The 71,897-nt window shown below is 37.5% G+C and overlaps 5 protein-coding genes across 7 annotated transcripts; 3 read left to right on the top strand and 2 right to left on the bottom strand.

The window, feature by feature from the left end:
• Nucleotides 1-42,016: 42,016 nt before the first annotated feature.
• LOC121985721 (peroxidase P7-like) lies at nt 42,017-43,735 on the top strand. Its single transcript, XM_042539325.1, has 3 exons — nt 42,017-42,250; nt 42,810-43,001; nt 43,090-43,735. Exons 1-3 carry the CDS (start codon nt 42,026-42,028, stop codon nt 43,639-43,641), a joined length of 969 nt encoding a protein of 322 aa, XP_042395259.1. The 5' UTR covers nt 42,017-42,025; the 3' UTR covers nt 43,642-43,735.
• Nucleotides 43,736-43,821: 86 nt separating this feature from the next.
• On the bottom strand, nt 43,822-45,154 carry LOC121985722 (peroxidase P7-like). The gene is made up of 3 exons (XM_042539326.1): nt 44,882-45,154; nt 44,587-44,778; nt 43,822-44,465 (listed from the first exon to the last, which is right to left on the bottom strand). Exons 1-3 carry the CDS (start codon nt 45,089-45,091, stop codon nt 43,905-43,907), a joined length of 963 nt encoding a protein of 320 aa, XP_042395260.1. The 5' UTR covers nt 45,092-45,154; the 3' UTR covers nt 43,822-43,904.
• A 1,059-nt stretch (nt 45,155-46,213) lies between these two features.
• Nucleotides 46,214-51,985, top strand: LOC121985718. 2 transcript variants are annotated; one of them, XM_042539321.1, is made up of 7 exons: nt 46,214-46,974; nt 47,678-47,917; nt 49,109-49,198; nt 50,041-50,190; nt 50,675-50,799; nt 51,403-51,532; nt 51,631-51,985. In XM_042539321.1, exons 1-7 carry the CDS (start codon nt 46,420-46,422, stop codon nt 51,754-51,756), a joined length of 1,416 nt encoding a protein of 471 aa, XP_042395255.1. In that variant the 5' UTR covers nt 46,214-46,419; the 3' UTR covers nt 51,757-51,985. The 2 variants fall into 2 exon arrangements, with proteins under 2 accessions (XP_042395255.1, XP_042395256.1); XM_042539322.1 differs by lacking the exon at nt 49,109-49,198.
• Nucleotides 51,986-53,413: 1,428 nt separating this feature from the next.
• Nucleotides 53,414-59,122, top strand: LOC121985719 (transmembrane protein 120 homolog). The gene is made up of 10 exons (XM_042539323.1): nt 53,414-53,714; nt 53,809-53,887; nt 53,977-54,071; nt 55,396-55,500; nt 55,584-55,663; nt 56,465-56,555; nt 56,632-56,739; nt 58,104-58,190; nt 58,544-58,612; nt 58,695-59,122. Exons 1-10 carry the CDS (start codon nt 53,475-53,477, stop codon nt 58,821-58,823), a joined length of 1,083 nt encoding a protein of 360 aa, XP_042395257.1. The 5' UTR covers nt 53,414-53,474; the 3' UTR covers nt 58,824-59,122.
• A 983-nt stretch (nt 59,123-60,105) lies between these two features.
• Nucleotides 60,106-62,484, bottom strand: LOC121985717 (PRA1 family protein F2-like). 2 transcript variants are annotated; one of them, XR_006113250.1, is made up of 2 exons: nt 61,644-62,484; nt 60,106-60,262 (listed from the first exon to the last, which is right to left on the bottom strand). XR_006113250.1 is itself a non-coding variant. In XM_042539320.1 (1 exon), the coding sequence occupies exon 1, from the start codon at nt 62,399-62,401 to the stop codon at nt 61,805-61,807; it is 597 nt and encodes a 198-aa protein (XP_042395254.1). In that variant the 5' UTR covers nt 62,402-62,484; the 3' UTR covers nt 61,522-61,804. The 2 variants fall into 2 exon arrangements, 1 of the variants encoding a protein (XP_042395254.1); XM_042539320.1 differs by lacking the exon at nt 60,106-60,262 and having other exon boundaries at nt 61,522-62,484.
• Between the last annotated feature and the right edge of the window lie 9,413 nt (nt 62,485-71,897).

Below are 71,897 nucleotides of genomic sequence, written 5' to 3'. Positions count from 1 at the left end.
AGAGGATTCTGAATCTTGTTCGTCCACCCTTGCCTTAAAGGCAATGTTGTGTTTTGGCTCCTTCTTCGAATCTGCACATCTCATTTCATAGATTTCAAAAGTTGAAAATAACTCTTCTAAGGTAACATATTCTAAATCCTTAGAAATATAGTAAGCATCTACTAATGATGCTCATTTTGTATTTCTAGGGAATGCATTAAAAGTGTACCTTAGCGAATCTCAATTGCTTACCTTTTCTCCGAGATTCAAAAGTCCGGTGATGAGCTCCTTAATCCTCGAGTGAAGGTGTGCATTGGTTTCGTCTTCTTCAAATCGAAGGTCGGTGAACTGGTTGCGAAGTAGGTCCCGTCTCGCAAGTTTTACCTCCGAGGTTCCTTCGTATAGTTCCAGGAATTTCTCTCAGAGTTTCGATTTGGTTGACTTCTTGTAGTGGTAGAATGCTCAGCAGATAAAACTCTGCTTTGTCATTTGCCACGAAGTCAGCTTATTCCTTCTTCGTCCATTGATACTTTTCTTTGCCCTCGGGTGTTTCAAAACCAAATTCCATTATTAATAATAAATCGAAATCTATTTTGAAAAATATCTCCATTCTTTTTTTTTCCAACTCGCAAACTCCCCCTCGAACTTTCGTGGGTAGATGTTCGGTCTAGCCATCTCATATGCTTCGTTTGACGGTTAGTCCTCCTAAAGTTGTTGGGCTCTGATACCATTTGTTGAGACCCCTTGGCGTCCGGCTAGAGGGGGGTGAATAGCCCTTGCACAAATCAAGTAAACGAAACCTTTCTCGGATTTACAGCTTTATAAATCTAACACTTGCATAAGAATAATAAAGAAAATAAAATGAAAGAGGCACCGAGAATTTACTTAGTTACTACCGGGAAGGTTGTTAATCCAATGAAGTAAAGTACACTAATTTCTCCTTTAGGCGGAGAAGCCTCTTTATAGCGATGAAAGCATAGAAACAATGAAGCTAAATAGAAATGAAAGCGTCTACAAGTATTGCTTGAGTATTTCTTATTGTCCTTAGTTTCTAGGAGCAGGGCTGCTTATATAGCCCTGCTCAGGGTGCCTGGAATGGGATAGAAATCAATCCACAATGCAACGTTCAAATGTCACGTTGAACTGGATAAAAATTGGGTTTCGGGCGTTCCGGGGCCAAAAATCAGCCCTTTGTTGATTTTTGGTCCCGGTCTCCTACTTCGGTTCCCTTTGCATCGATCCAGGTCTTCCACTCTGCTCCGCTTGCTTGGGTAATTTTGGCCATCCGGAATAGGGCTCACCCGAACCTAACTTCCGGCCTTCTCGAGCAACCTTCCGCTCCGGCTTCTCGTCCCCTGGAAACACTGCGCACCTCCTTCTTGTCCGCCTGCGTACTCTTCCGCAGCACCTCGTCTCTCAGACGCACCAAGCCTGTTGACTCTCTCCCGTGTCATCCTTCTAGCTAGCTGAGTCTTTCGCTCGACATCCTATGCTCCTAAGTTCCTGCACACTTAGACATAGAGTTAAACACAACATGACCTAACCTAACTTGGTTGATCACATCAAAACTACCTTGGGGTACCAACAATAATGACATATAAATTGATGTTAGAGTTGCTTCCTGCTAACAACATAATGGTGGATAGTTTTTATAGTACAAAGAAATTGGTTAGAGGTTTAGGTTTGCCTGAAGAGAAGATTGATTGTTGTATAAACAACTACAAGATATTTTGGAATGAAGACAGTGAACTGAGCGAATGCAAAATCTATACTCACCTCGTACTCGTATATCAAGGAAGAAGAAGAAAAATATTACTTGGAAAGTGATGTATTACCTTCCTTTAATTGCTAGACTTCAACACTTGTATGCATCTGTCGCTATAGCTTGTCACATGATGTGGCATCGTGAACATGAGCATGAAGGAGGAATTATGTGTCATCCTTGTGATTCCCCTGCATGGAAATATCTTGATATTGTATTTCCTTCCTTTGTAATAGAACCATGTAATGTGAGATTGAGACTTTCCGTAGATAAATTTCAGTCATTTGGTCAGTCGAGACAACAATATTCATCTTGGCTAGTTATATTAACACCGTACAATTTACCACCATGGATGTGCATAAAAGATGAATTTATGTTCCTTACCGTGCTTATTCCTGGTTCAACTAATCCTAAAGAGAAGATAGATGTTTGCTTGCAATCGTTAATTACCGAATTAAATGATTTATGAAATGTAGGGTCGATGACTTATGATGTTGCAAGTAAAATTAATTTTAGATTGCATGCTGTATTATTATGGACGATCAGTGATTTTCTAGCATACTCAATGTTATCAGGGTGGAGCATGACTCGTAAATTAGCTTGTCCACACTACATGACATATTCTAATGCATTTTAATTACCTTGTAGTGGGAAAGTATCTTGGTTTGATAATCATCATAAATTTTTACCTATTGATCATCCTTTTAGGCGAAATAAAAAAAAATCCTAAAGAATGTTATAATCAGAAAACCTTCTCCAACAATCCATACTTCAGGTGAAGAAATTATTGAACAAATAGACAGTTATGGATTTCTACCAGTATCTCAATCTAGTTCCAATGAGATACATAAATACATTGTTAAGATGTGCAAGTGTGGTTGGAAGAAAATGAGCATTTTTTGGGAGCTCCCCTATTGGAAGTATCTACTTATTCGACATAATTTAGATGTCATGTATGTTGAGAAATTTTTTTTTGATAATATCTTCAACACTATGATGAATGTACCTGGAAGAACTAAAGACACAGTAAAATCTCGTGAGGAATTAAAAGAACTAGTAAATAGATCAGAGTTGCATCAAAAATGAAACAGTCAGTAGATTTCCAAAGGCCCGTTATACATTGGACAAAGATGATAAGCAGGCTTTATGTGGTTGGTTGAAAAAAAAAAAAATTCCCATATGGGTATTGTCACATCCTAGAGAAGTCCTTGCTCGACAATTGGGCAACATCTCCCCTATAACAGTGACAAATAGAACATGAATACAATGCCACAAGGCTACTCACAAGCTATCAACAGCCTACACGGCTGGAACATATACAACCATGCAGTTATATACACATCGCACATGACTGGAACAAAATGATCACAACCACATAGTTGTATAATATACAGCTCATACGATTGTACTAAAAACATAGCGGAAAACAAAAGGAAAATCCATAATCCAAAAATGACAGATTGCTAGCCGACTAGGCTTACACAACTACAATAAAGTAAATACAGGACACCACACAGCAAAACTCTAAAACAAATCAAGTTATATAATGCCAAGCCCACAAAACATAATGCAAGTAAAACAAGAAATAAAACCAAAAAACATCCTCGAATGTAACATGGGACCAGCAAACAGGATACTCCAAGCGACTCCACGATCATCTACCTGCTACCTGTGGAAAAAGACAATACACAAATACAGTGGTGGGTGTGGGTTACTCAGTGGGTAATAGACAAGATAGTGCATGGTCTATATAAAATATAAAGATCAAAGTATATAGTCTCAATAGGGAAATAAGAACATGATCATACTGACATAACCAATACACCTAAACATAACTAGCATAATCACCGCACATAATCATAACTGATGTAAGTGAATACACATAACCATAACTGACATAATAAATACACATACCCAATCTGAAATCGACACATACGGTATAATGATCAGTAAACTCACTGAGGATCAACAACAAATCTACTCGTAACACCTGAGCAATATAGCCGACAACATATACATATATAATAAATGACATGTATGAAGCACAGTAACTATATACAACAATCATAACTCAAACAAGTGCAGCATATCACAATCACATGTACCTAGTAACTACAAGATATGTATACAAATATATCTCCACAGATGCACCGCGTATCATATGTAAATGTGCATGCATGCTATATGGTGTCACTCCCACCTGTCCCTCCACCTGCCACACCCCCTGTGTGGCTGAGGGGTTGGGATAATGATAACTATACAACCCTCCAACTAACACTACTCTCGAGTGGCCAAAGTGACAATGCGCTAAGTAGTTATCTAACTATATAGCGATGGGCTCCTTGACTACTCACAATGCTGGATATCACAACGCCTAGTGACTGGATGGCATGATAGTGTAGGACCCTTGGCGGCCGCCTAGAGGGGGTGAATAGCCCTACAAAGAAAAATGAACCTTCCGCGAACTTTTATAGCTTTATATTAAATTAACACTTGCATAAAATAAATACGAGGCTGAAAAAGAAGAGGCACAAAAGGGTTTACTTGGTTACAACCGAAGAGATTGTTAATCCAAGTCTTTGAAAAGCACACTAAGACTCTCCTCTAGGCAGAGTAGCCTCTTACAATGTTGAAGCACATAATTATAAAGCTAAACAAGAAAGGAATTGATTACAAGTGTTCTGTTTTAGCTTCTAGGACCAGAGTTGTATTTATATCCCTGGTCAGGATGCCTGGAAGGGTTCTAAGCGTCTGGGGGATAAACTTTTATCCCAGTCATAATGGAACGCACCACGTCGCATTCCGGATAAAAACCTGCTCCACGCACCCGGACCAGAGTTAACCTCATGTTAACTTGTTTGGTCTGGGTTCTAGCTCCAGCTTCGCTCGATTGGGTCCGAGTCTTCCACTCCAGCTTTGGATTCGCTTAGGTGATCTCGGCTATCCGGAATAGGGCTCACCCGAACCTAACTTTCGGCCTTTGAGCAAACTTCCGCTCCGGCTTCTCGACCCTTGGAAACGCTGAGCACCTCCTTCTTGTCCACCTGCATACTCTTCTACAGCACCTCATACCTCGGATGCACCGAGCCCGTCGACTCTCTCCCGTGCTGTCTTTCTTGCTAGCTGAGTTTTTCGCTTGACTTCCTGTGCTCTTAAATACCTGCACACTTAGACACAAGGGTTAAATACCAACAGGACCTAACTTTACTTAGTTGATCACATCAAAACTACTATGGGGTACTTACAAACAGGACAAGCGGCAACTGCTTCAGCTATCACTACCCATGAGTGACCTAGTGTGCGGCGCTAAAAATGACTGACAACTCTCTCAACCATAAGGGAGACTTTGGTTGTCAGCATGTAGTGCAATGATGGCCATGATGTAATAATCATTATACAGACTCGGTAATCATCAATGCAACACCTCAATCCATTATAAATACCTCCAGTACAATGATTCATCTAACACCTATATCTATAGGTACAGTTCAAATCTCTTGTCCCCAGATCTCTCTGTCCCCGTGTCCCACACGTCGCCCCAGCCCACTGTCGGCGGCCTCCGGCTGCCGCCCCTATCAACACTATAACCTTTGGGGAAGATGAACCCAAGGGGGTCGCCATCGGCACGATCGGCGCTGGAATCTGACCGGATCTGAGCAGGGGCTCAGATTGATGACAGAGGAAAGTCTGCTCAGATCCGGCCGGATTCCGACGTCGATCGTGCCGATGGGGACTCCCTTGGGTTCATCTTCCCTAAGGGTTATAGTGTTGATTGGGGTGGCGGCTAGAGGCCACCAGTGGTGGGCTGGGATGATGAGTGGGACACGGGGGCAGGTGATATTAGGGACAGGAGATTTGAACTGTTATAGGTATGGGTAGATCTAACTAGTGTCTGCTAAACAACAAATATAATAAGTAGCAACACTAGACATGTACAAACTACACACGTACGCACCCTACAACATAGGTATAATCAACATGATACCTCCAATATCACACTAGGCACATAATCACCAACAGATATTATCGACATAATATCCCTAATAGTCAGACACATGTACACGCAACATAAATACAATCAACATGGTTCCTCCAATAGTAAACACCGGACATGTGTACACACACAACATGCAAATAGATAGTCAACAAGGTGACTCCTATAATTCATACCCAACAAGATATGCATAAACAATATGTTAATATAGTCAACAAAATATCTCCTACCATACATACTTTACATGTATAAACACAATAGAGTATAGACATCTAAAAGCCAAGACTGTATGTGAAATAATCAAATCATCTCTAAAGTCAAGCAGATAAGTCTCAGGTAGGATAACAAAAATAAAAAGATTTAATGTAAAGCAACCTAATCCATCAAACAAATCAACCATAACTAAGTTCAATAAACTAAAGAGGCCAAGGACGAAATACCCACCTTTATCTGTCAATTGTGCTAACCAAACCTACGTCGAGACACTCATCTCAAATCAAGGTCCTACAAAATAGTATGCATAGTATAACTAAGTTTTGTCATAAACCAAATAGCTTAACATAATCCTAATCCAATTAGGAAACTATGTTTCAATTTCATTTGATAATCCAATACTTCCTTCATAGCCAATATTCTTGTGAATTAATCCAATTAGAGAAATCAACTCATAAATAAATCTCTAATCCATGACCAAATAGATTAAGCAACCCTAACCATTTCACCTTCCAATTAGGGTTTACAACAAGCATAATTAATCCAAAACTCATTCAATTCCAGTGCACTCTACTGTTGCCTCACAACTAGAGCACACTCCTGTCGATAACAATGGCTGAGACCAAGTGAAACTGTTGTCCAACCAATCCAATACCCCAAAATCAGTATCAACCATAGATCTACACTCAAATAATCTACTAGTAATGAATGGTTACCTTAAGTATAGCAGCCAGTAGTACGGTTCTCAGTGAATAGTACTCCTTGTAGAACTCTAGCTGGAAGCTTCTCCCCGCAATAGGAGATAAGGTTAAGCTCCAATCCTAGAAGTGGACAAGTGGCCGGAAGAAGGGAGTATGGTGCTTGCAGCTATCCATTGGTGGCTAGAACCCAATCGTTGTCCAGATTTCAATGAGGGGGAAATCTTGGGTGAGAGAGCTCGGTCTCGAACACCCGTTGACTGGAACAAGGGATTCTAGTGGTCGGACCTATGTCGGTAGGTGTGGAGATAGGGGAATCGGAGCTAGGGCTCAAATCTCCATTCTTGGTCGAAGACCATCCCGTGTAAGGGTGTCAACGCAGAGAGGACAATAGCCGAATAGAACTCTGGTGATCAGAAGAGGAGAAGGAAAACTCAGTTGACGGTGGTCACACGGCGTTGACACGATCAGAGATCTATGGATATAAGATGTCTGCGACATATCTACCACATCTCTGAGTGGCCTTCTCACGAAGAAGATGATGGCATTGCTTTGAGAGGTAGCACACGGGTGACACTCGAAGGGCTCTTGAGCACCTGCATTAGGGAGGAGTCGATTGGGAGTTGGGCCATGGGGGGTCGGCAGTCGCGTGGAGTGGAGAAGGGAGAAGAGAATCGGCGAAGATAGGTTAAGGAGGAGAAAGAGGGATCGGGAATAGGAACTTAGGTTTTAATAACCTAACTTAGGTTTAATTAATTAAACCTTATATTAATAATTTCAATCAACTCTCATCTTAATTGGGTATTCCAAATAGGCATTCTCCAAGCCCAATACCTATATCCCCTTAAACTTATCATACAAGCTCCAATTAAATTCTGAAAAATTTCTTAAAATTCCCAACAAATCTAATAAAGCTATTTCTCCAATCACTTATTATTGAATTTACCAAATCTTACAAGTATACCTCAAATATGGCTCGATATGTGGATATAAATAGGTTAAAGATGTTTGGAATGAAGAGTCATGACTGTCATACATTTATACAAAAACTTATTCTAGTAGTTTTCCATGATTTACTTCCTCATAATATTTGACAGACACTCACAGAATTGAGTCTACTTTTTAGAGATTTGACAGTGAGGTGTATTATGATGGATGATATGTTTTGACTAGAAATAGACATTCCTCTCCTACTATGTAAGCTAGAGCGCATATTTCTATCTAATTTATTTGATTCAATGGAACATCTACTGGTACATTTATCATACGAGGCACAAATAGTTAGTCCTGTGCAATACAGATGGATGTATCCATTTGATTGGTTTTGAGGAAATTAAAAAATAATGTTCGTAACAAAGCAAGAGTTGAGGGCTTAATATGCAATGCTTATCTGGTTGAAGAAGCATATTCTTTTTGCTCCTATTATTTTGTTGATAATGTGAAAATCAGACGTCACAAGTGTCCTAGAAATTCTGATGGTGCTCAGGCAATAGACCATTCAATACTTTCTATTTTTAAGTTTCCTGGCAAGCCAATGGGTACATCTGTTTCTAGATTCTTAACTCTAGAAGAATACTATACTGCAAGAACATACATACTCTTAAACTATGATAGGTCAAACCATGCATAAAGTAAGTTGACTCCTCTAATAAAAAATTTATCCCCTATTTAATTTGTTTACTTGATATCTCAATTATCGTAAAATTACCTTCTTTCCCAGCTTGTATGAATAACAACTATATCTATAAAATCTATTAATGGATGCAGGTGGGGTAACTGAAAAGTTAGAGGTCGAATTTGCATTATGATTTGAAATATATGTAAGTTGAAGATTTTATCAAATCATTAAGTTCATGTGTATTAAGAAATGTTCTAATATCTACTAATTTTATAGGCTAAAGACCGTAGAATATCAAATGTGGGAGATGATAGGATAATGAATCTTACATCAGGATCTCTCTATAAAATAAAGGTCTACTTTGGTTACTATGTTAATGACCTCAAATTCCACATGGCACAATGAGATTCACGGAGATTAACCTATAATTCTGGTGTTTTTATCAAGGATCTATGGATAATAATAACACTCAGTTTGAGTACTATGGTAGACTTGAGGAAATCATAGAGGTTGAATATCCTGCGTTACCTATAAAAAGATGTGTGTTATTCAAATATTCATGGTATGATCCTACCCTAAGAACAGGTGCCAAAATACATCTAAATTATAATTTAGTTGAGGTTAATGAAACAAAAGTTTCAACAAGTTTGAACTATTCATTTTCAGGGTACTAGTGGGTCAGGTTTTCTATCTTGAATGCCTTACGAAGAGAAAAAGACCTAGTGAATAGTTATCTATTTGTCGAATGAAGCCTCTCTCAACCATAGAAATGTCGAACACTATCACTACTCAAAACCATGATGTATTTCAGAATGACAAAGTGATGAGACATTCAGTTGATGCACAACTCCAATCCACATCTCAATTACTTATAAATGTTAATGTCATTTACGAGGAGATAGCCGATGGAGAGATCTGTAACAATGAGCATGAAGTTGTACTAATAGAGTCTAGCAATGAGGACTTAGAAACTATTATTGTTGATTAGTCAGATGTTAAAAATGATACAATATTAGTATTATTGTTCATCAAATAAGTTATGTTTCCATATTATTTTGTATTAATGTTATGCATGTTTGTAAACTTTAGTATATATGTTGTGTTGTAATATTATTTTACAGATATTATTATGGTTGACCGCAGACAATAGCACCTTGTGGCTGTAAGGTTATTAGAGTTATTGGAGACACGTACCTATTTTTTGTTATTAGTAACTTAATTTTATATATTACTTTAAAAAATTTCATATCTACATTTTTTTTTATAGATTTGTTCCTGATAGCCACCGGATTGCATCTCATATCTCCGAAAAATTTAAAGAAAGAATATGCGTACTACCTGGAGGCATGTAGACTAGGACATGAAGATGTTTTACTATAATGAATTTATAGTAAGTTATTTTAATATATTTGGTATTCCATATTATATTTGTCCTTTCATATACTAATATTCAACATATAATTGTAGAAAAGATATACATGGGAAGAAGACCAAGAAGAATAATTTAAGGCCACATAGAATAACTATTATGCCAAACTGTACAGAGATATGATGTAGTACATAAGAAAGAAGGGCACAAGACCGACATATATTTCTAAGGTGATATGGAGTGCATGGACGGCTGCCTGGGCTACAGAGAGGTGGCAAGAAAATACAGAAAAGGCTCGAACAAATAGAAATACAGAACCAGGTGGCCCGAGCACCAACACCGCTCTAATACGTCAGGATCCAGATTCATTGTTGAGCATGTCATAGATCTGGTGAGTTCAATTTAAAGTTAAATAAATAAATTTTGCATTTATTATTAAATTTATATAATTTTATCCCAAATTATTTGTGTATGTAGGAACATGAACTAGTCTGTCAACCTACTTGTATGGAAGCCTTTCTTAAGACCCACAAGAAGAAGGATGACACATTTATTGATCTCAGATCGAAGGCCATACACGTAAGATTATTTACTTTAATACATTTAACTTTCTATCTTTATTAACTTTTGTAATTATGATTAAATTGAATAATATTCATATTATATTTTTTCACACAGGATCAAATGACAGATAGAATGACTTAAGCATCTCAGCCACTAGCAGAGGGTGGGGCGGGGGGAGTCACAACCTCTATCCACCGAAGTATTAAATGATATTTATTATGATATAATCAGTGGATGGACAAAAAACTCCACCCTCTACGGCCTTGGCTCCTAAGCCAAAGTCGTATTTGATCATTTGAGGACTCCTAGGGGTCGTGATAGTTCTTCTTCTTCTTTTACTGAGATGCAATCTTTAAGAAGGGAAAATCAAGAACTACATACTTAAGTTGCCTCAATGGATCAAAAGATGAATGAGTCGATGGCGGCTGAGTGGTAGCGAGCTGAGGATGATCAAAAGCGAAAACAGGATCATGATGCTCTCATGGCTCAGATGCGAGCGTTCGTAGGTCATTTGCCCCCGCCACCACAGGAGACTCAGGATCCATCAGATCATGATGATTAGCTTTTTTTGAGGTTTGTTCAATCATAACTTAAAATTTTTTTTATCATACATAACTCATGCAAAATATATTTATTATGTTTTGATAATTTACTAGATTAATATTAAAATTTTGTATTGCTATATGTTTCAGGAGTCCAGGTTTATGATCATCATTTACTCATGCTGACTATCCAAGTATTTTATATTTCTACAAAATTTTCTATTACAATTCTAGATATGGATATACTATTTGGATTATGAATGGATATCCAAGTACCTCTATCCACCAAAGTATTAAATGATATTTATTATGATATAATCAGTGGATGGACAAAAAACTCCACCCTCTACGGCCTTGGCTCTTAAGCCAAAGTCGTATTTGATCATTTGAGGACTCCTAGGGATCATGATAGTTCTTCTTCTTCTTGTACTGAGATGCAATCTTTAAGAAGGGAAAATCAAGAACTACATACTTAAGTTGCCTCAATGGATCAAAAGATGAATGAGTGGATGGCTGACGGCTGAGTGGTAGCGAGCTGAGGATGATCAGAAGCGAAAACAGGATCATGATGCTCTCATGGCTCAGATGCGAGCGTTCGTAGGTCATTTGCCCTCGCCACCATAGGAGACTCAGGATCCATCAGATCATGATGATTAGTTTTTTTTGAGGTTTGTTCAATCATAATTTAAAATTTTTTTATCATACATAACTCATGCAAAATATATTTATTATGTTTTGATAATTTACTAGATTAATATTTAAATTTTGTATTGCTATATGTTTTAGGAGTCCAGGTCTATGATCATCATTTACTCATGCTGACTGTCCAAGTATTTTATATATATATATATATGATTTTCTACAAAAATTTTCTATTGCAATTCTAGATATGGATATACTATTTGGATTATAAATGAATATTGTAGGTTTTTTCTATTATTTTGTTTGTCTGAATGTTTCATGATGGATATGGGTTCTTAATTGCTATTTTAGATACTATTTGGATTGTGAAATGTATGAATGTAAAATGTAATTGTGGATTGTGAACACTTTACATTGTTTGTATGTATGAAAGTGTTGTCGTTTGTAATAGTTCTTTATATATAAAAATTGTATACATATTATGGCCTAGATACAAAGGGAATCTGAGTTTTTTTTTTTATTTCTGTCGGAATACTGACGGAATAAGTAATCCGTCGGTATATATCGAACGATATTTACCGACAGAATACCCTATTCCGTCGACAATCACCGACGGAATTGTATATTCCGTTGGTGATTCCCTATTCCATCGATAATCTCTAAATGTGATCATTGGCTAATTACGTTATGGTTACTGATGGAATAAGATATTCCGTCGGTATCATTACCGATGGAAGAAGATATTTCGTCGGTATTTTACCGACAGAACATATATTCCGTCAGTAATAATACCAACGGATACGTACATCCGGTGGAATATATTTTTCCGATGAATTCTACACTGACACATTATTTTTCGTTAGTAAACCTCTCTACCGACATTATCTATATGGTGAACTAATTGGTAAGATGACCTTCAAAGATTACAAGTTGAGCAAACTGAGTTAAAAAAAAAAAGTTTGCCAAGTTGAGAAAGTGTTGTTTAATATTTCACACACAATATAATATGTTCCGATCCGAAAATAGAAAAGATGACAAGCTGGGAAGGTGATTTGAAAGTTGATAGGGCGAAGACTCCATGTGGTCCTGCAACACAAAAGCGCTAGCGCCAGGCTGGGAAGGAGTTTCCAACGTTGGCCCTCCGACGCTCAAGTCAGTTTCCGGTGATGTAGAGAATAGTAGAAAACTGTAGCTAAAGAGTGTAGAATAAAGAAGTTGCGTATACCTCCACTTGTAGATAGGAATGCCCTTTCATAGTGTCATTGTAGTGTCTGTGCATTCATCTCAAAGCGTGAGCATGTTTTCCTAAGTGTCTTATGAAAAGACAAGTCAAAAAGTATTCCTGACATCTTTTCTTAAGTGAGCATGTATATCTCTGATACGACATGCTAGAAGCTTCCAAAGTACGATTTACCTGCAGAACATGCTTTGTTATTAGCGGTACAAACCTCTAAAAGGGTACGAGGGTAGATTCCGCTGTAGGCTGATCGGCGTCTGCTCAGCTGGGACACCCTCGCTTGGTCATGATAAACAGAGCAACCTCCCTTTGCTCGGCTTCTTTGTTTAGCAGAGGGTTGCCTTTTACCCGGACGGACGGGCTGGCCGCTTGGCAAGGATGGCAACTAGGAAAGGCACTGTTTGTTCGCCTCTTGATCTTATGCTATCCGCTTGTCCTCGCTCGTCTGTTCAGTCTTGGCGTCCGTGTGGCCATAAATACTGGTCCGCTCGGCCGACTTTGACACCCTATTTGACATTGACTTCTTCGTCAGCCAATTTTCCTTACTTTGACTTATCTTTAATGGGATCTCTTTTCATCACCGTATCATAATTTTCAAAGTCAATTTCAATTCTCTTAACACTTTTCTAGTGTTTTTGGTCGAAAAAAAGGCTACCATTATGGTTTATGATACTTCATTGCGCAACCTGATGTTCTCATATTGGATCATATCATCTTACAAGATATTAGTGGCGTCGAAATCTAATAATTCTTTATGAGAATTATTTGAGGTCATCCTATATTTAGCTTGGGTCCGACCTTAGTCGTCCCAAGTCTACAGAGTTATAGGCCTTCGCATGTTCTTTAGTGGTACCCACCTCGTCTCTCTAGCGGTCCAACTCACCTCACGTACGTTAGGGCCACCAATTTGATTGCATCTACAACGTTTTACATGCACACAAAATCTACTCTACAAATTAAATACTTCCTCAGCCTCAAACTAAATTTATCTTTCCAATTCAAAATGTTTCTTTAGAAGTTATTTTATTATTTGTAAATTATATGGCAAATTACAGATATCTCATTATCCTAAACTTGATAAAGTGTTTTTTTTTTTTTTTGCATTGTGTTAATAAATTTGGCTTCATAATCTAGAAACATTTGAGTGTTAAAAATTCTAATTCAAACAAGTACAAGAACTAAACTATATACCAAAAAAAAAAAAAAAGACTTGATTTGAGTCTTGATACAGCGAAATCCTACACCCTCCACATGGCCCGTATGGTTAAAAATCATACTGAATTATTAACCAAAATCAAAATGGTTCAAAGAAAATTAGTGCCAACCCAGATGAAACTCTGGTCTGATAAAGGATAAGTCAACTATCGTGTCTCTTGACTTCAGCTGTCGACATCTTCCTTACCTCAACCTCAGATCAAGGCATCCTCCATGTCCTGCTCTCAGCTGTTGACATCTCCTTTGTCTCAATCTCAAATCCCGACATCACACTTGTCTCAGCCTCAGCTGCTGGAATCTCCCCTGCCTTAGATCATGACATCCCTTGCCTCAATCTCATATCCTAGCATCATGCCTTGGCTACCGACATCTCCCATGCCTCGGCCTCAGATCCTGACATCCCTTGCCTCAGGTTCAGATCCTGACATACTCTCTTAGCCTCAGTTGTCGACACTCCACACACCTCAGCCTCAGATCCTAACATTCTCTCTTGACTTCAGTCGCAAACATCCTCCATGTTTCAGACTCAATCATCGACTTGGTCTATCCTTAATGTTACTCCACATCGACACTATCTCCTCATCTGTCCTCGTATTGGACCCCACTAAAGTCTCATTCGAGAGGCATTTTTATCAGGGGATGACAAATATTCCAAAACACGTGGCAACAAATGAATAGAGAAGCAGTTATATGGTTGATAGATTTGGTTTCTTAAATGTTGATATAGAACCAACCAAATATGACCCCTTGAACTTCAAAGGGTCATAACTTTTGACTCAAAGCTCGGAATTAGACTTTGTCAGAGCTCACGCTTGTAGAATTTAAAAATCTATGTTTGTTAGGGGGAACCCATAATTGGCAAGTTTTGGGTCCAAAAAACACCATTTAGGCGCTATTTAGAGCCTTTATTTTTTTTGCTATTTTTAATAATCTCCTTTTTTATGATATTTTGGGCATTTTTTATATTTTTGGTATTTATGAGTTAGGACTTGTCTATATTAGTGTCCCATTTTGTTAATTTCTTTCTGAAGAATTTCTATTAAGAAATTTCTTTTCTTAAGAAATTTCTTTTCTGATAAGATTTCTTTTATTTCTTTACAAAATAGGAATTGAGGTCCATATATTAGGATTTCTTTCTTTTCTTTGAGACTTAGAGTGTAGAGTTTAGCTGTTTGAATATTCATCCTTTATATTAACAAAGTTTTCTTTTTTTTGACAAACGACAAGTTTCTCTTTGCTTTTTCAGGTTTTATTCTTACTTTCTTCTCAATTCCTCCTTCTAGTCAGTTTACAAGATAATCACAATCTAGTCTGGTATCAGTTGGTATCAGAGCACTAAACAAGTTTTGATTGAGGAAGTTGAGTATAATATCCAATGGAAGATTGTTATGGACGTGGTCGCGGTCGTGGTCGCAATAACAGACAAGTTCCGATTGAAGAAGTTAAGCAACATAATCGTACCATTCATGACATAATGTCGATTGAGAATTTACATAGGCAAGCCACATATTTGGACGTCTAGCTGAGCCAAAGCAAAACCTGGAGGATCTTGAGATCTCATATCGTAGATATGAGTTTTCCTTCAAGAACCCTTATCACCAGCGGGTTACAAGCAGAGAGTTTCTTTGATTAGATTAATGAAATTAGAGCGGATCTTCAACTATAAGAAAATTTTGGATTAGATGAAGGTGAAATTGATTGAAATCAAACTCAAGGGGCGAGCATCGACATGGTGGGAACAGATGCAATGCTTATGAGACAGAAGGGCAAATCTCAAATAATTGACTGGGAGAAAATGAAGAAGAAGATGAAGGAACACTTCTGTCCTTTCAGCTACACTCAAACTCTATTTCAGCGATTTCATTCATTGAGATAGGGTGTGAGATCGGTCGACAAATATACTGATGAGTTCTTCCAATTGGTTGTCCGAAACGACCTATTCAAGAAGGAGGAGCGGATGGTGGCACGATACTTACGGGTTGTGTCTAGCCTTGCAATATGTCTTAGGCTTTATTCGTTGTTGACAGTTTCAAGGGCCTAGCAAAGTACACTAACGGTTGAAAAATAGCAGGATCCGAAATCAATAAGAAGAGGTGACTAAAATAGCTCGCCAGTCAGCCCTCAAGATTCTTGACATTTATAGTAGTAGCCATCATATGTTGATTCTAACACCCTCTCAGGTTGTTGTGGTGAACATGACATAGGTGTTGGTGCAATTTGCACTAATGATCTAATTCAGGTTTTGATGAATGACTCACGATTTTCAAAGAATACTATTCACCCCCCTCTAGCGTATTTACGGTTCTACAATATGGCGAACCAATGTACAAAATAATGTTGATTGTAGAGACGTTAGAGGGGGGTGAATAACATTCATAAAAAATTATGAGTTAAAATGAGTTACACAGCGGAATAAAAAAAAATAAAGGCAATGCTAACAAAGCTAAGTTTTACTTAGTTCAGAGCCTATGACGACTCCTACTCCAAGGTCCATGATCGTCGATCGCTTTCATTGGGCAATCACTATTAGCTCGAATAATGAGTTACACATATTGAGTACAAGAACTGAAATTAATTGTTACCAACAAATAGAAAGGAAATTAAAATCTTTCGTTCTTTGAACTTTGGAGTAGTCTTTCGATGTTGTCGGAGCCTTTTCGGAGCAGCATGCAAGAATGAAACTTATAGCAGATATTGTTCTGAAACTGTTGATCTAAGGCCTTTATATAAGCCCATTCTGGGCACTTGGAGTCCCTCTCGAGTGCTTGGACCGTGCTGACGTGGCGAGCTCTCACCGAAACTTGATTCGTCGAGTTTATCAACTTCCGGACACTTGGACCCCCTCCAGGTGCCTAGACCGTTGACTTGAGTTCGGCCAGTCGTCATGATCCTACTCAGTGTCGAGATGAAATTTGTGATCTGGGTGCCTAGATCAGCTCCAGGCCCTTGGACCATCGGGGTGCCTAGCGGTCACCCAGGCAAGGCTGGTCCGGGTGCCTAGATGATCCCTAGGTGCCTAAAATCCAGGTGCTCGGACCCCTTCCGGGCGCTCAGACTCTTTTTTTTCAGCAACTTCTTTTCCTGTAAAAAAGAGTTAGTTTAGGTAATAAAAAAAATATGTTTATCCCGTAAAATAAGGTTAGCACAATATAGCAGGATAATAAAAGTAATTAGATCTTGTCTCTCCAAGATCAGGATCTAGTCAAGATCTCAACTTAGGTTTTTCAAATGGACCTAAGTCGGACCGACGCCTACAATTCCCTCAACGGGGAACGCGTCCTCACTGGATCTCTCCTCTAGTTACTTACCTCTACTTACCGGCTGCAGTCGCTTGACTTTGTTTTTAACCTACCAGGTCTTTCCGCCAGTTGTCAGGTCCCACGGACCCAACTAAACTTTGGTTGATTGTCAAGTCCCGCAGACCTAACCGAACTTCCCTACAGATATCGGGTCCCACTGACCTAGCTGGATTTCAGCCTGGTGTCAGGTCCTTCAGACCCATCAACTCCTACACACTTGGTAAAGCAATTATGCCATAAAATACTCTAACTTTAAACTATTTGTTATTTATCAAAACCTGAGTTAGATCATTAGTGTAAATTACACAAATAATCTCTCCCTTTTTGATGCAATGATAAATTATGTTAAAGTTAAAAAAAAATAATATTAAAAGACAATATGCAAAATGCAAACAAACAATCTAAGTTAGTTTTGAATTTGAATTAGTTGATCAAGTTTGTTTATTATTTTTTTACATTAACCCTTACTCTCCCCTTTTAACATTCATAAAAAAACTAGGGTAAAAGAATTACAAGCATAAGATAAGCAATGCCAGACATTAATGCTAAAATATAACTAAAAGTAAAATTTTAGTATTTTTCAGACTTAAGAAGAGGTTTGAACAAAAGTTTTGAAATAAAATTTTACAAATATTTCTAAGATCATTTTCGAAATAAAGCTTTGTCAAAAGTATTATCTAAGTAAACTTCATTAAAGTTTACTCAGTAATCTCTGTCAAAGATTTTTAAGGATTTTCAAAAATAATTGTAAGAAGAATAAAAAATTTCTATGTAAATATTTAAAAAGGAAATATTTTCCAAAAAGTTTTCAAAAGGTTTGAAAATTTTCTAAAGTAAGTTTGTCAAAATAATTTTAAATAAAAAAATTTCTAAGTAAGAAATTCAAAGTAATTTTTTAAAAAAGAAATTTAAGATAATTTTAAAGAAATTTTTTCAAAAAAAAATCTAAAAAATAATTGAAAGAAATTTTTTCCTAATAAAGATTTTCAAAGTGAGAGATATTTTTAAAATAATTGAAAAAAATTCCTAACTTAATGATTTTAAAGTAATTTTCTAAGAAAACTTTTCAAAGTAAAAAAAAGTAAAAATATTTTAAGTTGTCCAAGCAAATCCTCTCCCTTAACTTGATATATTATGGAACACAGTAAAGACATAATAGCTGAAGTGGAAGATAAGTAACATCAAGAATAATGTGATAAGTGAAAGAAAACATCTAGTAACTAAAGTGAGACTCAAATAACATCAAGTCAGGAAAGTATAGCAGAAAATGAACTACCGAGAAAATGGGAAAGAGGGGTTAGAACCGTAGGATTGTAACATGTCCATCAACTCAGTATGACGAGTTTGCCCCTCCTCTCAAAGACTAGAAACGTCCTATCGAAGATCGGAGATCTCTTGTCGAAGACTCGTTATGGACGCCTCAAGTCCTGTAACTTTGTCGTCTAAAGTAGGAGGGGTTGGAAGCGGGGGCAGTCCAAAAAGCTCGGCAATTATATCATGTATCTCTGCCTCCTCTCCTGGAACTAGGTCAAGCTAACGCTGGACGACGGGGTCAGGCTTATGTTGGACCTCTCTTCTCCAAGATAGGACACCCTGATCATTTATATGGACACCAGCTAAGGACAGGTTCCTAGCTCCTACTATGTTGAACTCATTTAGAACTCTAACATCACCATGGTGATATCAATACCTAATGACGCTAAGTAGGAGGTCAAGATATGCCAATAAGGCATATGGACCCACTGGCTAGTGGTAATACCTGCTTAATAAATGATGGTATGAAAGATACGCAAACTAATATCTACATCTAGTCTCTGACATAATGCATAGAGAAGGAATGAATGCATCATGGCTACATCGCGGGTAGTCATAGGTAGAATGCACGTGACTAGCACCCTATGGAGGACATAGTCCTGGATCCTAAGGGTGATGATCTAAACTGGGTCACAGTTGGTATGCACTATCCCCCAAAAAATATGAATATATCGTATTGAGCGTGATATACGAATAAGGATCACCAAATCATAGATTCCTAGGGAGTAGCACAAACAAGGATATGTAGAGGGTAGGGGTGAGCATTCGGTTAATTCGGTCCATAAATTAACCGAATTAACCGAAAACCGATTTAGTGTTGGCTAACCGAATCAAATCAAAGTTTTACTAAAACTAAATTAACCGAATTAGTTATTTTAGTTAATACCGAATTAACTAAATTTGTTTAAAATAATAATAAAAAGGATTTATACAAAATTAATATCAAATTAATCGAATTAACCGAATGCTCACCCCTAGTAGAGGGTCGTAATCCTAAAAAGTCTCTAATGATAGTAGGTGATAACATAATGTATGTACCGATGACCCTAGTGGTGTAGATAACATCATTAACTTTAACTAAGTTGTTATACATTTCAACACACAGACCTATGTTTACTAAACTAGAGCAATATACTAAACTCTGCAACCGATAATAGTCAATGACCTCTATACAGGAAATGCATGATCGCATGAAGAAACTCCTATCTAGATATATAAAATGCAATGGAACATATGTAATGGAAGAAAATATAATCCTAAGTTCATTTATTGGAAACCTAGGGTTCGTACTAGGAGTTGAAGGACCAACACTAGTATTTAGCCTTTTCTTAAATAACAAAGAATTCTAAGAAAGAAATTCTAAATTAAATACCAACGCATTGTAAATGTTTATAAAAGAAGTGACAACCTCGGTCGATCCTTAGCAACACAGCTTGAGAACCGGAGGAGAAAAAGTTTAAAATTTTTGTGGGAAGAAGGTTTTTTTTCCACTTTTTTTTTTTTTATTTTTGTTTTTGCTTTAAAGAGTTCAAAGAACTCTTTGCAAAAATAAATAAATAAAAAATAAAGTGGAAATGGGCGAGTGAGAGGGGCATCCCGACCTCTATTTATAGGGCGGTCCGGGTGCCTGGACCGCGAGACGGAGCAGGGCACTAGAACCCCTAAACTGGGGGTGCCCTAGTAGAAACTAGGGGCTTGTTTTCGCAGGGGCACCTGGATGGCGTCCAGGCGCTCGAGCTCGGGTTCACAGAGTTTTTTTTTGTGTTTTTTTAAAGTTGTTAAAAGTTCCAATTAAGGTAAAAATCTAAATTTTAATTTATTAACTTATTTAAAAAAGATGTATTAAGTTAAAAAAAAATAAATTGTTCAATAGTTAAAAATTAACTATGAAAAAATTAATTAAGTTGTTTAAAAATTAATTTAAGTTAAGAAATTAATTTAAAAATTAATTAAGTAAAAAAAAATAATTGAAAATTAATTTAAGTTAAGAAATTAATTTAAGTTAAAACTTAAGTTGTTTAAAAATTAATTAAGTTAAGAAATTGATTTAGATTAAAAATAAAGTTAAAACTTAAGCTGTTTAAAAATTAATTAAGTTATAAAAATTAAGTTAAAATTTAATTTAAAAAATTAATTTAAATTAAGAAATTAATTTAGATAAAAATTAATTAAGTTAAAAATTGATTAAGTTGTTTAAAAATTAATTTAACTTAAGAAAAAAAATAGAAATTACTTAAGTTGTTTTAAAAATTTATTTAAGTTAAGAAATTAAGTTAAAAATTTATTTAAAAAAATTGAATTAAGTTAAAAATTTAAGTTAAGAAGTTAATTTAAGTTGTCTAAAAATTAATTTAAGTTAATAAATTAATTTAAGTTTATAATTAAGTTAAAATTTAATTTAAAAAATTAGTTAAGTTGTTTAAAAATTAATTTAAGTTAAAAAAATTTAAAATGACTTAAGTTGTTTTTAAAAATTTATTTTGAAAATACTCATTTAAAATTGGTCCTTAAATGGGTAACCTTTAGTTACTAGCTAGCTATACAGAAGATAGTAGTTTTCACTTGGTTAGTCAAGTTAAGTAATATTGTCCAGTTAGATATTTATTGAAAAAAAAACTATTTAACTTGATTAATATATTGTTATATTTTTCACTTAGACTTATGTTAATGTACTGATATAAGTATATGAAGTCTAAGTAAAAGGCCTACGCATCTCACTTCATTATATGTTTTTGAATTCACAATCAAAGAAAATCTAGTGTGTTTGTGAGATGATTGATTCCTATATCTATAAGATTATGCTTTCTATGGGTTTGATCTAGGCTAAGACCAAAATAATTTTAAAATATTAAGAAAATAGGAAATTTTAGAAAAAGTAAATAATTTTCCTAGAATTTAAAAAATTATCTGAATAAATATCCTCCCCCTTAACCTAAGGTCTTAGTTTTCATGAAAAAACAATATACTTATAATATGATAGATTAATAAGTTTAAAGGAATTGATTATTGACTTTTAGATTGATCATAGTTGACTGGATGTTGGGTAAAGGAACGCTAGACTTAGGTTTGGAAGTTAGGGTTTAGTAATCGATTAGGCTAATCAATTACCATAGCTTAAGTGATGATCCTAATCACTTAAGACCATTGTCATAGAAATATAATGGAGCTGAATCGATTAGGGTAATCAATTCAGCAAGTCTTAATCGATTAGGCTAATCGATTAAGGCTAATTCTGAGGAAAAGTAGCTACGGTAAGCGATTAAACAGGGAAGCTTAATCACTTATGTGCCACTCTCGCGCGAACAGAAAACTTCCTAATTGATTAGGCTAATTGATTAGGAAAGCTTAATCAATTGGGATAGTCAATTAAGCTTAATAAAAATAGCCATTATGCACGTTGCTAACATAATAATCGATTAAGGAGATTCTTAATTGATTAAGGGGCCAACAGTAACCCTAGAAAAGGGTTTGTCGTGCGCTATTTCATGATCTCTCTCGTCCACATTTTCTCACCGACACGCATATGCTCTTGGAGGCTTAGAGAGGAGTGTTGCTACACTTCCAAGCTAGTCAAGAGGTGTTTTCAAGTAAGAAGAAGAGCAAGCTAGAGTTTTATTGTGTAATCTTGTAAGATTTTATATGTATTAGCTTCTTATTTCTTTCTTCTTGTATTAATTTGTGTGTGAGCTTGTACGAGGCTTCTCCGCATTCGGATTATTTTCGAGAATGAGCATTTTGATAGTGGATGTATGAGAGAGGGTCGGATCTTTGGATTAGTTACCTCATCTTGAGGTGGATACTAAGCGAGCGAGTTATTCTTGTATTAACATTGAGGAGCTTTACTTCAATTATTTTGTTGTAAATCATCATCATTCGAAGCGAGCGAGTTATTCACCCCTAGCTCTGAAGTGTCCCAACAAAGGTAACAGTGGACAAGAGATGCCTCGTATCTTTTTTAATTTATGGCAAATATTTTGATAATACTTGATATGATATGGTGGCCATGGATGCATGTTATATATTGTTGGAACGCCCTTGGTAGTATGAACGAGTGTTATCCACAATGAACTAAAGAATACTTACACCCTTAACATAAAGGGAAAGAAAATTATATTGGTGTCGTAGTGATAAGAAATCATCCCAATTTTAGTAGCCAAAATTACTAATTTGCTTTCTATATCCATGTTCTTAGATGAGATGGAGCATGGATGTGTTGTCTATGTTTGTGCAATAAGCACTAATAATCAAACTTAGGTTTTGATAAATGACAAATGATTAAAGTTATGTTCTGTGTGATCTAATGTTCTTATTAAGTGTGTAGGACTTGATGGATCTAGAGGACCTAACACCAGGATAAAATCTAGCTAGGTCTATTAGATCTGATAGTTGGTGGGGAGCCCAGATATGTCTAGAGGATTTAATATCTGGCAGGAAGTCCAGCTGGGTCTATGGAACCTGACAGCTGGTCGAAGTCTAGTTGGGTCTACGGATCTGACAAATGACAGGAATACCTGGTGAATCAAAAGGCAACAAAAATGACTGTAAATGGTAAGTGAGGTAAATCACTGGAGCAGAGTAATCCAATGACGATGAGTCCCAATGGATCTGCAAGCGCTATTCCAGTTTAGATCTATTTTGAAAGTCTAAGCTAAGATCATGGTTAGATCCTAGTCTCGGGGAGACATGATCTAATTAATAATCTTATTAAATTATACTAACTCTATTTTGTAGGTTAAATATCTTTCTGTTAGACTAATGGGCTTTTGTAGAAGCAAAAAACAAAGCAAACTTTTGGATAAACAGTGTCTGAGACACCTCGGAAGGTCGAGGAGGCATTTCGGAGCTGAACGGAGGTGCCCTGGAACCAGAGGAGGTGCCCTCTCGCAGATGAACTTTGAGGATAAAGTTCTTGCAGTGTGGAGGCACCTTGGAGTGCGCTAGAGGCATCTCGGAGTTGCACGGAGGTGCTTCAGAGTGCCTAAAAGGCACCTTAGAGTGGATAGAAGCCACAATCCATGTGACTTATAGCAACCGAAGCTTAAGGGTTCAGGTTTACACCTGGAGGCGCCTCGGATAAGGTTAGAGATGCCCTCAATGCTTCTTAAAAGGATTGTTCAGCCAAATTCAAAACACAACATCCATACGAGGTACTATGACCTTTCTGCTGCTACACCTTCATGCTGCAGCCATGATACTAGTACATCCAACCGCTGTCGGTAGACTACAGAGCAAGAGAGAGAGCGAGAGCGAGAGCAAAAGTGAAAGCAAAAGCAAAAGAATTCCTCCAGCTTTGTTCTCTGATTCTTTTCTCTCAGTTGTGCATTCGTTGGTTGAACTACTCGTGATAGCACTCGGGTGCATTCTCAGTTTGCCACAAATACTAGTGCTTAGTTGCATGTATGGTTTTATCATTGTATCCTGAGAAACAGACGACCTGAAAGAACCTCGAAACATAATCGGAGGTGGGACGAATCTGTTTCAAGGAAACTGCATTAAACGCAGGCCTTGGTATCATAGTCAGTAAATTTTCTTCCCGATTCGGCGATCGACTCCAGATTCTGCTGCACACTACATCAACTCTACAACTTGGACCACCGGAAGCTTGGCAGAACCAGCCTCACTGGCAATCTAAGATTATCCACTCAGGTCATCTCAATAGATAAGTTAGAAATGATTTTGTGTAATTTCAATTCTGTAATTTCCTAAATATCTCTGACAACAGATTATCCAACAATCTTAAAATAGACTTGAGTTCTATTGAGATGACCACAGAATAAAGTGTTGAGGTGCAACAGACTCAACACCTTAAGTCTCCCTCTGCCCTGATTGAAACTATGCCAATCAACTATGGGAAAAGGCCAGAGAAGTTCACTGGAGTGAACTTTAAGAGGTAACAGCAAAATATGCTCTTCTACTTGTCCACGCTCAATTTGGCTCAATTCTTGACCGAGGACCCTCCCAAGCGTGCTAAAGATGTTGATGTGCAGACCATCAGTGCAATGGAGGCATGGACTCATTCTGAGTTCCTTTGCTAAAACTACATCCTCAACTACCTTACCGACTCGTTGTACATTGTGTATAACATGAAGAGAATGGCTAAGGAGCTGTGGGAGTCCTTGGACAATAAGTACAAAATGGAGGATGCAGGGCCAAGAAGTTCATCCTAGGTCAATTCTTAGACTACAAGATGGTGATCAACTAAGTCCAGGAGTTTCAGGTGATGTTGCACAAGATCCACTCAGAAGGGATGGTTCTGAGTGAAACATTCCAGGTGGCTACTATTATTGGGAAGTTGCCTCTAGGATGGAAGGACTTCAAGAACTACCTGAAGCACAAGTGGAAGGAGATGAATGTGAAAAAACTCATTGTTAGACTTCGCATCGAAGAAGACAACAAGAGTTCAGAGAGAAAGCTATTCTCTCAGGCTACTGTGAAAGCCAACGTGGTTGAGCACGATCAAAACTCGAAGCAGAAGAACCCAAAGACTTCCAAGATGGGACCCAGAGGAGGTATTAAGAAATTCTCTAGGAAGTGCTTCAACTGTGGTCAAGTTGGTCATAAATCTTCGGAATGCAGAAAGACGAAGAAGAAGTAGGAGGCCAACCTGAACGAGAGACCAGAAATGAACGACCTCTGCACTTTGGTATCCAAACTGAACCTGGTCGGTTCAAACCCGCGGTAATGGTGGATCGATATTGGAGCCACTAGACTGTCTATTGCAATAAGGACCCGCTTTACAACTTTGAAGAAGTCAGTGGAGATAAGCTGTTCATAGAAAACTCAGCAACCTCGGATATCATGGGATAAGGAAAAGTGGTATTGAAGATGACCTCGGGGAAGGACCTTACTCTAAACAATGTGCTGTATGTTATAAAGATTCGGAAGAATCTAGTGTCTGGATCACTGTTAAGTAAGCATGAATTTCACATTATTTTTTAGTCAGACAGAGTTATACTGTCAAAGAATGGAATGTTTGTAGGAAGGGGTTATGTATCTAATGGGTTATTCAAGCTCAATGTAATGACCATTAGGCCTAAAATAAATAAAGATAAAAACTCTTCCACTTATATGCTTGAGTCTTCATGTTTATGGTATGGTAGACTAGGACATGCTAACTATGATGTGTTACATAGATTAATAAATATGCGAAGCATACCTTCATTCCACCTTGACCCAAAACACAAGTGTGAGATTTGTGTTGAAGCAAAAATGATAAGGTCATCCTTTCAACATGTTGAGAGAAGCAACAAACCACTTGGACTAATTCACACCGACGTGTGTGACCTCAAAGGTACACTAACACGTGGTGGTAATAAATATTTCATTACTTTTGTAGATGATAACATAAAATATTGTTATGTCTATCTTCTCAAAAGTAAGAATGAAGTTATAGAAAAATTTGCTCTATATAAGAATGAGGTTGAAAATCATCTTAATAAGAAGATTAAGATGGTTCGAAGTGACTGAGGCGATGAATATATATCATCGTTCACTGAGTTGTGTTTTAAACATGGGATCAAACATGAAATAACAGCTCCTTATACTCAGTAAAATGGAGTTACTGAGCGGAAGAATTGAAATCTAAAGGAGATGATGAATGCTCTTCTATTGAGCTCTAGATTGCCAAATTCCATGTGGGGAAAAGCTGTATTAACAGCTAATTATCTTTTAAATAAGGTGCCCCGGCAGAAGATAGATAAGAGCCCTTATGAGTTATCGAATGGAAGATAAACGTTATATAAATATTTACGAATGTGGGGGTGTCTTGCCAAAGTATTGGTGCCTGATCCGAAAAGAATTAAGATAGGACTAAAGACTGTTAATTGCATATTTATTGGATATGCACATAATAGCAGTGCGCATCGATTTTTTTTGTGTATGAGTCACAAATACTAGATATACACAAGAACTCGATAATAAAATCGAGAAATACCTCATTTTTTGCGAGAGGATGCTAGCTCCTTAAAATGAGCATATGAAACATAAGACGAAGAAGATGATGATGAACCAATCAAGGTTGAGCTTAGACAAAGTAAAAGAGCTCGGGTGAAAAAATCCTACAAATAAGATTTTATTACTTTTATGTTGAAAAGTAAGCCCCGAAGTTACTTTGAAGTCGTAAGGTCTTCTGACGGGCCTTACTGGAGAGAGACAATTGCAGTTGAGATAGAATCTATTTTGCAAAATCACACTTGAGAACTTGTGGATCTTCCTCTAGGAAGTAAATTACTAGGTTGCAAGTGGATCTTCAAGAAGAAAATAAAGTAAGATGACATAATTGATAAGGCCCGATTGGTAATCAAAGGATACCGACAATGAGAAGGTTTTGATTACTTTGATACGTATTCTCCTGTGTCAATAATAACTTCCATTAGAGTATTGTTGGTTATAGCCGCTCTATGGAACCATGAAATACATAAAAATAACTTTTCTAAATGAGAATTTAGAAGAGGAAATCTATATGGAGCAAACTAAAGGGTTTTCTATGTCAGGATAGGAAAATAAGGTTTGTAGATTGGTAAAGCCATTATATGGCTTAAAATAAGCACCAAAGCAGTGGTATGAGAAATTTGATAATATCATGAACGAATGTGGATTCAAGATCAATGAGTGTGATAAATATGTCTACATGAAAGTCACAGAGAATGACTACGTCATCTTGTACCTATATGTAGATGACATACTTATCATTAGGAGTAATGATAAGATAATCAAATCCATTAAAGGTATGTTGAACTTAAGACTTCATATGAAAGACATGTGCCTACCAGATGTGATTCTAGGAATCAAAATTCTTAGAATGATAAAAGGACTTGTTCTTAGTTAGTCTCATTGCGCGGATAAAATTCTTGAGAAATTTACCAAGGTGATATTATGTTAGAACGAATGTCGATATATACGAGTCAACATCTATCAAAAATCAAGGTGAAAGTATCTCTTAGATAGAGTACTTTAGAGTGATTGGAAGTCTGATGTACCTGATGAGTAAGTACATGAGTAATCTCGGTGTTGAGCACTGGAAAGAGATAACAAGAGTACTGAGATACTTGAGGTATACTCATGAATATGGACTGCACTATACGAGATATCCTGTTGTGATTGAAGGATACAGTGATGCGAGTTGGATATCTGACATAAAAGACTCTAAGACTACGAGTGGATATGTACTCACTCTAGGAGGTGCAGTCATTTCCTAGAAATCTTTTAAGAAAACTGTAATAACCAGATCCATGATAAAATATGAGTTTGTAGCTCTTGATAAATATGGTGAAGAGGCTAAATGACTACGGTAATTCTTAGAAGATATTCCAAGATGGTTAAAACCTGTGTCGGTAATTTACATACATTGTGATAGTCAATCAGCAATTGGTCGGGCACAGAGTCATCTATATAATGGTAAGTCTAGACATATACGTCGTAGATATAATATCATTAGACAACTACTCTCAACGGGAGTTATCACTGTTGACTATGTAAAGTCAAAGGATAACATAGCGGATCCGCTAACCAAAGGGTTAAATTGAGAGTTAGTTGCAAGCTTATTACGAGAAATGGATTGGATGTCATTTTTAACGATCAGTGCAGAGGACACCCAACCTATACTGACTGGATATCCTAAGAACTAGATTCACAGAGACAACTAACTTGTATCAATTAGACACACTATGGGGGACAACCCAATAAAATAGTAATCGGACCAAGGTAAGCCGATGAGATTTTAATGATCAAGAGGAGTATATGGTTACTCTCGAGGGATCACCTATGTGAAAAAGAAGTAAGGCTGCTTCGAAGAGAACTTGAGGCATAATTTTTAGAGCTTCTCAAAGAACCAGGTGTGTTCATGGCCAAGAACAAACACACTCATGAGAACTGAGTTGTATCAGGGAGAGTCTTGGGTGAGATTTGTCAATACTTACACAGACGGTAGAACAGTTCAAGGACATCATGTCTACTGTCAACTAGTAAGCAAACAGATCTTCATAAGGGAAAGTTCAAATGGTAAAATCTACCTATCATATACTTGACTCAATTGTTGAATGCTATCACATACCATGTATTCCATTCATGTGGGGGATTGTTGGAAATGTGAATGGAATAAAGAGGTGGAGACGAAGAGACTTTATTGTGCATGGGTTATTAGTCTCACATTAAAAGTCTCTTGACTTTACTGTTGGTTTAAATTATGGCACGTGTATTGATGTTGTAAACATATGCATGGGGAGAGACTCTCACGCATGGGTCACAGGGATGAGTGCAAATCCAGGGCCCAGATTGTACTGAACTAAGGTTGACTAGTGTGTGAGCACGACCTATGTACGTTGAATGTCGGATCGGTCGAGGCAAGATTTGCCCAAGTGAATAAACTAATATTTTATCACATGAATCTCTTTTTGCTACCTGCTCAAGAGTGTAACAGAAGCATTAATATAAAATTAATGGCAATTCCGTAACATCCTGACATTAATGGTGGCATTAAACTCACTAATGGTGACTTTGTAACGTCTTGGCATTATTGGCGTCATTAAATCTATTAATAATGATTCTGTAACGTCTCAACATTAATTAAAATATTAAACCCATTAATGGTGACATTAAACCCAGCATTAAATGACCATAATTTGTTCATTCATTGTAGGCAAAGTGTGAGCTCCTATATAAGGAGGCTAGATCTTGAGCAAAGCAAGAGAGAGCGAAAGCGAAAGTAAAAGAATTCCTCCACCTTCGTTTCTTGATTCTTTTCTCTCAGTCGTGCATTCGTTCGGCTGAATACTCGTGATAGCATTCGGGTGCATTCTCAGTTCACCACGAACAATCAGTGCTTGGTTACGTGTATGGTTTTGTCATTATATCCTGGGAAATAGATGACCCAAGAGAATCTCAAAGCACAGCCAGAGGTGGGACGAATCTGTTTCAAGGAAATTGCATTGAGTGCAGGCCTTGGTATTTTAGTCAGTGAATTTTCTTCCCGATTCGATGATTGACACCCGATTCTGCTATGTACTGCATCAACTCTGCAACTCAGACCACTGGAAGCTTGGCAAAACTAGCACCGTTGGCAGCCTAAGATTATCCTCTCAGGTCATCTCAACAGATAAGTTAGAATTGATTTTGTGTAATTTCTCCAATATCTCTGGTAGCATATTATCGAACATAAATTTGCCTAACCGACCAGTATATCGCCTTAGTCTCAAGGAGACTGAAAAATTATAACAGCGGGTGGTTTAAATTATTGGAGAAGGGCTATATGTAGAATCGAAATGAACGAGAGAATGAGGGGGGGGGGAGTGAATCTATTTTAAAACTTTTCTTTTTGGTTTTAAAAATATGTCGGAAAACTAAGTACGCAGCGGAATAATTAAGTAAGAAAAACACATTAGAAAATAAGTACGCGAGTTGATTTTACTTGGTTTAAAGCCTTCAATGACTTTTACTCTAAGGTCCATGATCCCTTGGACCGTATCGATTGGGTAATCAACTAAATTCTCCAACAGGAAACTTCCAGAAGAGCAATCAATTACAAGATGAGGGAAGTGTAACAACCTTACACTTCTTTATGCAAATAACTAAGATAAAAAAATTTGTTACCTAACACATGAAGATGAAGAATGGATTGAACTTGTGTGTTGGTGTTGTTATTGCTACAGTGGTTTGCTAGAATGGAAGTCTAGAATAGTTGGGTTGTAGCATAGTAGGAGAGGAACATTGAAGCGCAATAGGAATTTAGCAAGTGAATAAGTACTTGAATTGCTGGTGAAGCATTTTATAAGGTATTTGAGGTGCCTCCAATAGAGCTTATCTGATCCGCTTTCATTGGCCTTGTCCACTTTTAGGTGCCTCCAATCAACCTGAGGTGCCTCGAGTCATGTCTGTTAAGACCCGTGCGGCCGGCAAGATGGGAGGGGTGAATTACTTGTAAATTACAAATAGACCTTTCTTGATATTTCAAACAAGATTAGTAGAACAATTAACTTAATGTAGTTTAATAACTAATAAAATAAAGAGACATAGAAAGTTACTTGGTTACAACCTAGGTGGTTGTTAATCCAAGGTAAAATAAAGTACTAAAAGATCTCCTTCGGTGAAGGCGGAGAAGTCTCTTACACTCGTTGAACACTCAGAAAGTTACTAGGAAATGAATACTTGAGTTGTCTATTTCCTAGGTCCAGGGGTCTTTTTACAGCCCCTGAAAAATCTTATCTGAGGTTGGAAGGCGGCTCCAGGGAGACAAGCAAAGATAAGGTCTTATCTTCGCCAACGGTTGCATTTTACCTAGTTTAAGGCGCCTTTAAAGAGTTGAAGACGCCTTCTATCGGTGGTTGAAGGTGCAATTAGAATCAAATATTGTAATGAATTAAACAATCAAATTAAATTAGCAAAAATTCTTACTCCCTCTTAACTTGTACTTACTTCTTCCTCTTTGATCATATTAAAAAATATGGTACTTTTAAATGACATGGAAATCAGTCCAAAACAAAGTCTAAGGGAAAACGAATATTGAAAAAATATTTTGAAAAATTCTAAAAATTTTAATAGGAGTTGCATAGACATATATAAAGCAGATATAAAATTTTGCACAAAGGAGTTAAGCAGAAAATAAATTCCAAAAAAAACTTTAATTTTAAAAACTACCTTTTTGAGTAATTAACAAATATTTTTAGGTTGACCCAAAAACAAATAACTATTTAACAGTTAGTCTATTAAACATTTATTTTAATAATTGGCTTCCAGCTATGGCGAGACATTAGGTCTTTTTGACTATTGGAATAACAACCACTTCTAGACAAAGCCTTTTAAAGAAATTAAACGTTTAATTTTCTTTCTGTAAATTGTAACTTTTTAAAAAGTTTAATTTATTCTAAACAAGATTTAGGAACTCAATATAGGTTCCTTTCTACTGGATTGATTAAGTATCTTTTAGGAATATATTTTGGTCATAACTTTCTAATTTGACCCTTATGATATCTAAAATACCAAGTCCTTGATAATTTCTAGAATATGAGCATGCAGAATTTTTAAATTTTTCTATTTATTCCTTTAAATTTACAATTTCAATTTATCAAGCTCCTCTATTAAGCAAGATTTTGCTGAGATTCTTTTTATTTCTAAGTTTTTTTTTTTTCAAATTTTCTTTTTTGGTTTTTAATTTGCACATTAATTTAGTCATAGATTTAATGCCAAAGTAAAGTTAATCATGAGGTAAGAGGCATACCTCACTTACCATGTCAGATCTGAAGCTTGATTCTTTCCCTGCTTCGGTGCATTCGTTTACTGTCGCTCCCCCTTCATCAATGCTGGCTTCTAAGGAGCTTTGTTCTTTGTGACTAGCCATCAATGTTAGTCTGGCGTATGCTTCTATTTCTGACTCAGATGACGAGCTTTCATCCCAAGTGGCCTTGTGCTTGTTTTGCTTGGGGCCTTTGCCTTTTTCCTTTTTGAGCTTCAGGTAGTCCTCCTTTATGTGTCCTTCTTTTTAACACTAGTAGGATCGAACCTTCCTTCTATTTCTTTGATTTTTTTTATTCTGCAACTCTTTAAATTTATTAGACTTACTTTTTTTAAAAAATTTCTTACCATGTATTGGTCTCCTTTCAGATCTGAGTTTGACTTGGGTTCACCCTTCTTGGTGGCTCTTAGTGCCAAATTCTGACTTGACTCTACTGTTGTACCTACACATCAAGTCTCATGTAATTCTAAAGTTAAAAATAATTCCTCTAGGGTACTTACCTCCGGGTCCTTCGAGATGTAGTAGGCGTCTATGATCGAAGTCCATTCAAGGATTCTGGGAAAGGCGTTTAGTGCATAGCGTACCGAGTCCCGGTTTGTTATCGTTTCACCGAGGTTGCCCAGTCTGGTGATCATATCCTTGATCTCTGGGTACAATTCAACTACCTTCTCACCTTTTTCTAGACGGATGTTCGTCAGTTTGTTCCGAAGAATGCCCCATCGTGGCAGTTTTGCTTCGGATGTTCCTTTGTGGAGTTCCAGGAACTTCTCCCAAAGGTCTTTTGTCGATATGTAGCTTCTGATGTGATTTACTTCTTGAGGTGGTAATACACTTAAAAGGTGATATTCCGCTCTGTTGTTGGCTACGAAATTGCTTTGCTCATTTTTTTATCCAGAGGTACTCTTCTTTCTCTACGCCTTGTTGATCTTTTGGAACTGTAAAATCGTACTTAATTGTTAAAAGAATTTCAAAGTCGATTTTTAGAAATACCTCCATTCGGCGTTTCCAGTGTGCAAACTCCCCCTCAAACTTTGGTGGGATGAGACTTGGTCCAGCCATTAATTTTGCTTGTTAAGACCCGTGCGGCCGGCAAGAGGGGAGGGGTGAATTGCCTATAAATTACAAATGGACCTTTCTCAATCTTTTAAACAAGATTAGTAGAATAATTAACTTAAAGTAGTTTAACAACTAATAAAATAAAGAGCCACAGAAAGTTACTTGGTTACAACTTAGGTGGTTGTTAATTTAAGGCAAAATAAAACACTAGAAGATCTTCTTCGGTGAAGGAGGAAAGCCTCTTACGCTCGTTGAGCACTCAGAAAGTTACTAGGAAATGAATACTTGAGTTGTTATCTATTTTTTAGGTCCAGAGTGTTGGTGCAACCTTAGGTCAAGGTTGACCTGGTTGACCCGACTCGAGGTGACGTGACTCGAGTTGTATTTTGATGTTTGACTTGGGAAGATTGTCGGTGCAACCTTAGGTCAAGGTTGACCTAGTTGAGTTGCATGTTGATGTTTGACACTCGTGAGAGAGTTCTATTCTTGATATGAGACAAGAATAGATGTTTGGGAGATTATTGGTGCAACCGTAGGTCAAGGTTGACCTGGTTGACCTGATTCGGGAAAAAGTCCAAGTATGGAGACTTGGCACGGAGAAGTCCAAGCAGGGAGCTTGGCACGCGAAAAGTCCAAGTATGGAGACTTGGCACTGGAGAAGTCCAAGCAGGGAGCTTGGCACGAGGGAAAGTCCTAACTGGGATGTTAGGCAGTTGGAAAGTCCTGGTGAGTGAAGCCAGGCAGTGGGAAAGTCCTAACTGGGATGTTAGGCAGTTGGAAAGTCCTGGTGAGTGAAGTCAGGCAGTGAGAAAGTCCTAACTGGGATGTTAGGCAGTGTGAAAATCCTGGTGAGTGAAGCCAGGTCAAAGTCCGGGTGAGTGAACCCAGGCAAGGGAAAATCCAGATGAATCAGGGATGATCGGACATCTGGTGTTGAGGAAAGTCCAAGTAGGTCAAAGGGATTGACCGGACACTTGGCGAGGAATTCTAGCAGGTCAAGAGAGTGACCAGATGCTAGGGATGAGATACCAATAGGTCAAGGTTGACCGGATATTGGTGTGGAAGGCGTGGGAATTGGTTTGGACAAAAACCAAGAGCTGGATCGATCAGTGGATCGATCCAGGTCATCTGATCGGTCTGGGGACCGATCAGCATGAGTCCTGATCGGTCCCCGGGACCGATCAGGGTACGCACAGAAAGTTGGGCGCTTTTCTGTAGAACAGCTGGATCGGTCTGGAGACCGATCAGCACCATGCTGATCGGTCTCCACGACCGATCAGAGACGCAGCCACCTCTCTGTAGGAGAGGTGGGATCGGTCCGGGGACCGATCAGACTGGGGCCTGATCGGTCTCTCGGACCGATCAGGATAGCTCCAGACCGATCAGGGCGATGCCTGATCGGTCTGGCCCTAGCCGTTGAGAGACAACGGCTAGGCTATTTTTGGCTCCTGTGTTTCTGGCCTTTTGGCTTGCAGGTTCGCAGATTATATAAGGGTTCGAGCGACTCTACAGACCATTCCTCTCCGAACCTTCTTCTTCTTTCTGCTGCTGAGCTCTGCTGAGTTCTTGAAGCGTTGAAGCTTCGCGTGAGCTTCTCTTTGGCTGGGTCACCTGCTGTTGTAGGCGCTTGGAGCTGCTGCTTCTTCCAGTCGAAGAGAAGGCAAGCAAGAGTTTTCTTACTGTTGTATTTCTTGCCGTCTTTCCTTGTATTTCTGTACTCTCCTTACTTGCTGTTGCAAGAGTGTGTTGTGGCGAGGTTTCTCCACCCAGAAGGAGCTTGTATTAGCCGGTTCTCCGGGGACTCATCCACCGACGGATTGATAGGCTTCGTCCACCTTACGGACACGCCGAGGAGTAGGAGTATCATCTCCGAACCTCGTTACATCACTGCGTCTAAGGTTTGATCATCTTCGTTTCGTTTCTATTTAGTTATTTCCGCTGCGCTAACCCTAATTGTAGAAAGAAACGGAAGATTTGGGGTCGGCTATTCACACCCCCCTCTCTAGCCAAGTACGAACGATCCTAACACAGGGGTCTTTTTATAGCCGCTGAAAAATCTTATCCGAAGCTGGAAGACGCCTCCAACAAGGTGGAAGGTGTCTCTAGCGAGGCAAGCGAAGATAAGGTCTTATCTTCACCAACAGTTGCATTTTGTCTAGTCTAAGGAACCTTCAATCATGGGTGGTTGAAGGCGCCTTTCCACAGAAAGGCATGGAGGTGCCTTCAGCCATATTGAGGGTGCCTCCAGTAGCTCTGCAACTCCCCCTTTGGCTCTTTCGCTGTTCCGATCGCCTGGGTGATTCTGTCTATCCGGAATTGGGCTCACCCGGACCCATCTTCTAGCCTTCTCCTTGAGCAGGCTTCCTCCTCATCTTCTCATCCTTCGAACGTCGTGCATGTCATTCTCGTCCACCGGTGTACTCTTCCGTAGCACCTCATCCCTCGGCCGCACCGAGCCTGTCGGCTCTCGCCCGTGCCGCCCTTCTTGCTAGCTGCATCTTCTGCTTGACTTCTTGTGTTCTTAAGCTCCTGCACACTTAGTCACAAGAATCAAATACAACAGGACCTAACTAAACTTGATTGACCATTTCAAAACTACATCGAGGTTCTAACAATATCACACATCAACACTCTGTGAAACTCATCCTTACAGCTTATTCATGCGCCGAGGCACCTTCATCCACTTAAGGCGCCTCCAGTGCCTCTGTGCTAAGGTGCCTACTTCCACCCAAGGTGCCTCCATCATTATTCATTTGAACTTGATTTTCACTTTAACCTCCTGCAAAAACATATTAGCCCAACATTACAAGAGTACCTACAAAATAGAGTTTTCAAGTATAATAATAAAATTATGAATTAGATTCTATCTAACATGACCAGGATCTAGTATTGGTCTCAACTTAGATTTTTAAAATGGATCTAAGTTGAACCAAAGTCCACAGTCCCACTGGAATTCATCCTACTAGATCTCCCTACTCTAGTGGCTTACCTTATTTACCATTTATAGAATCACTTAACTTATAGTCTAACCCACCAGATCTTCTTGCCAGATACCCCATCTAGACTTCAGTCAGTTATTAGGTTCTGTTGATCCAATTGGACTTCTTGCCAAATATTAGGTCATCTCTTGACATATCTGGTCTTTTTGTCAATTATCTAGTCCTCCTGATTTAACTGGACTTCAGCTTGGTGTATCATCCTCTAGACCCATCAAGTCTTTTAGCTTGTACACTTGGTAAACATGTTAGAACATACAAAATTTAATTTTAACCTTTTGTCATGCATCAAAATCTAGGTTTGATTATTAATGCTGACTACACCAATGCTATATTTGTGAAAGCATAAGCCCATGTACAGTCTCATCCCTACTAGTGCTGATAAAAGATGGTTTGTGGCATATGTACGTTGACAGCCGAGTCATCAATAAGATTATGGTGAAGTACATATTTCAAATTCCCCGCTTGAGCGACAAGTTGGATCAGCTATCTAATTCTAAGGTCTTCTAAAAACTTGACCTTAAAAATGGATATCATCATATTAGAATAAGGCCTAGAGATGAATAGAAGACCACATTTAAGATACAACATGGGCTATAAATTAGGATGATCATGCCTTTTGGATTTTCCAATGTGCCTAGCACCTTTATGAGGTTTATACATCAGATCCTGCAACCTTTCATGGGAAAGTTTTTGGTGATTTACTTTGATGATATTCTCATCTATAGTCTGACATGGGCACCCCACTTCGATCATCTTCGTGATATTCTTAAAAGATTGAAAATAGAGTGCTTATTAATTTGTTAATATGAAGAAGTGATATTTCTTTACTACATCGATAATTTTCCTTGGCTTTATTGTGTCTACTGAAGGTGTACACATAGATCAAATATTGATAAATGTAATCTTGGAGTGGCCTCAACCAAAGACCTTACACGATGTCAAAAGTTTCCATGACTTGATTTCTTTCTACCCCGGCTCATTAAAAACTTCAACACTTTGATTGCTCCTATCATCGAGTGTCTCAAGGGATGAGATTTTAAATGGTCTGAAAACAAAGGCTAGTTTTCGATTGGTCATGTAAAAGATGATCGAGGCACTAGTTCTAGCACTTCCTGATTTTGACAAAGTGTCTGAGGTCAACTGTGATGCATTTGACATTGGCATGAGGGTGTTCTGAGTCAATTTGGACATCCAGTTGCTATCTTCAGTGAAAAGCTGTCCAAATCCAAGAAGAAGTGTTCTAACAATGACTTAGAGTTTTATGTCATTGTTCGGTTCTTGAAGCATTGATATCACTACCTAGTATATAAGGAGGTCATCCTGTTTACTTATCACAAACCCTTGAAGTACATCAATGGTCAATACAAGCTGAGTAGGCGGAATGCCAAGTAGCTTATTTACAAGAGTTCACTTTTACGCTGATACAACAATCCAAGAGTCTGAACGTATTGCAGATGCTCTGAACCATCACTCTTCATTACTTACTACCATGAATACCAAAAGTTGTAGGATTTGAGGTCTTCACAAATATGTACGCAACTAACCCTTCATTCAGAAGGATATTTCAGAAGATACATAATGATCGCCGACATAATTTAATTTAGTATAATGACTATCTGTTTCGTGGGTTGCAATTGTGTATTTCAGATTGCTTTCTCAAGCAGTAGATCATGAGTAAGATTCATAATGAGGGGCACTTCGGACATGATAAGACGTTGACCCTCATCTCTGTCAATTTTTATTGGTTTAAGTTGACTAGCGATGTGACTCACTTTGTAGACCGAGATTCTATGTGTCAGCGATGTAAGGGGTTTCTCACCAATACAAGTTTGTATACTCCCTTACCTGTTCCCAAAGCTACTTAGTTGGATGTCAGCAAGGATTTAATTAGCATTATCCCGCACCCAACGAACAGGGTCGTCTCTAGAAAATTAGAGGCCCTAGGCTAATTTTTAGATGAAAGTCATATATAATATTTTTTTATTGAATATAAACATATTACATATGAGCCGATAAATAAATGCACATGATTATCACCAATATTCAATATGCTAAATTCATTAAATTATAAAAAGTGACATATATAAACTAAATCTAATAACAAAATGTTTATACTCTTCGCTCTTTTTGTCATCCAAAATTGTCAACTAAAAAATGATGTCGTAAGCATAACTCTATATCTCAACCAAAAAATGTCAATTGATGTCAAATAGTTTCAATTATCAGTTGTCAGCAATAGTTTTAATTTCAGGACGAAATCAAATACACAAAATGATGTCGTAAGCATAACTCTAGATCTCAACCAAAAAATGTCAATTGATTAAACTCTAGGACTACAAGCAAATAGGGGCAAAAGGTCGTGCAACGGACTAACGATGCAAACTACAAACGTAGATAAAGGATGGGAAACAGAAAGAAAGGAAGCAAAAAATCTCATCTCAAATAAGAACTTGGAAATGAAGATAAGAGATACGAGACTATCAGTGTTGAACTAGTGGACTGGTGGGATTTGAGATTGAAGTCGAAGATCAGAGATTGTCGTACTGTCAATCTCTCTAGAGAGTTTCTCTGTTGCGACTCGAAGGTGGAGTTTTGGCGTAGGAATGAGGCAGAAGATGGGGATAGGGTTGCATGAGAGATAATCAAAAATGAAAAAGGAAAAAGTGAAATGGCTTTTGTGTTCACCCAAATTGATTTTTTAATGCAAAAATAATTGATATGTTAAAAAAATTGACATTAACAAATTGTTTTTTTTCATGGTCCATGTGTAATTATAAAATAAATGGACTGTTTTAATCGACCTGTCAAAAAAATTAATCGATTATCAAATTTAATAAAAAAACTTAAATACGAATATAAAATCTAATATGGAGGCCCCTAAAATGGGGAGGCCCTAGGCAACTGCCTAGGCTGCCTCCCCCTAAAGTCGGCTCTGTCAACGAACCTCATATTCAGTTCTTGTTGTGGTTGATAGATTCTCAAAGATGATGCACTTTGTACCTTGTAGGAAGACTATGGATGTTGCTCGGATTGCCCATCTTTATATCAAGGAGATCATGTGTTTACATGACATTCTTTGGTCCATAACTTCAAATCAAGATACCAAGTTTATCAGTCATTTCTAGAAGAGCTTATGAAAAAAATTAAGCACACAATTAAACTTTAGTAGTATCTACCACTTTCAGATAAATAGACAGACTGAGGTGGTGAATTAGAGTCTAGGCAATCTTTTGAGATGTCTCACAGGAACTAAGTCAAAGCAGTGAGACTTGACATTACCTCAAGTAAAGTTTACCTATAACAGATCGAGAAACAGGATGACAAGTTTGAGTTCCTTTGAGATTATCTATGGGTTGAACTCATCCTGGGTTTTGTACTGAGCCCTTGTTAGACATGTAGGATGATTTAATCTTAAAGTTGATGAGATGACAGAGTCTCTTCAGGGCATTCATGAGCAAGTATTTAATCTTCAGGGCAATACTTGAGAGCAATATCAAATACAAGACTCGGGTTGATAGTCATCGTTGTCAAGTATTTTTTGAGATTGAAGATTTTGTCTGGGCTATATTAACTCGAAATTATTTTCCTATTGGTGAGTATAATAAGCCGAAGGATCAGAAGATTGGACCATGTGAGATAATGCAGAAGATTAACGACAATACTTACAGGTTGCACTTTCCTAGTCATTTGAAGACTTCTAGGGTGTGTTTGGTTCAAGTTATCATGTATAACCTTGGTTATGTGATTACTTACATAACCGAGGTTATGGGGAATAAAACATAACAAAATGTTGTTTGGTTCAACCTAGGTAATGCAACAAAAACTTGTTTATTTGACGGTTTTAATGAATAACCTAATTTAATATTTTACTATATTACCCTTAGTTACAAAACCAACCATATATATCTTTTAAACTCTACGTTTTTTTTTTTTTTTTCACGTTTTTCTTTATTTTTATGTGTATTTTTTTAAAAAAAATTTAAAGTGTTTTTATTTTTTTACATTTTTTATTTTTTATTCTATTTTTTTAATTTTTCCTATTTTTATATATATTTTAATTTTTTTATGTTTTTTTTATTATTTTTTATGTTTTTTACATTTTTTCTATTTTTCTATTTTTACGTTTTTTCTTTTCCTTATTTTTTTTATTTTTAAATTTTTTACATTTTTCCTTATTTTTTTATTTTTAATGTTTTTTTTACCTTTTTATATTTTAAAAAGTTTTTTATTTTTTTTTATATTTTTTTCTTTACATTTTTTTATCACATTTTTCTCTTGTTCGAGAGTATTTTGGGTAAAAAAATTTTCTTAACCTCGGAATAAAAAAAACCTCAATTTTTCAGGTTTTCCGATTCCGGGTTGCATGCCCCTTTTGGTTACATGTCGGGCATAAAACATTACTCGGGAATTATCGATTACCTAAACCAAATAGGGTTTTCGTTGATAATCTTGGATGAATAACCAAGATTATAAGGATAACTCTCAACCAAACGCACCCCTAATGTTTTCAATGTGAAGTATTTGACTCCTTATTCAATGGATGCTGATGAGGCTATTATAAATTCGAGGGTGAGTTTTTTTCAACCAGTGGAAACAAATGCAAACCCAACCCATTATGACCTCTTGAACTTCAAATGATCCTAACTTTTGACTCGGGCACTCATACGTGCAGAATTTAAAAATCTATATTTTTATGGGTATTCATAAACACGAAGTTTCGGGTCCAAAAAGCACCATTTAGGTACTTTTTCAAAACCTCCAAAGATTTTTTTACTATTTTTAGTAATTTCTATTTTATGATTTTAGAGTATTTTTGATATTTCTTGTATTTATGGGTTAGAGTTTGTTTATATTAGTGTTCTATTTTGTTAATTTCTTTCTATAAGGATTTTTGTTAAGAAATTTTCTCTTCTAAGATTTCTTTTCTTTTCTTTATTTATAAGATAAGAATTGATATTCCTATATTAGAATTTCTTTCATTTTTTTGAGTTTTAGGATCTAGAGTTTATATAAACACCTATTTAGTTGTTTGAAAATTTATCCTTTATTATTAACAAACTTTCTTTTTCTTGACAAATGGTGAGTTTTTTTTTTATTTTCTTTGTTCTCTTCTTACTTTCTCCTTACTTCCTTCTTCTCGTTAGTTTGTAGGATAATCGCTGTCCTGTCCAACGTTAGATGCCCTCTTGCAAAACGTGGCGGTTAATGGATGAAGACGCAACTAACGATTGTCGAATCTAATCACCTTATTGGCGTTGACGTGGAGATACTTTTTTGATAGCTATATAAATCCGAGAGAAGGTAAATGCAAAAGGATCACCTTTTGGTAAACTCTCATACACATTTTTTTTTTACTCTATCAAGCTCTCGTTTATGTTTTCTTTATGTCTACTCTTGATACCTCAAGCAATCCTAATTCGAGTGTCAAAGTGGCATGTTGGGATCTCCCAACGCCAGTCTAACTTTCTATTGAAGTGTCTTTCAGGTCTTATTCATTCCCTTCATGGATGATACCTACAGAGTGCTCACATCAGATTATTCGTTGACTGATAGCTTGACTATCCATAATATTTGGCCAGAATAAGATAAAGTCTTATGGTCAATGTTTTTTGTTTAATTATTTGCACAAATTCTACAAAACTAACAACGTAAAAAAAAAGAGTGGGCCATTAATTCCACAAGCTATATACAAAATGTTGTGCTAATTACGGTAGTTTAATATTCTGCCCTCATTTCTCCAAATACATTGAATTTTATTTTTAATCATTAGTTTTCAAATAAATGGATTGAAGGACTGATCCAACAATATGCAAGTGGATTTCCCTTTTTGTACTTATGGGATAACCAACTCTCTTGCCTGGCTGGTGCCAAAGGCTTTTAGAAAGGCAAAGAGATATAGAAGATAGCTGTGCTGACAGCTTCATCTCAGCTACTACGAGAGTGACTCTTATCTACAAGCTTTCGAAAACATGCAAATACAATAAAAAGGGTAAAAACAATGAACATTTATATATGAACATAGTGTTGATTATTACTAGAGTTAATTGAAGTCACTAATGAGTGTTTACATGTTTTAGCCATGCATACGCAGACAATGACAGAGACGCAAATATTGTCACTTCCCAAGTGACTAATTAGCAGTGTTCGATAGGACCATCCATTGAACAGTGCAAATGGTCCAATTTCGTCTATTTATTCTGTAATTAAAAGAATAAAAAATCGTTTTTCTTAAAAGAGATGTGCTTTAATACATCATTTATTTATACGTAGTCCAGATGCATTATCTCGAATCAGTTGGTATGGCTTCGTTCTCCAATGTCCGCTGGCTCACCGCCACCCTCCTCCTCTTACTCCTCCTCCTGGCACCGTGCGCCACCCACCCGCAGCTCTCACCGTCGTTCTATGCCACGACGTGCCCTAAGTTGCCGGCCATCGTTCTGTCCGTCGTGGAGAAGGCTCTCAAACGGAACCCCACCTTGGGCGCGGCCGTTCTCCGGCTCTTCTTCCATGACTGCTTCGTCAATGTATGCAATATTTATCTGTATTAATAGCAATTTCTTAATTATATACATGCAATATTTATATGAATTTATAGCAATATTTATATTAATTCCTTAGGAATAAAATCCCTCTTTTACTGGGATTACTCCCTTCGATTCAACATCATTCAGTTTAATTCTACGTACGTATAATTATTTTATATTAACATAAAATATGACATTAATTTCGCAAAAACTATAAGCTCATTGGATAGAGGTTTGACCGTGCATGCGAAATGGTCACGGGGGACGGGGCCATTAATGGATGGCGTGCTCGGAGTCGCCATTGCTTGAGCTGGAGATCAGCCAGTACCGGGATTTGAAGAGGAAAGCGATAAGAGTGCACTTCTCGTGATTTGTTGACACAATCGATACGCCACTCACGGTGGAGACTTCAGCGGCTGGGACCATTAAAATTTTAAATTATTATTTACAATATTTCTTTTTGTTAGATGATTTAATTCGTCCCACTAGATCGTGTTCCATCAGTATCAGTAATTAATTAATTAATTAATTGTGATTGGTCGGTTGATTAACGGTGCAGGGGTGCGATGGGTCGGTCCTCCTCGACGATACGCCGGCGATGGCGGGTGAGAAAAACGCCGTCGGGAATGCCAACTCCCTCCGCGGCTTCGAGGTCATCGACGCCATCAAATCCAAAGTCGAGGCTGCCTGCCGCTCCACCGTCTCCTGCGCCGACATTCTCGCTCTCGCCTCTCGCGACGCCGTCACTCTGGTCAATTTTATGATTTTTTATTGTTTAGAGATTATTAATCTCTCGTTGCGTGCTGAGAAATACATGCAAATAATTTTCGATTTGTCAGTTGGGAGGGCCGTCGTGGAGGGTTCTTCTGGGACGCCGGGACGCGTTGACGGCGAGCCTGGCCGACGCGAACACCAACCTCCCCCCGCCCTCCGACAGCCTCTCCAGCCTTAGGACCCGGTTCGCGGGGAAGGGGCTCAGCCTGCGCGACCTCACCGCGCTCTCCGGCGCCCACACGGTGGGCTCGGCGCGCTGCGCCAGCTTCCGGCCCCACGTGTACAACGACCCCGACGTGGACCCGAGGTACGCGGCGTTCAGGCGACATATCTGCCCGCGGGTAGGCGGCGACGCGAGGAGGTTGCCGCTGGACGCGACGAGCCCCAACCGGTTCGACGTCAGCTACTACCGGGACCTGATGGCCCGCCGGTCGCTGCTGCACTCCGACCAGGAGCTGTTCAACGGCGGGGCGGCGGACGGGCTGGTCAGGCATTACAGCGCAAACGGCCAGGCCTTCTACATGGATTTCGCGGCGGCCATGGTCAAGATGGGGAACATCAGCCCCTTGACCGGCGCCGCCGGAGAGATCCGAACCCACTGCCGGAGGGCAAACTGAAAGACAGTAATTACTAATTACGTGTACGAAATGCACTGGATAGTGCACAACTGCGCTACTAATAAATGCTTGCCAAGAGAGCAATATGAATTAAGTTTGTGCTATTTTATTAATTGTTCTTGATGAATGCTTGCCAAGAGGAATCAAACAAAATTCATTTCCAATTAATAACAAAGAAACAATGAACAAAGCATCGAGCTTTGACATTATTTATGTAATCAGCAGGTATAGATCGATATGAATGATCATACGCGTAATCTTCATTAATTCCACTTCCTGCAGTTCAATCTCACCTCGCCTCTGTTTCCCGTCAGAGGACTGATGTTGCCCATCTTTATCATCGACGCCGCGAAATCGCTAAAAAACGCCGTCTGATTGACGCTGTACCGCCACACCACCGAATCCGCGAACCATCCACCGCCGAGGAGCTCCTGGTCGGAGTGGAGGAGCCCCCGGCGGGCCACCAGGTTCTGGTAGTACTTGTTGTCGAACACCACCGGGCTCTGCACGTCCAGCGGCGCCAGATGACTGTTTCCGATCCCCTGCACCGGCGGGCAAGTCTGGCGAAGGGCGCCGGCGAAGCTCGCATCAACGTTGCTTTCGCCGTAGATGTGGGTCCGGAAGCTGCTGCAGTGCGCTTGGCCAATCGTGTGTGCTCCGGAGAGCGCGATCAAGTCCCGGGGACTCAGTCTCTTGGCCGCGAACGACGTCGCGAGGTCGGAGAAGCTCGCGCCGGGCGCCGGGAGGTTCGCTGTAGCCGCTTGCCGGCTCGTCGTCCTCGCGTCCCTCCGGCCGACGTACACCGCCCAGTATGGTCCTCCGAGCTGCAAATTAAAATTAATTTTCCAAACTCATCGATTGATCTATATGTCATCGAAACAATTCCTCTAATTCTGCTTAAATCTAAATCGAATATCTATAAAAAAAACACATCTAATTAGGTACCAATGCGACGCTATCCCGGGCAGCAAGAGCAAGGATATCGGCGCACGACACGGTGCCCCTGCAGCGGGGCTCCACGCGCGCCTTGATGGCGTCTATGACTTGGAAGCCGCGCAGTGAGTTCATGTTTGGCGGCGCATTCTTTTCTCCTATAAAGAAGGGCGTGTCGTCGAGAAGAACCGAGGCATCGCATCCCTGATCAGGAGCAATCTAGCCATCATAAATCGGCATTTGCAAGCAAAGATATATAACCGCGCGCGCACGATCCAATTAATTGAAGCAGCAAAGTGGCACATACATTAACGAAGCAATCATGGAAGAAGAGGCGAAGAATGGAGGCACCCAAAGTGGGATCCCCGCGGAGGGCCTCCTCGACTGTGGCACGAACCAGATGCTGCACGCCCGGGCAGCTGCGCGAGTAGAACTTGTGCGACAGCCGCTGCTGTCCATGCGCAGTGGTAGTAATACTCGATGCAACGAGAAAGAAGAATATGCACATGATCGCCATGGCTGAGCTAGCTCGAGCACTATTTTCTTTCAAGTGAACAATGCTGGCTAGCTATAACTCATACGACACTAGCGAAGCTGGCAGAGATCAAAAGCTGTACGCTTTGGCATTGTGTATGTATGGTGGGCGATGCATGTGCATTAAGCAATATGTTAACATCAAAGACCAACTCAAATTATTACTTGCAGGATTATATATTTGTATTAGTACAAAGGCCACCAATTCTCCCACGTTACTTAGATTCTAGCTAATTTATACTTTAATGGCGGCATCGTGATAATGTTCTGGCAGTGTTATGGCTTTGAGTCGGTGTGTAATACTGTAATTGTTTAGCGCAGTAATGGATTCCATCTCACCGGAACAGCGTTCTGCCAGTTAGACGTAGGCCCTCTTCAAGACGGCCGGGGAGAGAGACAACGCAAAAGTAGGGAAGGAGTGTGGCCGCCACACGCCGGCATGCCATGAACAAACACATCAAGTGCCAGGGGTCGATGAATCTGAAAGGACGTCTACTATATATCCCAATCTTCACGATAAGCGTTTAGAAACAGATTCCATTCAGTGTAATGTTTTGGATCTTCATGCTAACGTCCACTGCAAGAGTAGAGAGAAAGAAAGAGACTGAATAGTAAGGCTTTTAGATAAATTTGTAGGAATTTTATTCATAAAAACCAAACGATTTAAATGGATAAGAAGGGGCCGTTGGATGGATGAGTATTCCATCTTTGTCATTGGCATTTTAGCAGTATTCTAGATATTATTTTGTTTCAATCATGGTGCAGATAGGAACGTATTGTTTCTATTCTTTTTTTAAAGAATTTATAAATAGAAGGAATAAGTATTTAGATTGACAATATTAAAGTTAGAAGAAAGAAGATTTTTTTTAAGGTGTTAAATTAAAAACAATGATTAACCTGTAATCTGTCACCTTTAGGCCTTCTTTAATTCTTTTATTTTAATTTTTAAGAAATGTTTTTCTTCCAAAAAAAAATAAAATGGAAAACAAATTAGGCTTTAGAAAACTTGTAAAGGGAGGCCGATGAAATTCTTCGGCGTTTTTTTTCTAAAAAAACAAAAAGGAGAAAAAGTGGGACAAAATAAAAAATGTGCTTGACGGACTAGTCAGCCACTGGTTGAATATCGCGGCTTCCTCGTCGATTATTTTAATCTCCCGGCCGCGCAGTCGCGGTCCTTCCCCGTCGTTCGACCCCATCCTCACTCTGCTACGATCCTTTCATCCTTCCCATTCCAAACCCTAAGCTCGTCGCGAATCCGATCGCTTCCTCGACGAGAAATCGTACGAGCAAAAGGATCGAAAACCGTAGCCCATGTCCGTCGAGAGATCGTTCGAGGCGTGGGAGGAGGTGCAGCGCCATGGCCTTGACCTCGCGGATCGCCTCGCCCAGGGCTTCAATGGCCTCCTTCTGTCCCATATCGCTCCTCACGCCTTTTCCTGGCCGGCACACAACAAAATCGAGCCTGTAATATCCCCCTCTGCGGTCGCCGCCGATGGCGTCTCCGCCATCCTTGACATCGGAAACCGCCTTGGTCAGGCCGGGGCTGAGTTGGGCGCCGGTATCAACGGCGTCGTACAACAGTTCTTCCGGAAGTTACCTGTGCCCTTTTGGCATCAGGAGGATGTGAGGCGGGCGGCCCAGCTAAGGTTGGATCTTGATAGTTCTAAAGGGAGGGACGAGGCTTCGGAGATGCGCTACAGCGGCGACTCTGCTACTGGTTCCAGCGAGATCGGCTTGATTGCCGAACAGTTTGGTAGTCGGTTTTTTTTGGAACCGCTGGCAGCAGCGGGAGGAGTTGATGAATCGGAAGTTGAGGAGAGACTTGAGTTTGATTTGAGTACTTCTAGGTGCTTCAAAAAGCCGCAGGTGGGGAATAAGAGGCTTCTCAACATTATTGTACCTCTTTAAAATTATTTTTTATAATTGTTCCCGATTTTGAATGCATCTGATAGTTTGGTAAACTGAGTGAGCTGACGGATGTTAGGCATCTTTTGTATAGTATATTTGATCTTAGAAAAGATTCCATGCTTTTTAGTACTTGTGTAATATCTATAATCTGAAGATCTTTACTGACTTTGGTTAGAGAAGGTAAATATATTGCTCTTCTACTTCTTGAATACTTCTCATACTTTCTCTCATTGATATCTAATAGTTCATGCAGAATTAACACATGAGAAAAAAATTATCTTTCAGGGTAATTTTACTTATTCTATATAACTATAAACATGAAATTATTAAAGTAGTTGTAATTTTTCCTGATCTATACTCTCAACATTAACTAACTAAATTCTTGCTGAATTATATGTTTAACTTTAACTAAGAAAATACTTGATTATTTAATTTTGTTTACTATTCTATTGATTGCATATATGGTTTGATTCTTTCCTGAACAGAATTTTTTTCCCTTACTTTTATATAATAACGTGAGAATGAGTTTTATTCTGTACTTTTTCATGGTTCAATAGTTTGTAATATTTATTTGAATACGAGAGAGCATTTGCTTGTATTAAGTTAGCAATAATAGATGCATTTTTTAGATGATAATATTGGTGTGCTACATTTCATGCAGGGGATCGTCAATATGACATCAACTTACAATAGTAGGACCAATGGAATTGAAAGTTCATTGGTAGCGAGGGGAGATCTTTGGAGAGTGGAGGCATCACGGAATGGTTCTGCTTCTAGGAATGATACTTCACCTCCTATTCTTATTCAGCTTGGACCCCTACTATTTGTCCGGGATACAACAGTTCTTTTACCTGTTCATCTATCAAAGCAGCACTTGCTGTGGTATGGTTATGATCGGAAGGTAAAACTTTGTTTCAAATTCAATTTAGTAGTTTCTTTGAGCAAATTATTCATGCCAGGTCTGACTTTGCTTTATAATGTTGTGGTTTACTCCTTGATATCAAAATATCATTTTTTTCTGTTCAGATTTTCCAAAACGAATTAGGGAAGATCCCAAGAATCAGTCAGTTGGATGATTTCAGAATACCTTTTCCATAGTCTAAATTGGCCAAGTTAGATTAGGCTTGGCCAAAACCTGAATTAGGGGAGATCCCAAAAATTACTTGGTTGGAACCAATATCAATTGGATCAGCAAAAGTGAGTAGGAATCATCTGAAGTTGGAAAGTTATAATTAGATTAAATTATTTCTATATTTTGTTAATGCCAACAGATAAAAAATTAGAGAAAGGAATGGATGATTGTCATCCCCTTTTTGGCATATGGCTTGGTGGGTCACGTTCAATGTACATATCAAGGAGATTTGGTTTCTTGGATTATGAAGCTTAAAAACTAATAGCCTATGACAGATAAGACAACATATACTATTCCTTACTCTAAAGTAAGATAAAAAAAGATAGATATGTTCTGTTCGTTTGGCATAAGTATTGAAATGGCATATAATAAACAATAAAATCATCTTACTACAGTTAGTTATATCAAGATATTAGATTCATAAATATATATCAATAATAAAAAAAATATATTTTTGATTAAGAATGTTCAGGAAATTTTCCATCTGCCATTTCAGCATTCTGTTAAGTGAAATTAACAGAGGGATATGATTGAACAATTTGTGTAAGTTGGTGTCCTTATTTGATTTTTTAGTTATAAAGCTGAAACTTTGGTGATACTTTGTGTATGATTTATATAATCAATCATATATTTTTCTTTTGAATTATTTACTTGTATCTGACTTGCACATTGGTAAGTTATTACCAGGGAATATAATGATTGAATTCATCCATTTCTTTATCCTTTTAAACTCTACAAGGTTCAAACATCTATTGTTTGCTTCTGAATTGAATCTCATTTATGAGCTATTGTCTGTCTTAATTTAGATACCAATTTCCTATGTCTCTGTGTCTTGGATTGTGCACATAGATTTCTGTTGCAATTTATAGTATTTAACCATGAAAGCATAGATCACTTGAATTTTTAGCAACCCTTTTATGCGTCATTATGTTTGAGACACTTATATTTCCATATCTACAGAATGGACTTCATTCCCTTTGTCCAGCTCTATGGTCAAAGCATAGGCGATGGTTGATGATGTCAACGATCTGTCTATATCCATTTACTTGTGTATGTTTGTACTTCTCGATGCTACCTTTTTTGCCTTTCTTTCATTTTTGATAGTTTCTGTGTTTTGTTACCAGCATATGTTCCTTCCTTGGCATATTTTCTTAACTATTTTACTTTGATTTCCTTCTATAAGTGCATTACTTTAATAACCAACCAATTAATTATGGATGTGCTAGCTTTGGAAATTTACAACAACAACACCAACACCAACCAAGTCTTATCCCATTAGGTGGGTTTGACTATATGGATCCTTCTATGCCATTGAACTCTATCCCTTACTATATCATCATCTATACTTGAATAAATTTTTATCTTCCTCGTTTGATGTGTATATTTGTCATAGTTTTATATTGTCTATTTGGAGCATTTATCGGCGGTCTAAATATATGTCTGTACCATCTTAAACTTGTCTCTCAGAGTTTTTTCACAATGGATGCAACTTCAACTTAGCTTTGGAAGTTTAAGTTGTAAAATTGTATAAATAGTAAAAGCCTTGCAATTATCTCAAATGATAACTAAAGTCAATATTTTGTTTAGCGAGTGCATACCGGTACATATGAATCTTGATATGCAACGTAAAAATTCTCTGACTAATATCCTCACTGTATCAAGTGCAGGTAGTACTAATAACCACACTACTGTATTTGTGGTATTAATAACTTAAGATTGATTCCTTGCAATTCTGTCCTTTTTTGTGGAGATGTCTCCCTCTCTATGTTTGTGTGTCTTGGATATTCGTAGATATTTTATTATTTGCCCTTTTACTCAACAGACTAATGATATTTACACTGTTGAACTATGGATGTGCATTGTTTAATGTCTTCTTTTGCCACTGTTTGTAGACGTTCGTGGATTTGCAATTTCCAAATGGGCAACTGACATATGTGGCTGGTGAGGGTCTGACCACCAGTGCTTTTCTTCCTGTTCTTGGGGGCTTGCTTCAGGCTCAAAGTCAATATCCAGGAGATACAAAACTCAGCTTCTCTTGCAAGGTGACCCTCATGATTTGAGCTTCATTGTTACTCTTGGTAGATTTCCTACATAGAAACTGTTGCTTTCTTTAATATTTGTATGCCTAGCGACCTACATGTCCTTCATTTTGTGTATCCTGTGCTACTAAAGTATATAAAGAGTCCTATGCTTTTGTGGTGCTATCCATGACATTTGATGAGTTTTTTCATAACCTGATCTGCCCTTCTGCCGTTTGGTCTTTTCTAGTAAGGTTAAAAATAATACACTATATTGCATCAAATAGCAAGTGAAATGAGGTAAATGATAATATGAATAGAAACAATATAGAGAAGCTTAATGCTGTATTTAAATCAGAAATATCCATCTGAACCTTAGTTGTCCATCGAAGAAACATCATACCATGAAGTAACTTTACTACTGTCTTATATGTAGTAAGGAAATACCATTGTGCAATTATTACGCTACAAGAATTTCATTGGTTTTATGTATTTTGTTTTGATACAGTATAAAACTGCAACCTGTATCACACCAATGGTGCAATGGCCTGACAAATCTTTTTCACTTGGGTTTGAACAAGATTTAGCTTGGAAGAGATCTGGTCTAATTTTACGACCAACCATTCAATTCAGGTTTTAAAATTGCTTCTATTCTATTTGGTTGTCCCATTATTTTTTTTTTCTTGCAAGAATGTACATATATAGTGCATGTTTTTGGTTTTTTCTTTCCACTGTTTTCCAACTTTCAACTATGATACAAATGGATTTACAGTTCTTATTTATGCATTGGACCTAAAATGTAATTTTCTTGAAAAGCTTAATGTATGGATTTCCAGTTCATATTAATAATCGTCTTTTGGTCATTGTCAATACCAAACAATACCCTTTATTTATTCCGTGTTTGTATGATGAATGATACATCTGATCCAACATCTAAGAAGCCCTTAGCTAGATGTTCTGATTCATTACCAATGCTAAAGTGAAAGATGAGATTGTATTGCTTCAAGTCTACTTATACTACTACAACAACAACAATCAAAATCCCACTAGCTGGGTCAGCTATATAGATGCTTCAAGTCGACTTATATCTACTAAAATTCTTTTTTTCTCTTTGTTTCATGATACAGTGACTACTTGTAGTTTTTGTTGAAATTGATATATCTGATTACCATTTTATCTAAATGTTCATAGAGAATTTCCCGCTCATTTTCATTTTCAGTCTTTTCTAACTTACAGTTTATGCCCAACTTTTGGTGGAAACAATCCTGGACTGCTAACTGAGCTCACATATTCTCTAGAGGAGCGACTTAATTTAAGCTGTGGTTATTCTCTTGCTAGGCAGCCATCGGCCTTCGCAACTGTTGCTGTAAGTTCCTTAGTTCTGGTTTGTGGTTCTAAAATACTCGGAGATAGATATAGTAGTTGTTTTCTCGTTCCATTCCCGAGTTGAATTTAAACTTGCAGCTTGGGAGATCCAAGTGGAATGGAAATGCTGGAAATGTTGGTGTAGTTATTAGAGCAGAAATCCCACTAAGCTCCGTCGGCAGGTCTTCCTTTTCCGTCCAGTTGAACAGTGGTATGGAATTCTGATCTCTTCAGATGAATTGTACAGTGATTATGTACATAATAAAGCCACTGACAAAGATGCATTTGGAAGATATCCTGTTCCAGTGCCTAGAAGAATCCATCGTACGATCTTTTATGAAACTGTAAAAACTAACTGGTAGTGGAAAATCCGCTATCCTTGAGGCTTGAGCCTTTTTTTTTTAGTCTGATGTGTCTAAAATTTGGTGCAAACGACTTTTGGCTATCTAGACAGCAACAAGATGAAAACGTATTCCAGCTCCAACTTTCGTAAAAGCGCTTGGCGATTGCTCTCTTATATGACAAGTTTAACTTGTATCATTTAGTTCCTCATCTTCCTTAACAATTCGTCTTCAATGCTACCAAAGATTGCATTCTATTAATTATGCTCATCACAGTTCCAGTGGTGCTCCAATCCTCATTTATTGGGCATACACCTAAGTTTCTGACCACCAAAGAGGGGCGCCTAATTCTTGAGTAAAGCCTTTACTTTGATAGAATAACAACCACCGTATGCTCATGTCATCGGTCCCTCTTATAGTTTTTCATTGATGCCTCGGTGATAGGCTTAAGGCTAATGTATTATAAGGTCATTTAATCATGTGGGAAATTTTCATGAAACCGGGATAGTCACTATTAGTCAATGTAAATTGAATATCCCAAAAAAACACATAAGGACATTTAATTTCTTGATAATAATGAGATGTTAAAGTATGTTTTAAAGTAGTTTATCACAAGATATCCTTCCATGTCATATCATTTTCACATATCAACATCTTCTAAAATGAGTAATTGAAAGGAAGAGTGCATGGGCGAACTGTGACCTTGTCTTTTTCGATCTCGACTTTTATATATATATATATAAATAATTTAGGTATCATATTATGGTTGTTCATAGAAAATTTTCTTTAGTCGACAAAATAAATCTGAAAACACATGCAACAATCCATGTAATGGGCCAATTTTCCAATGATTTAAATATGGGAGGAATTTCTCAGGCTCCCTAAATTTTGAACCCTAAATGCTTAGGGAGCCCCAAAATGTATTTATCACTGCATCACAACCTAAAGCTTTCAATCTCACTTTTCTAGGAGCATGTTTTTACGATTTTCATACTAAATAAACAATGTAATTTATTGAGTAGGATAACAAATTTAATATTCTTGTAATCATAATGATATTATTTAATTGTTTTAAATGTTCTTTTAATGAATTATTAATTTTTTTATTTTTTTAAAAAAATTAGGTTTCAGTTGTTCGATTAATGGATTCAGCCCTTCAAAAATTTCTCGTCTATCATAAATTAATTTTCTACTATTGAACATTAAATAAGGAAGATTGACCCTCCATAAAATATTATTCTGATGTTGAATATTATTTTTGAAAGGAATTAATATTAATGTTTATACTAAAATATTATTATTCCCCAATAATTTTTTGAAAACACTGCTAAATTAGCATTTTAGTGATAACTCTTTTCACCTAAATTTAGAGTTTAATCTATAAATTAGCTGGTAATTTTTTATATAATCATCTCGTATCATAATTTTTTTAAAAGAAAATATTTATAAATTGAAATTACATATTATTACTTTTATAATGTAAGTTGTATTTTTTTAATTAATGCTATTCTAGAAAGAATTTAAGTTCCTAATTTATTTGAAGAGCGTATCGGAAGCTGAGTGTATTTATCTCGCCAAGGAAACGCGGAGGAATCGAGGAAGATGGTGGATCACAACGCACTCGTAGAGGAGGCGGCGCGGCTGGCAGAGGCAGCCCGAGAACTCCAGGACGCTGCTGCCGTCTTCATTTGCAGGACCGAGAACGAGGAGCAATCCCTGCGCCGGCGCACCCTGGCCCTCGAATCCGACCTTCGGAGAATCCGGTCGTCGATCGACTCTGCCGCCAAGAAGAATGGCGGTTCTAGAGGCGGCGGCAGCACCGATCCTAAGATCGCTGAGAAGGTTGGACGATTCTATGCTATTTTGTCTCCAATGGATCTCGATTTGGCTGCCCGAGTTCGAATATCGGATCGATTGAGATTTCCTTCTGTTATAGGTCGATGAAGAGTTGTATAGGATAAGATGTCTTATCGAAGATGGCGATATCGCATCGCTACTTCCCAGCAAAACTCATGGTGAATTATGGATGAAAAATGCCGCTTTTAGATTCTTGTGATGTAAATTAAACAAGGAGAGTTTTAGGCTCTATTGTTTGTGCATTCAGGTCGGTTCTTGAAGAGTTTTCTTGGCCCTCTCAATGTAAGAGCAACAAGAAAGGATGTACAGCTGAAAGTGAAGGAGGAGTATAACAGCTATAGGGTATGCTCTTATTTTATACTTAACTGTGCCAGTAATGGCTTGCCTAGTTGTCTTCATAAAGTTGTGGGAATTTCATCATATTAGTCAGACTGTTATTTCGGTGTGACCTTTCTCAAGATCAATATTGTTAAAGTACTAGAAATTTTAGGGCGCTGAGGTCCTATGTTGTTGGAGGGACTGAGCATTCCCCTCTGTGCCTTTCCAAACATTAAGATGCTCATTCCAGGAAAATTATGAAAAAAAAAAACAGCTAACTTAATCATTAAAAAGAAAAATTCCTTCCTTGCACATCTAACGGGTACAGTGAGCATTTACCACACTGCTATTAAGATTGTATGTTAAATTGCTAATCAACTAGGTGTATATGAATTGAACTCATATTCTCATATCTATTTGATGCTCATCAACTGGCTATATGCTCTCACAGATCTACAATAATGGCCATAATTGTCTATGCTTTATTGAGTTTGCACTTTCATGCTGGTGCCACCAAAACACATACAGTATTCTTATTCAATCCTTTATGGTATCTATTATTTTTTTGTTATTTAAAAAATGCAAATTTGTTGATGGTGCTTTGGTTCATTCCTATGTAGAATAATGTGCCAATTTATACAAGGTTTTAGCTCTCTGGTGACCTTGCCATTTTGAAGTGAAGAGTAACTTTAGGAGGGTTATAGTTATAGCAGTTATGGATTTAGTCCCACATGAGATATTTAGTTATAGCCTTATAGGGAGTTATGTGAATCTGTTGTCTGTGTATATTTATGCTGTAATTTTCACTCATTTGAATACTATACACTATTTCCCTCTCAACTAAATTTATGTAGTCCTGATCTATCTTAATTCTATTCAGAGTCATTGTTGACTACTGAGTGAGAAGTAGATTGGATTAGTTGAGAAGTCAAATGACTTTAAAAAAAAGGTTCAATTGCTTGCTTTTGGCCTTTTTTCAAACTGACTTCTCGTTTAAACTATAAACTTCTCAACATGTAAGAAAATTAAGGAAATAAGATTGGGAATTTGAAAATGTTTCCAGAATTAAGGATTTGTTAGACCTTAATCAAATATGCTAATTCTCCCTATAATGTGTTGTTGCTGGAGACCTGGAGAATAGTTGAAGGTTTGCCGCTTCTTTCTCATCAATTCATCTTCTCCTCAAGAGTCCATAATCTAGCTTCATGAACCAAGATAGTTATGCTTACTTTTTAAGTGTTAAGGAAATGGAAAAGAAAAAATTTGTTGCACCTACTATCTGTTCGGCTACTTCACTGTAACAATTGAAGGACACATGAGATTATAGATTTGATTTTCTTTATGCCAGGACAGAACCGCTTTCTTATTTCTTGTATTTCCATCTACTCTGCTTTTTTTGCGATCTTGGGTTTGGGATGGATGCTTTCCACCACTGCCTGTCCAGCTATACCAGGTATCTGAATATTGTAATTGGCAATTAAAGTGGAGCCAATACCAAAGATATTCTGATTATATAGTTTATGCATGTGCTTTCAGGCTTGGCTCTTATATCTCTACACAACTTTAGCCTTGCGGGAGAACATATTGAGAGTAAATGGAAGTGATATTCGTCCATGGTAAAAAAAAAATTATGGTTTTGTTCCTCTTTATTCACAATAAAGAAAAACAGACAAATATTTGTGGATTTAGCTTAGGTTAATTGCTTAGTTATATTTCTGAAATTTGAAGTAATTAAAGTTGTTCAGATTGCTGTTTATTCTGGTGAAACAAAAGAGTGCATACTTTCTAAACATTTTACTCTTTTTCATACAAATAATTTTTCCGTATGACAATTTGTTTAGGCAATTGCTTCTGTTTCCTAAAAGATCAACCTAATGCTGTTTATTGTCTTAATTTCTGTGAATACTTTAACTAATCAACAGTGGAAGGGGTATTGAAGGTAACTGATGCTGGTATAACCAGTGTGCTGTCTCCTAGATATTAGAGAAGGATTGATCATAGGTAGTGTTGCTAGAGTAATCCAGCATGTTGTCTGCAACACATAAGAATCATCTAGGCTTCTACTAACCACCTTAGTTGGTAGATAAGTTAGAAGATGATATGTTGATGAGACAATCATGTGTAAGGGGATGGATAGAAAAGGACCCTATATTATCCACCCATCAAGAGAATCATCTGGACCAGGTCAAGTAAAATGTTTCTCCACAATCTGTACATAAACCTGAGATTGTGTTTACTATACACCCACCTCTCTTCTAACTCAAACTATTCAACTTGATTTGTCCTCCACAAATTTTCCTTCTTTCCCATGTATCATATATTTCTGTATATGTTTCAACCGCACATAATACACTCCTAACATTTATACAATACTTTGGAAGTGAAATCAAATGTGTATTCATTTGGTGCTTGTGCAGGTGGATTTACCATCATTATTGTGCCATGTTGATGGCTATTATTAGTCTCACATGGGATATAAAGAGACAGCCTGATTGTGCTTATAAGCAGGTACAAGCATAAATCTTCTCAATAATAATTGATAATGAAAGTGCCCTTTGAATAAACACACATAGGTTTCTTTCAGAGCGGTGTACAACTATTCCTGGTGTGGGCTATGATGCAAGGTGTCTCCATGCTTTTACAGAACAGATATCAACGTCAAAGGCTATATACTCGCATTGCATTGGGCAAGGTGGCAAACTCTTCCTCTATTTCATGAATTCTGAGAGTTAAAAATACTTGCCTTATCAAAAGACATTCTTTAGTTTGCATACCTTGAGTCAAATGACCAATAGTTTCAGGTTTTCTATGAATAATTTATATTGGAACTTTGAACAACTTAGGAGAAAAATAGTTGTTGGGATAGAGTAGGCATGGAAAATGTATTGTGATTCAACTTTAGCTTTAGTCCTTTTATGGGATCCCTACTGCTACCTCTAGTGGTTTTATCTAGAAGGCCAGCTTAGCCTGCATCCTAACTCATATGGAAATCTTCTAGTTGTCAATCATGAGAAACCAAAAAAAGCAATGTCAGTCAATGATGAGACACAAACATACAATGCACGTACTTAGCACCACCTCAACAAAAAGGGCAAATGGGAAAATAGCAAGTGGAAATTTGAGAAATGATTATCAACTCTTTCGTCACATCTTGATTGATCCGAGTGTACTTGACCATTAGATTAACACTCCTTGTATTGTAGAGGGATTGACACTCAGGAATTAGTGATAGTTTTTTGTTACTCTACAATAACTGTGAGATGAAGAAAACATGGCTACAAGACTTAGAACAAGTACCAGTGCATTAGTACCTTGTCTCGGGGCAGGTTTGATTGTTTATACTAGACTGGGAGCAACTGGAACTTGGAGCAGCTAAGGAGAAAAAAGCAGCAGTATAAAGTCAGCATAGACAGTTATTTTGATTTAACTGCCTACTGTGTGGCTGGCATTCTATTCTGTTGACACCTGATATCATGTATTTGTAACCTCTTTCCCGTCAATCTCAATTTTATCTTGAAGATACTGATCATTTGGTAATGGCCCAAAGTCTTTGTCTAAGGTGTTTTACCATAAGCTAAATGATAGGATTAAAAACCTACTCGCAAGCAAATAACATTTGGTTGCCAATTCTATATTGCTTCTAGTTTCTTTTATTCAATCTTGATTCAATTGATCTTTGCATGTTGCTTATAGATGCAACCATGTTGTACAATTGCTCAATGAAACTATTAATTTCAATTCTACTTTGTCATCATCAAAATTTACAACTCATTGGTTAAACTTAGCGCTTAACAAGTGACCAATTAAATGTTAGGCCTAAAAGATGTCCTTTTCTTTCAAATCATCTGTATGTTACCCACAATTCTGAACAGTGTTAGAGTAAGTCTTTGGCATCATGCAAATGCATCCTTGATTTATGTACTTGATGCACACTAGTCTGATTATTTGACAATGTAGAATGGTTTCTTCATCCTTGTTTTCATGCTCTATACTAGTCAATTACTATTTCTATATATGCATTTCTTTTGTCTCTGTATTGCTTTCATTGATTCGCAGGCAAAAAGAATGGATGTCGTATGGGGAGAAACTGCTGGTGTTGAAGGTCAGCTCCTGCTGTTGTGCCCCATCCTTTTCATTTTGCAGGTAAGACAATATAAAAAAAAAAACTTATCTACAATTCTTTTCATGCTACATAGCTTTTCATTTCAATTAAAGGAAAAGATGCAAAATGGGATCTTAAAGTTAAATTTGTACATCTAAATTAGACGTTAGATGGAAGAACATTTCATTTTTAACATCGAATTAACACACCAGTACTGTTTATGCCTTGTGAAATTTTTTAGCAAATGTGGGTTATGAAGATTCATGTAACACAACTTAATAAATTTGGAAATGACAAGTCAATTTGCAATTCGCACAATGATCTCCTTGTTACGCAATCACTTAGAAACTCTTGAATATCTAATGTTGCCCTGTCATTAACGTCTTTTCTCCAGGGATTTGAAGCATTTGTTGGCTTGTTACTACTACGTATAGCTGTTGTTGGTGTGACCCGGGAATGGCAGGCAAGGGCTCTCTGCGAATTTGTTTTTTTGATCAAACGCACCTTATAATCGTTCAATTGTTTTCTTCGATTTCCTTTTTCAGGTCATCGTTTGTGGAATATTGCTTGTTTTGATGGCGATTGGTAATTTTGCAAACACACTGCAGACGCTTATGAGTAAATCCAGATTCAAAGCAAAGATGAAAAGAACAAAGAGCAAGCAGGACTTGTGATCATTCTCCTTCTCTCTCTCGACTGAATTTTATTCCACTGAAGGCACCCTTACCAAGAAAACCCCCAAGGTCAAACCATTAAAGTCAACCACTGTTGTGTGCGGAAATATCAAATCATGTGCAAAATGTGACACTGTTTGTACAGGTCCTACACCAATGTCTTCTATCGTAAGTTTATCTAACAATGCATCATAAACTTGTGTGTTGTTCTCCTCAATTAGATCATTTGTTCAAGCGAGAAATTTTCCAAATCATCTCGAACATTACTTTGCCCATCAAACTTTTTAAATGTCTGGTAAGATGGTGTCCCTTTCTTCTCATAATGAGGATGGAGATAACGAATTTATTGAGAAAATTTTATTTTCCATAAACTATTATTTTATTGTCTTTTTAAAATACTTTATATAGATTTACTATTATTATTCTACCTCCCGTGTATTTTTTATTAATCTTGTCAAAATACATTTTAGTTAATGGAGGGAGGATTTGACAATGTTTGTGACAGTGTGAAGGTATAAAATAACAGTAGTAAGATTATGAGTATTTTGATAAAAGTATTGAAAACATTTTGAAGAAGGCTTGAAAATTTGGAGGGAAATAAAATTTTGCATACGAACAAGATTATCAAGGGGAAAACATCTAAGAGGTATAAGTAAATAAGAGTGGCCTATAATTCCTCTCCGTTTGGATGTCTTTAGCAATTGTGTTACAATACGTGTACCGTAGCAATTGAATCTTTTACAACAAGACCTCGACGATGGAGAAGCTGCGTTGAAGTATGAGGTGACCATGGCCTCAAAAGCGCGAGACGACGGCTGGCAACGAGAAGAGGGTAGATTACAACGCAGCATGCAATTCGATCCTATATTCGATTCATTCGGTTCGATCTGAATAGGCATTGAATTGAACTCCTAAAACCGCATACGTATCTCGCACATATAAAATAGGTCACATAGTCCCAGATTATCAATGAAGATACAGCCAATAATTCCTTTGCTAACTGTCTTTCAAGTATCTTATTTTTTAATCCGAGCTTTTGGATCCGACGACTAATTTTGAAAGTAACTGATTTTGTCCTACAAAAATTTTCTATCAACCATCAAAATAATTCGGGACATATGAATCCTAACGGACAGTCCAACATTATAAGCAATTCAAACTCTACTTACGAAATCCATCCCACCGTTTACTATTGGACCAAAACAGCGGGGCAAACATTGTATGATCATAGTGCATCATGCTTTGGTGTTCAAATGAATGAGCTCACGATCCAGCAAAGCAGAAGTACAATTATTTTTCGATATTGCGAACCATTTAAGATTTGTAAGTACAATTTCATCAACAATATCAAAAACTACAAATATAATTGCCAAATGAGTTCTTTGTATACGTTTGCAAGGCTACGTTCAGTTTGCACGACCTTTGATCCAATGTTTGACCTTCCAGTACAAAAGTGAATTCAACCGCATTGCTCAAAAAAGTAATAGTACCATTTTAAATTCATAAGAATTTATTTGAAATGGAATATAATTTTTCATATAAAATTCAGTTTGAAAATCTAAACAAACCCAACGAGGCTGAGGCAGCTTTCAGTTAGTACAAAAATTAAGAAATGCTACTCGATTAAGTATGAACCAATATTTTAGTTACAGGACAAGGATCAAGTTCTCATGTTTGGCATTTTTTTTGTAATGTATTATGGTAAATATTCACCGACAAAGTCTAAGGGCAGTGTAACAACACATCGTGTACGTATCAGCATTCACTTTGCTTCACTTCCTCATAATTTTGTCCAAATGAAAAGCTTCCAAGGTGGCACCTATCCTAGAATTCTTCAAATCCAAGCACATTTATTTGCAAGTCTGTGTTTTAACATCGGGAACTCTTTGCATAGGAAGCAATCTTAAAGGTGCTTAACAGATTCTGCTGTGTCTATCCATCCATGTTGGTTCATCAAAAATAGACAAGACAGTTCGTGAATTGTTCAACCATCACAAAAACAGCTTTGAAGCGAAGAGTTCATTGTCTATTAATGAAACCAATCCAACAAATCCACTTCTAACAACATTCTAAGATTTTTAGTAAAATTGGGAAGTATTAAGTACAAATATGATATTGATACTTTTTCTCCTTTGATATATTATCAACATAGGTGTCTAACCTTAAGGTAACTCTATTTCTTATTTGACCTAGCCTTGCTGTTTTCTTTTTTGGTAATCCCATACACTACACGGGCAAAGATTTTTTTTTTTTCCTGATTTTAACTTTTGCTCTATAGAAGTGAAGTGCTAACAAACTAATGTTTGAGCACTCAAAGATACAAAGTATCTTTTAATCCTTTCCTCAACTCCTAACTAATTTCATCAATGGGTGTCTCATTATTGAAAGCATTTAATCGTTTAAAGCAAGTCAACAGATAGCTCAGTCACTTTATCCAAACTACCAACCCCAATGATCACTCCCAACCCTTAACATACTGGATCATTGCAGGTCATGATCATGTGAGGATGTAAAATTAGCAAGGATCTATAGCACAAAGTCAAAAGCAACAGAGAAATGTTCCTTGATATTGAAACAACCATGATTCATGGATATGGTATTTGGAGTAAAAGCACAACAATGGAGGGGGGAAATATTTTAAAAAACAATAGCACACACAGAAAGCTCAACCTTCTGCTGGATTTCACAACCATTTCAATTCTTCTCAAGCCAGGCATTTATATTGAATGATTCCAGTGTAAACCAGATCAACCAAGTGCAGCAAAGAAACATGAACACATAGAAACAACATAAAGAAATAGTTATGAGAAACCACTGTACCAGAAGGTGAAGATGCACGCAAAGAAAAAACCTCCACAGTCGATCCAAATCAGCAATCAGTTCATGAATCCTTCAAAACCAGTGGAGACTTCATCAACAGAAGAAAAATCCATCTTTGACGGAGAGAATCGAGATTGATAAGAACCGACCATAAGCCTGACTCATCGGCCACTGCCAAACGACAACAAGCCCCCATCGGCCACTTCTTGCTCATCGAGAAACTGATCCTCAGTGATGCGGAATGCTGCGTGAAGCCCAATCAGGACGGCGGCTACAATCAGGGCGACCAGCACATTCAACCCGACATGGGTCAGCACCAGGGCGACAATGGTGACCACGGAGAGCGCAGCCAGAATGAGGCGGTCGTCCAGCGTTCGGCCAAAGAACACCACCGGTTCGTCCCGGAAGAAGTAGAGGAAGAACCAGCCGACGAAGACAACGAGAAAAACGATCATAGACACGGGGTGCCAGAGGAGACTGCAGAAGAGAACGATGAGGGCGGCGAGGGCGTAGTTGACACGGAAGTAAGCGAGGTTGCGTCGCGTCCGGGCCATCGCGTCGCGGTATCCGTAGGGGCGCGAGAAGGCGGCGGGATCGGCCAGTTCGCGCCACGGGCGGCGAGTGGCCATCATCTCGCGGCCACGCTCCTTGGCTCGGGAGAACATCTCCACGGCGCGGGACGACGAAGGCGCTACGGCCGACGATGAGCTCGAGGGGATCGCGCCATAGCCCTCCGAATAACGAGATGCCGAAGACATCGACCGATCGCAAACCCTAGCGCTAGATCTGAAACGCGGCTCTCGTTTTCTACGGCCAAAGCGTTTGCTCGTCTTGTGAAATCCAGCAGACCAATAATTTATTACTCAATTTTCACAATTATCACCACTTTTCCATTTGATCTTTAATTAATTTATTTATTTATTTTTACCTCCCTTCAAGTATAATTTAATTAATTTATTATTTTTATAGATTACTACGTCTATCTCTTACTGGTTGGACGTTGAGGTTACATTTATGGTCAAGTCAGCTCGTAGTAGAAGAACAGAAGTCACGAAAGAGACTATCAAAGAGGGCAGATCCTTGGACCATTTTTTCGATTTAGGGGATGATCCTTAAGTATCTATTAGTGAAATATATGAATCCTACTTATAAAATAGGTGGGGATTATTCATCCCCATCAATACATGTCTAGGGACTATTCCTTGAATCGTAAAAAACGGTCCAGAGGATCCGGACTCCCATCAAAGAAGAAGAGGAGTAATATTTCCTCGTGGGAAAAAAAAATCATACTTTTACTTATCTTTGGTCGAGTAAGAGAGAGGAAATATCCACGTAGATCGTTATGCATGTCATATTCTGGCCACGTAGACAACCACACGAGTGAAACACTACCTGTCAATTAGCTGTGCGTGTGGAGGTGAGATGGCTACGGGTATATCCAATACAAGATTTGTGAGATATTTCTAAAATCAAAACAGTTCTTAAAAAGTCTCCTTCATTAAAGACGGAGAAGTCTTTTACACTCGTTAATAGTTCAGATTATTACTAGGAAATCAATATAAAAATTATTACTTCTTTCCTAGATCCAAGGGTCTTTTTTATAACCCCTGAAAAAATTTATCCTCAAGCTGAAGGCGCCTTCGATAGAGTTGGAAGGCGCCTCCAGCGAGGCAAAGGACAGAACTTTATCCTTTCCGCCAACGGTCAGATTACCTGGTCGAAGGCGCCTTCCATAGCCATAGAAGGCGCCTTCTGCCAGAAGGTCGTGGAGGCGTCTTCAACTCTGGTTGAAGGCACCTCTAACAGCTCCATAACTCCACTTGAGTTGTTTCGTTGCTCCGATCGCCTGGGTGATTACGGCCAACGGAATAGGGCTCACTCGAACCCAATTTCCGGTCTTCTCCTCGAGCAGGCTTCCGCTCCATCTTCTCGTCCCTCGAACGTCACACACGCCCTTTTCATCCATTGGCATACTCTTTCGCAGCGTCTAATCCCTCAAACGCACCGAGCCCGTCGGCTCTCTCCCGTGCCGTCCTTCTCGCTAGCCGCGTCTTCCGCTCGACTTCCTATGCTCCTAAGCTCTGCACACTTAGACACGGGGATCAGAACATAACAGGACCTAACCTAACTTGGTTGATCATACCAAAAATAACATTGGGGTTCCAACAATAAGCATCACTCCTATTGAAAACACGTATATGCCTCAAGAGCATAAATTTCACTAGCATGCTTTAAAATCTCAATTGAAAACATTAAACATGGAACAATTGTACTTGATTTGAAATCAACTTTTAATTCCTCATATCGGCGATCATCAAGGAGTCTCTAGAAGTGATTGAAGAAGTCTAAAAACTTGTGTTTATAAGTAATGTATCTTTCCACAATACTATTCATGCTCTCACTTCTTTGGGTTGTAGTCATATCCGCGTAAAGCATATGCCATCTATATACTAAAGTTCATTTTTCCTCTATGTTGTACATATGTCTCAACCAATCATTGTCTTCAAATGCATACTTAATAAAGTTATCTTTTTGGGATTGCTCATGATGATTAACACTTACAAATAAGACAATTGGACGACCTTCATTATTCTTTCTGTAGATTGTGTCAAAGCAAACAATATCTCCAAAATTATCATAATCTATCAAAGCAAACAATATCTCCAAAATTATCATAATCAGCTCTCATCTTAGCATCTGACAAAAAAATATTAGTAATCAAATCATCTTCATCAACTTAAATAGCATAAAAAAATTAGAATCATCAAATTATATTTTCTACAAATACTCCAATACACCCACTGTATCCCCAACTCTCATATTTATTATTCTTTTGGATCACAAATAATTTTTGTAATCCTCAGAAATAAAACATAAATTCTCCCTCTCACCTACTTGCCTCACCATAAGATCATAAAATGCTTTTGGGGGAATTCCCACATCATTCGTTATCTTAATCTGTATTGCTGCAGATGAAGATATATTCCTATGGCTTCTATAGAGGTGCGTTTTGTTTTGACTTGAGAAATAATAATTATACTTTTTAACAAATTGCACCACAGTAAACTTGTCATTTTTTTTATTACTAATCTTCATTTTAGTCTCACAACTAAAATTATTTCAGCATGACTTTCTTTGACATAAAGACCTCATTTGTCTTTTCCTCTTTTACCTTGCACACAATAATAAAAATTTTATAAGTAATTTATCCAATTTATCATTGTTGGTTTTACCTCTTCTTATGTCAAATAAAATTGATATGCATCATCCTCTGTCTCAAATTTTAGCTCCATTTATGGTATATTCAAATCTTTTTCATTATTCAAATTTTTAAAATCAATCAAATAATGCAAAAATTCAAACAATTAATGCAGATATTCAATCAAACAATGCAAAACTTAAAAAAAAATAGCATTCAATATATTTCACTATGAATAAAAAATTATAATTTGATTAAAAAATAGTAAAATTTTATAAAATTACGCTAAAATCACTAACACATCATATAAGTAATAGATATTCAATAAACATTTACAAAATTTGACACAATAAAGCACAAAGATTTACATAAAAGTATAAATTTGTTCATAAAAAGTAAAATTCAATAAAAGTAAGTTAAAACAGTACCAATCAGCCTAAACAATATAAATTCATTTTATCAATACTAAATTTGATAAAATTTAGATAAAATCTTCTCACTTGCATAAAAAACAATGAATTCACTCGAAAAAAAAAAATAAAAATGGATAACTCATAGATTCTTATTATCTTCATTAATATCATCAAAATCATCTTCCTGATAATGTCCATTTCTTTCAAAATTCGACAACTTATAAATTCATCCTTTATTCTACTCTGTAGAAAAAAAATGACGAAAATTTTATGAATTCTTAAGGCCAAGCAAATAACAAAATAATTAACATATAATCAATGAACATTGGATATATTTTATAAAACTGTCCTTCTAGGCTAGAAATAGTCGCACTCAGCCTCACCCACTTCCGTGCATAAATTATATATATATATATATATATATAATATGAGGGTTTTTTAGGGATCAAAGTTGACAATTTTTGTTTTTTAGTCACTCGTGTTTCGGTAATATCATTGGTACAGTACTAAGGCCAAAATTATCTTAACCAATAATGACCAAAAATAGAGAAAATATTATTGGGATTCAATCAAAGTTTCATATTGGAAAGATTTGAAAAAGATCATAGGGTCAAAAGAATATATGATATCTCTATTGGTATGAGGCCTTTTAGAGAGAATCCAAAAGCAAAGCCATGAGGGTCTAGGCCCAAAGTGAATAATATCATGTCAGAATCATGGCCCAGACCAGATACAATATGAGGTGACCTTGAATGAAGTTAAGGGTAGACCCGGAGTAGGTCAGGGTGACCAGATGCTCGTTGGGAGGCCCGGACCATGAGAGTAATTGTGGTCCTTCGTTTGAGGAGATGATTGTTGGGATTCAATTAAAGTCCCACATTTAAAAAATTTGGGAAAGATCATAGGGTTAAAAGGATGTAAGATATCTCTATTAGTATGAGACCTTTTGAGGAGAGCTCAAGAGCAAAGCCATTTTAGGCCCAAAGTGGACAATATCATGTCATTGTGGAGATATGTGGGCATCCTTTTAACCCCATGATCTTTCCTAAATCTTTCCAATGTGGGACTTTTATTGAATCCCAATAATCCTCCCCTTAAATGAAAGACTACAATTACTCTCATGTTGGAACAATCTTGGTGCCCTAGGTTTTGATGTTTGGGTAAAGGTTTAAGTTAGATTCATTGTTATATTTGATATGCATTGTAAGTGTGTAGGATATAGGTACAAAAAGAAGAGTCCAAGGGTGAGTCTTGGCGGTGTAAGTCCAAGCATGTAGTCTTGGCAACGTAAGTCCAAGTGTAACTTGGTAATGGATGAAGTCCTAGAGGTGCGGCCTCTTGGAAAATGAAGACTCGACAACAAGGACAAGACCAAAGGAAGCTCCAAAAGGTAAGGTGTGAAGGATGTGGAGGTATTCAAGGGACGCGAGGCTGATGGAGGAGGCTAGGTCTAGGTTGTGCGGGCAAGAACGAGTGCATGAGAAATAGTGTTGGATCAAGACGCACGTGAGAGGGCGGGGTGGGGGGGGGGGGGGGGGGGGGAATCACGTGGTTTTCAAAACTCGTCTTTTCGGTTTTGAAATCAAAGTATAAGTAGCGAAAAAAAGAAAATGAAAATAAAGAACGCAAGAAAAACACGGGCGATTTTATTTGATTCGGAGCCTTCGACGACTCCTTCTCTAAGACACAGGTCCCGCGGACCTATCGATAGGTAAATCACTATAAACCTCTTCCGGTATCTCCGGAAGAGAGAATCGAGTACAGAGAAAGAAGGAACAAGCACAACACCTTGCACTTGTCCTATTGTAAATAATTAAAACTTAATTATAGCTCGTTACCCGACACCTTCAAAGATTGTTAGCTTTGGCTCTGTGTCGGTCAGTTTCTCAACAGTAGTCAAGCACAACAACGTCGTAGAAGGGTCACAGCAGTAGTCCAGAGCAGTCGAAACCTCAATCAGACATGTAGAAGCTTGTTTTTCAATTGTTGAAGAAGCTTTAGACGAGCAGTAGCATGGAAGGCGCCTTCCATAGGTGTTGAAGGCGCCTCCAATGAGATAAATTTTATCCCGCAAATTCTATGCGTTATCTGCTCCGAGCGCCAAACTTCATCCCTTGGAAGGAGCCTTCCATAGCTATGGAAGGCGTCTTCTATGAATAGTACGAAGGCGCTTTCACTGCTTGAAGGCGTCTTCGGACACTGTTCATCCGAAGGCTTTTGCTCCTTTTTGCCTTACAAAATGTGTTAGTCTAATAATTAAAATATCTACCCTGCAAAATAAAGTTAGCACAATAATAGGTGGTAGTAATTAGTTTCTATCCTCCCAGGACCAGAAACTAATCAAGGTCTCAGATTAGGGATTCAAAATGGACCTAATCTGGACCGACGTCTACTGTCCCCTCGATCGAGACGCATCCTCACTTAGTCACTCTCCTCCAGTGACTTACCTTTACTTACCATTTTGCCAGTTATCCGGTTCGCAGACCCAACTAGATTTCCTGCCAGATATTCGGTCGCCCCATTGACCTATCTGGACTTCTCGCCAGATATCCGATCAGCTCGTTGGCCTATCTGGACTTCCTCAAACCTGTCAGCTCCTGCACACTGGGTTAGTACAATAGTAAAGTAAAACAGTGTCAACATATTTCAGGATTCGCTGGTCCGGTCGACTGCTCACACATTACCTAGGGTCACCTCTCTAGGGTTGCCTAGCTTCACTCACTATAACTTCCATTATCTGACTTCACTCACCAGGACTTCCACTTGCCTAATCTCTAGTTAGAACTTCTCACTTGCCTATCCTTCAGTTAGGATTTACCCTTGCTAGTCATCTAGTCCTGACTAGACTACTCTCTTCCAAACATCAAGTCATGTTTGGATTAACCCTTGGCCAAATTGACCAGACTTGGGTGCATTGTCAAACATTGAAACCCTAGAGGTTAATTGCACCAACAGATTGTACTCAGGGTAAAATTCTATATTTAGGATTTTACTATAGAATTATTGTAACAGTACTGTAGCAGTCAACTGGTGTTTTCATCAGTCGACTATTAGCGAACAGAATGCCTCTGTTCGCTCAACCCATGTAGAGCGGTCGACTGGTACTTTTACCAGTCGATTGGTATCGAGTCGTTGGTCTGTAACGATCGAATTCCACTTAGTTCCAGTCGACTGGTGGTGAGAAACACAGTTAGGTGTTTCCTCCTTAGCTCTATTTAATAGAACTTAGGGTGCTTGGCCAAGGTTGATGAAATAGAGGTAGTTAACCCCTATTAGAGTCTCCAAGGTATTCTTGAGTGATCAAGAGCTTGTACGAGTTTGTGGCAAGGTTTCTCCACCCACAAGGAGCTACTCTAGTTAGCCGGAGGTTTTCTGGGGAGTCATCCATCGACGGATCAGGATCGTCCACCTTACGGGCAGCCGTAGAGTAGGAGCTTTATCTTCGAACCACGCTAAACAAACATGTTAAGTTTGCCTTCTTTTGTTAGTATTTATCTTGTATTTTTGTTGTGCACACTAACTATTGTAGGAAGCAGTATTTTGGGTGAGACGTTATTCACCCCCCCTCTAGCGACGTCAAGGTCCCAGTACCTACAAAATTAGGGAAAAATAGTACCTACAAATCAGTTGTTAAGGAGGAGCTCAAAGCTTGGGTCGTCGAGGTTCAAGGGTTGAGGGTGGGGCCTCAGAGCTGGTTGTCGTCGAGTAGGAGTTGGAGCCTTGGGTCATCGATCGTGTGCTGGGTAGTCGCGGGATGTTGTCACAAGCATTAGGTCGCCGATGGCATGTTGTGTTCAGACGTCGTCGGAGCTTGGGTCATCGCGGGATGTCGTTGTGCGAGGTCGTAGGTCAGTCGAAGGTCGTTCAATCGGTGGTGGGTCGTCACCAGTGTGGAGTTGCGTTTAGGGTTTTGAAATGGGTCACATGCCTTTTTAGAGAAGTAAATGAAACAACATCTGACGTAGCGCGTGGACGGGTCTAGGAGGGGACTAGGGCAGGCGGTCCAGCAGATCCGAGTTGCATATAGGCAACCACACGAGTGAAACACCGCATGTCACCTGTCGACTAGCTGCACGCGTGGAGGTGAGGCCCCTAAGGACATCCACATTCGTGGGAGTTCTCCAAGAGTTCCCTCAATGTCACATCAGTGTCATATCAAAAGTAAAATCCTCTACATATCTCTTCATTATAAAAAAAAAACACTTCTAAACAATTCCTTTATGATCTCATACTTTTTCATTATATTTTACCTTACATATAAATAAAATTTAAATTCATAAATTATCACTAAATAATATTAATAATTTAAAAAATAAATTACATTATTTGAAATAAAAGACTAAAATAAAAAAACTATTGATTTTTCTAATTTAAATTAAAATTTTTATTTTAATTAAAAATTTAAAATTTAAAATTAAAATAACAAAAAAAAGAATTAGAAGAAGGAAGAAATGGCTCCTCGTTTCTTCCAAAAATAAGGGAGCTCTCTCCCATTACCTTGTATTACCATCTTCACAATGGGAGCTTCCATTGTGGATGATCTAATGCGACAATTGTTGGGTCATAACCTTTGGCCCCGTCGATCTGTTAACCCAAGTGTCACCTTCGGAATAGGTCCCTTTGCTAGGGACGATACCATGTCAGTTAATATCGGAGGTTGCGATTAAATGTAATCCACTCCAAAAAAAACAAAGACGGAGGCAAGTTACCCACCCTAATTTTTTAAAGTTTTGTTAAATATTAATTTTTTTTGTTAAATATAAAAATAGAAAAACCGGATGCAAATAGAGAGCTTACAGATTTCTCACTGCGAGGCCCACAACACTGAGTCCAAACACAACAATGATGGATCCATAGGTAACATTTGCGTTGTTATGCTACACCAACTCCTACGGAAAAAAAAATAGAAAAATTGATCAAGTCTATGTAACTCTTATATTTTGTTAAATATCTATATAAGCTTTGTTAAATATTATTTTTTAACAAAATAAATAAATAAACGATTTGAATAATCGAACATAAAGTAAAGATGTTGAATTAAAATCAAATTGAGGTAGAATAAAATCTATTAAGCAGACATGGAAATAAGAAATATGTTCATCAAAATCTAGGTTTATTTGGATTTGATTTAATTAAATTATCGTCCAACTAAATTTAATTACATTAAATTTGAAATATATATATATATATATATATATATATATATATATATATATATATATATGAGTTTTGATCTCCTGCACGATGTGCACAATGCACGACTATAGATCAATTAATAACTTTTTTTTAAATTTTTTTTAATATTTTAAATTAAAAAAATTAACATTTTCTTATATAAATTTTTAATATATTAATATATCCCTTCAACATAATACAGACATTTTAATTAAAAAAATAATATTTCTTTATATAAGTAGCTAATACGTTACGATATCTTAAATTTATTTCATTTTTAATTTTTTTTTAACTAAATACTATAATTCAATTAGAAAATTTAAATCTTAAAGGTAAAATCTTAAAAAAAAAAATTAACTGAAAAATTATATCCTAATTAGGATGTCTGAACCCTATCAATAAAATCATTAAAAATATATTTTATTTATTTTTTTAATCAAAATTAATATATTTTATTTATTTATTTAATCAAAATAAAAAAAAATCATGATATATTACGAATCATGATATACTATGCGACGTACAATATATCAAAATCGATATATATATATATATATATATATATATTCTCCTCTCATTGTTTTTTAATTTTTCCACGTACACAATATCTCCTGCTTCTCATGTTTTTTTTTTTTTTCTATATTTCTCTTATTCTTCTCTACCAATAGCTCTCTTTTCTTCTACCTCTTCTTCGCCTTCTTCCCTTCCTTTTATTATTTTCTTACCGACCAATAGCGATCCTAGCTAGATCCTAGTCCTTCTTCCTTTCAAACCAAAGCAACCCTTTATTTTGTTTTTTCTTATTATCGGAACTAACTTAAATTATTGGAAAATAGGGTAAGACTTTCGCTCTCTTTTCATTTTATCCTTGTAGTTGTTTTTTTTTTAAAAATTTTTTCCCTTAACTAGTTCAAATAAACCAATAGTAGTTTCCACTGTTCTGTTTAATTTATCTTTTGATCTTTTAGTTTAATTTGTTTCTCGTGCCAAATGGCAATAGTGGAAAAAAAAAATCATGATAGTAGTTTTGCCGTTCATAATATGAAGGCCTAACTTCTATTTTATCTAGCCTTTCTATCCTCACCCTAAGTCCAACAAATAATAAGTTTAAGCCCTCTCTAACTCTAATTCTTGGATCGGTCATTCTGAAAAAGATCCTTCCCTATCTAGAGATCATTAAGACGAGTCGATCAAGAAGGTTGGAACCGGCTAGGACCTTGCTTTTGCTCATGAGGAGAAGAAGAAGAACAAATGGATAAAATGATATATTATATTTCTTCTTATCGTACAGTCACTATTATTGATACACTATTTAAAGAGAAATAATGATAAGTAAAGATCCTTAATTTGTGGATATAGGATCTTGCTAGAGAGGAGGATAATAGTATTTCGTTTTGAAAAACTCAGAATAACGCAGCGGAATAAAGAAAAGAAACAAACACAATCACTAATAGGTTTCTTTTACTT

Source organism: Zingiber officinale, chromosome 5B, assembly GCF_018446385.1.
Source record: "Zingiber officinale cultivar Zhangliang chromosome 5B, Zo_v1.1, whole genome shotgun sequence".
NCBI lineage: Eukaryota > Viridiplantae > Streptophyta > Magnoliopsida > Zingiberales > Zingiberaceae > Zingiber > Zingiber officinale.
The sequence above is the reverse complement of the archived record's forward strand: the minus strand, read 5'-3'. Positions and strand labels throughout refer to the sequence as shown.

Coding starts and splice junctions, on each gene's coding strand:
- LOC121985719 (XM_042539323.1), top strand. CDS start 53,475: ATGGTGGATCACAACGCACTCGTAGAGGAGGCGGCGCGGCTGGCAGAG. Junction 54,072..55,395: donor AGGAGTATAACAGCTATAGG/GTATGCTCTTAT, acceptor TCTTTATGCCAG/GACAGAACCGCTTTCTTATT. Junction 56,556..56,631: donor CTGATTGTGCTTATAAGCAG/GTACAAGCATAA, acceptor GGTTTCTTTCAG/AGCGGTGTACAACTATTCCT.
- LOC121985717 (XM_042539320.1), bottom strand. CDS start 62,401: ATGTCTTCGGCATCTCGTTATTCGGAGGGCTATGGCGCGATCCCCTCG.
- LOC121985722 (XM_042539326.1), bottom strand. CDS start 45,091: ATGGCGATCATGTGCATATTCTTCTTTCTCGTTGCATCGAGTATTACT. Junction 44,779..44,881: donor TCCATGATTGCTTCGTTAAT/GTATGTGCCACT, acceptor GCTCCTGATCAG/GGATGCGATGCCTCGGTTCT. Junction 44,466..44,586: donor CCCGGGATAGCGTCGCATTG/GTACCTAATTAG, acceptor TTTAATTTGCAG/CTCGGAGGACCATACTGGGC.
- LOC121985718 (XM_042539321.1), top strand. CDS start 46,420: ATGTCCGTCGAGAGATCGTTCGAGGCGTGGGAGGAGGTGCAGCGCCAT. Junction 46,975..47,677: donor GGTGCTTCAAAAAGCCGCAG/GTGGGGAATAAG, acceptor CATTTCATGCAG/GGGATCGTCAATATGACATC. Junction 50,191..50,674: donor AACTCAGCTTCTCTTGCAAG/GTGACCCTCATG, acceptor GTTTTGATACAG/TATAAAACTGCAACCTGTAT.
- LOC121985721 (XM_042539325.1), top strand. CDS start 42,026: ATGGCTTCGTTCTCCAATGTCCGCTGGCTCACCGCCACCCTCCTCCTC. Junction 42,251..42,809: donor TCCATGACTGCTTCGTCAAT/GTATGCAATATT, acceptor TTAACGGTGCAG/GGGTGCGATGGGTCGGTCCT. Junction 43,002..43,089: donor CTCGCGACGCCGTCACTCTG/GTCAATTTTATG, acceptor TCGATTTGTCAG/TTGGGAGGGCCGTCGTGGAG.